This window comes from Nicotiana tomentosiformis, chromosome 7 (assembly GCF_000390325.3).
Source record: "Nicotiana tomentosiformis chromosome 7, ASM39032v3, whole genome shotgun sequence".
Classification (NCBI taxonomy): domain Eukaryota; kingdom Viridiplantae; phylum Streptophyta; class Magnoliopsida; order Solanales; family Solanaceae; genus Nicotiana; species Nicotiana tomentosiformis.
The window spans coordinates 3,296,358-3,368,446 of record NC_090818.1 but is presented as its reverse complement, the minus strand read 5'-3'; the positions used below and the strand labels follow the sequence as shown (position 1 = coordinate 3,368,446).

Sequence of the window (72,089 nt, the reverse complement as noted above, 5' to 3'; positions counted from 1 at the left end):
GAACAAGTGAAACAGAGTATTTTGTTTAGGTACTGTCGGTGTTAAATGCAATATGGGAATTTTACCATTAACAAGCAACACGGCCGACTCTTTGCATGAAAACAGGGTATAACATAATATTTGGAGAAGTTCCCTTCTGGCCATGCCCTTGTTTATTGCCGTCAATTTCGTCTACTGTTTTTACCCCCTTTACTTCCACACATTCTGTCTGCTTTCTGTCCCTTTTGTATATAAATATTATCCCTTGTTTTTACACATTAATCTTATACAATTGGTTTGCTGTTGATGGAATAGAATTTAAGTTTTGTGTATTAATAATGTATATACTTTCCCACCACCACCACATTGAGAGCGTTTTACCACCGGCTTAGGATTTTCTGGAGCGACGGAGTCAGAATTTTCATTAAGGAGTGTTAAAATATATAAAAATAAATATACGAGAAAATTAAGGGGAGTCAACATATAATATGTATATGCATATAATATTTTTACCTGCCTAGACAATATATTTTTCCAACAAAGGGGTGTCATTTGACAACCCTTCCTATAAGGTGGCTCCGCCACTGACTCCAATACGAGTACCGGACACCGGATGAAAAATGAAAAGAAAACCCTAAGAAATAGACCTAGAACTTGTTAAAATTAATCAAATTATACTGACAGCGTAAAGTTTTTTATATTGTCCGTGCATATGAGTTAAAGTTAAATCAATTGATATATTCTACCTACCATGTATCATTAGCAAACACTTCAAACTATTCACTATATATGATGTGAAATTGTCACATATATATTTGATTAGTCGAGTTTTGAGCAAGGATGCAAGTTTAGGACGAGGGAAATGAAATTTGAGAGAACAGGGTGAGAAGGAAAAGCAACAAGTAGAGAAAAGATTTGAGTAAAAAATGCTTTTATCTCAAAATTTGGAAAGACAGAGTGGAGGAAGATTGATATAACCCCACCTTATAATGGTGCAATAAAAATTGGAGCCCCCTCCACCAGCTAACATAATAATGTTAATGTGCCCCCCTCCCTTCTCTTTCTTTTCCTTCCTTGGTGGATGACACGTCATTACTTTGCTTTTATTTCCCAGCTAAGAAAAGAGTTCTTATTTTATTGTTGAAGGGAGTCTTGACATAACCGGTAAATTATTGTGATATGACCAGAAGTTCACGGGTTCAAGTCATAAAAATAGTTTTTTGCAGAAATACAAGGTAAGATTGCGTACAATAGACCGAAAAAATGATACTATATAATCGCTCTCAAAATAATATATATATATATATATAACAATACTATATATATTAGGTATGTTATATACAAATTTTATATATATTTTCGGCTACGGAATATAAATAGTTTCTGGTGCGGGCTAAAAGTGAAAAAAGTTCCAATAGACACTTGTGATCCGGCCCTTCTCCGGATCCCGCGCGTAACGAGAACTTAATGCACTAGGCTAACCTTTTTTTTTTCTTCCTATTTTATTATTCCTTTTGTTAGCCCCATTGTTACTGTTAATAAAGGAGCTAAAATATTTAGTTAGGAGATTTAATTTATAAAAAGGTAAATCAAAGAAGAAGACAGGATTTTCAATATTTAATATATATACTAGTTTTAGTGTACGTGCGTTGCACGTGTGTATCGCATCAATAAATAAAAAAAATGTACAAGAAGAATAAAATGTGGTAACGTTAAGCGTTGTTGCATCAAAATACTTACAATATTTATTTAAACAATGCAATTGAATGTTATTACATACTTAATTGACATAGTAGATAAATTAAATATCTTCAAGATGATGTATTTATTTAATATTTATTAATATTTTGAATTATAGTAATTACATAGAAATCGTTAACAATTTTAGTCTAGGATTTCCTTATAATAACTGACATTATCCAAAGTAAATTATTATTGCATCGCAAATAAAAGTCTGAAAGCCGAATTCATGTCATATTATCATACTTTAGAATGTCAAAAGCAGTAAACAAAATAAGTTCACATGATATGACAAAACTCAACTCGAAGAATATAAATAGAGGCGTTCCTTTGAGATTGCCGCTATGGTTTTCTATTCTTTGTAAAACCCGCGAAAAATATAATGAACTGCTTACTAACAACTGAATAATCAAAAACACATTTGCTTAGCCTTTTCTTTTCTTTCTAAGAAGTTATAGAATTATTTTTTTTTAAAGAAAAAAAGAATTATAAATATTAATCATGAACGAAGCAACTTGCCAACCCTACATACTGTGTAATTTATATTTTATGAGTTAGAAAATTATATTATACACCCAAAATATCCAACTGAATGAAGAAGGAGAAAACTATCTCATTAAAGGTCAATACAAGTCTTTCAAGTTTTACTTATATTATAAAAAGAAGTTAGCGTGTAGTAATACCTGAGAAAGATGATCCATAATAAAATTTGAGAAACCATATTCTACAATTTCTTTTAGCCAAATTGTTGGTTCGTCTCTGCAATATTAGAGAAAAGATAGTGGAGGAAAATTAATCTTCTCTATTAGGGATCTACCACAACTAATATTATCCTTGGTAGTATATTAACTTTGTTTATATATACTTATATGTTAAGATTATTGTAAGTAGGAAGTTTAATAATCGATGGAAAATATTTTAAAGTTGCTTTTGACGATCAACTTCATTGATTGGCCTTATTCATTACGCATAAAGGTGTTTGTATATATCAATAAAGATGTACCAATAAAGATATATATATATATATATATATTAATAGTCTTCGAAGATTAAAACCAGAAAGCTCTAACCTTATTGTGCCTTCATCAGCACGAAGCAAAACAATATGTGGCATGAATCACTGTGTCATGAATCAACAAATCTATGAAAAAAATAAGAAAATAATTAGATCAATAAGCACATCAATCAACCATGTGCAACCTTAACCTACGTAAATTATCAAAGACTGTATAATTTAAAAAGAATAGAATTTGAAAACTATCGAGCATGGTCTTAAGGAGTTTTTTTTTTTTTTTTGTTTGTTTTTTTTCGCACATCGGTAAAATTCTTCTATGGACAGGTGCACTTTTATAACCCTAATAGGATTTTATTTTCCACCAAAACTCTATCTCTTACCAATAACAAATGAATATAAGGAAACAGTTAAATCAATTTCTGACTTTTCACGTTAGAAGTGTTATTTATTTATGACGCTAGCTTCACCATATATTAAATTGAATACTTAATAAAATTGCCAATAAAATTATAGGAATAGGAGTCGTGACGTGGATGAAAAGTAATTGAAAGCCTATTTCCCTTATTATGTTGTAGATTTAAATGATTGAAATTTTATATATGGAATGTCAAAGTGGCATGTTCATAACGGACTTCAGAATTCAAATAATATTAGTTTACGCAGATTTGTAATTTTTTTAAATTTCAAAGCTCTAATTATTAGGGTATTTTAGTTGATTTCAAATCCTAAATATTAGAAAAATAACTTAAATTACTATATTGTTTAATGTGGACTTATATTTTTAAAGGGTAAAAAAGGCTAACGACATTTCGCTAAGAGCTTTCGTGCTTTTAATATAGTAGAGATATAGATAGATACATATAATATATACATATAAATTTATTCGGTTCGGTTCGGTTCAGTACTTTTTGATATTATTTAAAAATAAAAAAAAATATTCTAATTATTCGGTATGATGTAGATTTATATCAAACCTATGATCTTATTAAAAAAAACCAGTAATCGGTTTGAAAGGTTCGTTTTAGAGAACCATTGAGTGGGTTGCTCTAGTGGTAAGCACCCTCCACTTCCAACTAAGAGGTTGTGAGTTCGAGTCACCCCAAGAGCAAGGTGGGGAGTTCTTGGAGGGAGGGAGCCGAGGGTCTATTGGAAACAACCTCTCTATCCCAAGGTAGGGGTAAGGTTTGCGTACACACTACTCTTCTCAGACCTCATTAGTGGGATTATACTGGGTTGTGGTTGTTGTTGTTGTTGTTTTAGAGAACCATTGACATCCTTGCGTAAAATCTAATGGGAACGTTTTGTTTATTTTTGGTAAAGACCAACTTGTGGTTTCTTACTTCTAAATAGTATTTTTGTTTTAGACAAAACAGGAAAAGAAAGAAAACACACGGCATTATTTTGTTTCCTTAGAACTTTGCGAAAATCTCTCTTCTCTTGGCCTTGAAATTTTAGAATCGTTTTAACGTTTCTTACTATCATATCCTTCTTTATAATAATAATAATAATCTTATTAATTTAAAGTCATATAGTTAGAAAGTAATTAATAAAAAATTAATTAATTTAATAGACCTAAATATTAGGAATAATAATATAGAAGGAATTATAGTTGTGTTACCTAATTCGAGCAAGGAAATTTTTCTATATAAGGTAATACAATTTAATTGATTTTAAAATCCTAAATATTATAATTTTTTACATAATTTAAATAGGAAAGATTTAATAAGTAGAATTTTAGTTAATTTACAATTCTAAAAATTAGGAAAAATAAATAAATGATAATTTTATCCTATATGAAATCTATTTTTCAAGGATAAAAAAAACGAACGACATTTCGCTAAAGGTCTTCGTACTTTTAATATAACTAGTCTCTATGTACGTGCGTTGCACGTATCTCGCTATATTGAAAATCAAAGTTTTATCTAACTCTAAACATTAGATATTTTTTCATGTTATTTCTCAAAATATATCATTTAACCGACGATTTGAGAAAGACATTGTCAATGTCAATCAAGTTACAATTTTAGAAATTAACAAAATATCACTGTACCCTTTTGATTGTCAAGTTATTCTTCCGTGACTTTTTGTTATTCCATAATGTAAGTTTGTAATTTGTATGTCGCGTAGTTAGTCATCTTTATTTTGTACATGTTTAGAGTGAATAAATATTTGAGTGTTAAGCTTAATCTAGAAAGGTTTTAGTTTTCGAAGTAAACCCGCAACTCTCTCTAGCTTATTCATAGTAGAGTTCAAATACTAACGGTGATTATAATTTTATCCTACATGAATAGTTAAATAATCCTAAAAATAATATAATTTACTAATTTGGCGCTTTATTCTTATATACATTCTTTTCCATCATTTTATTTTTCCCTTTGTCCTTAGAGTATGATTTCTTTATTTTCCCTCAACTTTGCGTACCAAATTTCTTAATACAACAATGTAAAACTTTTCCTACAAATTTCAGCTTCATCTAGAGGTTTAGTTGTCCACTATCGTCTAATCTTCTTAGAACGTATTGCACATCATATTCATATGGTTTATTTGTGAGAATTACATTAATGAAAATAAAATACCTCACATCCAAATCTAGATTATGGACATTTCTTATATCTTGTCTCAATATATGTCAATTAAACAATGTTTTAGAAAGATAATTCCAATTTACCCTTTCGAGTATCAAATTATTACTTTATGTAAAAAAAATAGTTTCATGATATTTTCGTTATCTTTCTTAAAGAAAAAAACGTATGTTCGTAAATCTTGTACATTACGCGTTGTGCGTTTCTGTTCTCTATTTGATGTAGTTATAAGAAAAAATAACTTAATGACCTGCATATAAAAATTTAATGAAATATGTGATATTTTAAATTATTAATTCTAGATCGGCTTAGTTATAACATACCGGAGGAGAATGATTCGCTGTCTTTTTTTATTTTTTGGTTATATGCTAATATTAGTTTATATGGAATAAATCAAAATCTCATATATTTACAAACAAAAACAAAAAAATCTAAATCTCATACAAACTGGAGAACGAAATATATGAACCATGCATATTGTTGACGAAAAAAAAAAAAGAGCTACTATCCTCTATCCAAGTATATGGCGGAGAGTAGCAGTCCATTAAGTCTGAATAGAATTGTACCCAATATCAACTTTGTAGGGATGGCGTATTTGTAGTTTAAATTGGAAAGGAATTCCATTCTTGGGTAATTTATAATTATATCCTTAAATTATATAAATATTTAAGGGTATAAAAATTAATCAATATTTCGGGAATAATTTAGTCGTTCAACATTTAGTATAAAATATTCGTACTTTTATAATAAATATAGATATAAATATAGGAATTTGAATGAACCCCTTGCATCCCCTAGTCCCGCCCCCTGATTACAACCAACTTCCAACTACATTAGGGGTGGATCCTATCATGGGTTCACGGATTTGACTAAATCCAATTTTACAACGTTAAACTTCATATATATGTATACGGGAATACTTATAAATAAAGTTAGATATATATTTTAGAATTCACTTTTTAAACCTAGAACTCAGAATAACTATATTTAAAATCCACCACTGAAGTTATCAAAGGTCTCTCGTTACTCATGATCAATTATTATCTATGAGGCCTATTTACATGTTAGATTATAACAGTAGTAAAGTGTATGGTTGGATGATTCCTTGTTGGTCAATCACACTTGTTTAGCTGTGGATAATGTAAGACGGAGAATATTCTGTGGTCCAAAGATCCAAAATGAAAGATAAAACACAGTTTTAGCAGTGAAAAATCCCAAGAATTATATGGGTGAGTGCAAAATATCACTATTAATTATAGTCTACCAATTTATTATTTATGGTAATTTTGCCATCTTATGTATCAACTTGTCTTCGTGTTAGGATGTCGAAAAATATGTACTTATTATTAATTATTACTATTAACCGATAACAGGTTGTATCATGTATTATCTTGAGTTTGATGTAAATATCATGTTGTATAGGGTAAAATATGTTCATATTAAATGATCATGTGAGAAAGCAACGCGTGGAGCCGGAGACAGAAGGCAGTCAGGACCGAAGGCAACAATCTCGTTTGTTATCAGAGAGAATGAAATTCATAAAGGCGAAATTAATGTCTGTCACCCGGTAGCATTCAATGAAGAATATTCTATAAAATTAAGTGCACGGTCCATTATAGAGAATATGGCATTCACTGTTTACCGTTACACATTCTTCAATGGCCCTCATAATTGTCATTTAAGATGGGCTTGATCCTAAGACCTTGTTTCTTATGTGCAACTATAAATAGTGAGCTCTAACATCATTGTAGAAAGAGAATTTTCGGACAAACATAAACTACACTCTGTTCAATGCTCAATAAACATTTTAAGTACTTGCTTATTTACATTGTTCTTACTGCCTCCGGGAGCTCTGTTCCCGAGCTCAAGATCTCTATTGTCTTATCTCGATTTTAACGCTAAGTCTTACATTTTTGTCTAATTCAGTTATCATTTTAGGATCAAGTCGATTCACTTGTCTATAAATCACGTATAAATTCAACTGCACTGTTTTACGGGTAAACACATGTGTCGATCAATTTGTACGTATGAGCAAACGTTAGTAGAGCTATATGAATTGGCTCGTGCTTATAAGTGGCAAGTAAAAAGGCAGTTTGGTATATAAGGTATTTCGTATTTACACAAGGTCTGAAAAAAAGAATGTGATGTAGATAGTGTACCCTAATTCAAATATTAGTGGTTGCTTTCACGGCTTAAACTCGTAACGTATAGGTCATATAGAGATAATTTTATCGTTGTTTATAATTTGCGAATGCTTGAGGTTGTCTACGAATAATTGAACATCCTCCGCATAATAAATTCAAGAAATTCCAAGACTGTCGAAATTTTAAGGTCGTTAATTGAAACGGGAATATTGAAAAAAAAATTAAGAACGGAATAATCTCATCACTATCATTTTAATTTTAATTAAAATATATATGGGCACTTCATTCGAAAAGATGCGCAAATGATTACATAATTTTGCTTTTCTTTTTCAAACGAGATTTCATATGGGGGGAGCATGTGCATACCTAACATGTAATCATTCAAATAGCATGTCAAAGTTCCCATTCTAATGTTTTATTAATCCACGAGATCACTGATCTCATTGTTCTTCTCATCAAGTAATTATTCTTACCCTTAATGACACAACGAATAACGACTCTAAGCAAAAGAAATTAAAAGTTAACTCATTCCACTAAATATCTTGCATTCATGCAAGGTCCGGGAAAGTCGTATTTCAAGGAGGTGTGATACATGCATTCTACCCTAATACAAGTATCAATGAGTGATTTTACGGCTCGAACCAGTGACCTATAAATAATACAGAGATAATTTTACCGTTACTTCAAGACTCCGAGTCCCTTTTTTGGTTCTTGTTTCTCAATGTATGAAAACAGTAAAATGGGATCATGGGAGACAACTCTAGGTTGAATTTATTGGGGACAAGATACGTGAAAAGGCAGTCTAAATGTTTTAATTGAAAGTGACATCAATTACAGGATTAAAAAGCAATCTTTTTTTAGTACATTTATTTCGTATATTCATAAGGATAGGTCTATTTAGATTTATAAAGTATCCAATCATTGTTCATCTTCTCTTAACATTCATCAAGTTCTATTTAATTTGTACGTAGTAAGTATATATTTACTTGCGGAAAAGTGTCATTGTCTCTAAAATGCATAATAATAAGAATAATTAAACTGATCATATATAGTTCGAAGAGAATGAGCCATCTTTTTCTCTTCTGCATGTTTGAAATGAAGTAAATATTCTGGTATATTTCAATGCCTTTAGCTTGTAAGGTGCTGAAAGCAACTTATTAATTTATTATAATTTATTGACTAACAACTATCAAGTACAAGCCATTGCCCAGGAAATTTTACGTACAAAAGCTGTCAATTATAAAATAACCCGATTTTATGTCATAGAAATTGTTAGGAGTTTTAGATTATAATTTATTCATCTTTTACTAATTAACTCACCTCTACGCTATGTGCATTAGCTCTCCCATCGTAGATGGTTCAGCCACGCCCTCCACGAACCGAACCGGATCGAAATGAATTTTGTTCTTTGTATTCAATAAGTATTGCATGATTAAATTATACTAAATTCGTCCATTATCTCGAACCCCTCATTGTATATATTGGAGTGCTGAAAAAATAACACACAAGTACACTACATATTTTTTTTCCAGCCAAACGAATTGAATCATGACATCCAGAGGAGGAACTACTTGCCTAAGATTTAGTCAAGTGAGTCTATCATAAATGTGAACCACAAGAACATATATACCCCTAAACTAACATTTTCCCTATGAAGAAACGTTACAGTTGTTGAGGTTTTGTTTTTAAGATGAAATATTCTTAAAATGAGGGTGAATGGGAAATGGAGGAAAAATAAAATTTTGAGTAAAATTTTAAGTTTTCCCTTCTTGACAATGAGACATTGTCCCATATTGGAAGAGGAAGATATTTTTGGTGGGTATATATATAATTGCTCTTCTTGTAGCTCTTAAAAAGTTAAGAAGAAAGCAAGCCTAGCGCCGTCGTCGTCGTCGCTCGCTCGGCTTCGGCTTCGGCTTCGGCTTCGGATTTGGTCAAATGATTGATTGATTAATTTTTTGGACTAAATTTATTTGTTAATAGTAAATATCTGCTATATATATGTGCAGCAGATGTTGAAGAAAGACACTCAACACACAACACACAATTCGCTCAACAAATTGGCTATACATTTGCACTCCTTCCTCTCAGCATTTCCATACGATTTTCTGAGTTTATACTCCTTCGTTCTGCATTGTTTTTAACTTCAAACAAAGCAACTGTAAGTGTGATTTGCTACCGAACTTTGTGTTCGCTGAAACACTGGGGTTTGAAGTACCGCTACACCAGTGTGTTATTCGTTCTATCCTGGGAGGAAATAATCCATTACCTTGGGTACTAGGAGGGGATTAAATTCCTTAAGGAAACACTGTGAATTCAGTGGGCTCGAATTATTTACTGTTTTATTACGTAAATTTATATTTTGCAGAATTAGAATTATTATTTACAAATACAGCTATATTGACGGGAAACAACAATCTTAAGGAATTTAATATTTATTTCTGTATTTGTAGTATTCTAATTATTCTGCAAACTAAAACCTTTGTGGTTTGTGTACTCCCGTTTTGGAGAGTTAAGCCTTCGTGGCATTTTGTTGGATATTAAAATCTACGTGATTTTTACTCCAGTTTGAAAACGTGTATTAAACGTTTGTTTGTGTCATTCTTTTACTAAAAAAAAATGATAACTGAAAGCGAAAACCAAGCTGTTCCGATGGTAACTGCCCACGCATCGATAAGCCGAACACCGGCGTTGGCACCGGCAGAAAAACCCAAAAAAAATTTCGGGATTGATTTCAAGCACTGGCAGCAGAAGATGTTCTTCTACTTAACTACGTTATGTCTACAGAAGTTCATCAAGGAAGATGTTCCTGATCTGCCAGATAAAACTCCAGATAATGAACGCTTTCTCGTGATTGAAGCGTGGAAGCATTCTGATTTTTTATGCAAGAATTATATTCTTAGCGGACTGGATGATAATCTGTATAATGTATACAGTAGCGTGGAAACGTCAAAAGAATTGTGGAATGCGCTTGAAAAGAAATATAAAACTGAAGATGACGGGATGAAGAAATTCGTTGCCGCAAAATTTTTGGACTACAAAATGGTAGATAGCAAATCTGTTATTACCCAAGTCCAGGAATTGCGAGTGATTATTCATGATCTACTTGCTGAAGGTCTTGTCATCAATGAAGCATTCCAAGTAGCAGCAATGATTGAGAAGTTGCCTCCATTGTGGAAGGACTTCAAAAATTATTTGAAACACAAACGAAAGAAAATGTCCCTTGAAGATCTCATTGTTCGGTTGAGAATCGAAGAGGACAATAAAGCTGCTGAAAGGAGAGGCCGTGGAAATTCAACAATAATGGGAGCAAATATTGTTGAAGCTAACAAAAAGAGGAAGAAGGCTTCTGGTCCGAAATACAACCCAAGCAAGAAGCGGTTCAGTGGAAACTGCTACAACTGTGGGAAAACTGGACACAAGTCTACGGAGTGTCGTGCTCCGAAGAAAGACAAGAAAAGAGGTCAAGCAAACATGATAGTAAACCATGATGATGTTGATAACTTGTGTGCCATACTTTCTGAATGTAACTTGGTGGGAAATCCTAAACTGTGGTGGTTTGATTCAGGAGCCACTCGCCATGTTTGTGCAGTTAGAGAGGCTTTTGCTACCTATGCTCTTGCTGAACCCGGAGAGACAGTTTATATGGGAAATGCTTCAACAGCAAAAGTTGAAGGATATGGAAAGATATTTCTGAAAATGACTTCTGGCAAGGTCATGACTTTGAACAATGTCCTTCATGTTCCCGAAATGAGAAAGAATTTAGTCTCTACTGGACTTCTTGTTAAGCACAGTTTTAAGTGCGTTTTTATGTCAAACAAGGTTGTAATTAGTAAGAATAAAATATTTGTAGGAAAAGGTTACCTCACCGAGGGCCTTTTCAACCTAAATATAATGGTTGTGGAAAATAATAATAATATTTCAGCTTCTTCTTACTTACTTGAGTCAAATGATTTATGGCATGTACGTTTGGGACATGTCAATTATAAAACCTTGCGAAAAATGATTAACTTGGAAGTACTGCCCAAGTTTGAATACGAAAAATCAAAATGTCAAACATGTGTGGAATCTAAGTATGTTAAACATCCTTATAAGTCAGTTGAAAGGAATTCAAATCCTTTAGACTTAATTCACACAGATATTTATGACATGAAGTCAATACCATCTCGCGGTGGAAAGAAGTATTTCATAACTTTTATTGACGATGGTACTCGATATTGCTATGTTTACTTACTGAATAGTAAAGATGAAGCAATAGACGCATTCAGGCAATACAAAAATGAAGTTGAAACGCAACTTAACAAGAAAGTAAAAATGATAAGAAGTGATAGGGGTGGTGAATATGAATCTCCTTTTGAAGAAATATGTTTAGAATATGGAATTATTCATCAAACAACAGCCCCTTACACGCCCTAATCTAATGGGATTGCGGAAAGAAAGAATCGCACATTAAAGGAGATGATGAATGCGTTGTTGATAAGTTCTGGTTTGCCACAGAACTTGTGGGGGGAAGCCATTCTTACGGCTAATCGAATATTAAATCGAGTGCCCCATAGCAAAACACAATCCATTCCATATGAAAAATGGAAAGGAAGGAAGCCCAACTTGAATTATTTTAAAGTGTGGGGGTGTTTGGCAAAAGTGCAAGTTCCTAAACCCAAAAGGGTAAAGATAGGACCGAAAACCGTTGATTGTGTTTTCATAGGATATGCGACAAATAGTAAAGCATATCGATTTCTGGTTCATAAATCAGAAAATCCCGACATTCATAATAATACAGTTATAGAATCAGATAATGCTGAGTTTTTTGAAAATATATATCCGTATAAAAAGGAATGTGAGTCGTTTGGTGAAGGATCTAAACGACCTCGGGAAGAAACAAAAGAAAGTACATGTAATCAGGAGAATCCAAGACGTAGTAAACGTCAAAGAACGTCTACTTCATTTGGACCAGATTTTGTGACTTTCTTATTGGAGAATGAGCCTCAAACATTTAAAGAAGCTATGACTTCTTCGGAATCATTGTTTTGGAAAGAGGCAGTCAATAGTGAAATAGAATCCATATTGAACAACCATACATGGGAATTGGTTGATCTTCCTCCTGGAAATAAACCTTTGGGTTCTAAATGGATTTTTAAGAGAAAAATCAAAGATGATGGCACTATTGATAAATTCAAGGCAAGGCTCGTAGTCAAAGGGTATAGACAACGAGAAGGTCTAGACTACTTTGATACATACTCTCCAGTTACAAGAATTACGTCCATACGAATGTTAGTAGCATTAGCTGCAGTGTATGGTCTTGAAATTCATCAAATGGATGTTAAGACTGCCTTCTTGAATGGAGAGTTGGAGGAAGAAATTTACATGGAACAACCTGAAGGGTTTGTGGTTCCAAGTAAAGAAAAGAAGGTATATAGACTTGTTAAGTCTCTTTACGGACTAAAACAAGCACCCAAACAATGGCATGCGAAATTTGACCAAACAATGTTGTCAAATGGTTTTAAGATAAATGAATGTGATAAATGTGTGTACATTAAAAATGTTTCAAATCACATAGTCATTGTTTGCCTATATGTGGATGATATGCTGATAATGAGTAATGACATTGCCAACATAAATGCTACTAAGCGTATGCTCAATAGCAAGTTTGATATGAAAGACTTGGGAGTTGCTGATTTAATTCTGGGAATTAAGATCCATAAGACTCCTCAAGGTCTGGCATTGTCACAATCTCATTATATTAAGACAGTACTTGAAAAATTCAAGCACTTGGGCTTTAAAGTTGCAAAGACTCCAATTGACGTGAATCTTGCATTAGCAAAGAACAAAGGCCAAAGCATATCACAATTGGATTATGCTCGTGTATTGGGATGCTTAATGTATATCATGAATTGTACACGACCAGATATAGCTTGTGCTATAAGTAAACTGAGTCGATATACGAGCAATCCAGGCCAATCTCATTGGATGGCAATGAAACGAGTTTTGGGATATTTAGAACATACCCAGAACTTTGAATTGCACTACAGTAATTTCCCTGCGGTGATTGAGGGATACTGTGATGCAAATTGGATCACCGGTTCAACTGATTCTAAGTCCACGAGTGGATATGTATTCACTATTGGTGGAGGAGCGGTATCTTGGAAGTCGTCCAAACAAACATGTATTGCCCGCTCTACAATGGAGGCTGAATTCATAGCCTTAGATAAAGCCGGTGAAGAAGCTGAATGGCTCCGGAATTTCTTGGAAGACATTCCATTTTGGCCCAAACCGTTGGCACCAATATGCATACATTGTGATAGTCAAGCGGCAATTGGAAGGGCTGGGAGCGTTATGTATAACGGTAAATCTCGTCATATACGACGAAGACATAAAACCGTTAGGCAATTACTCTCTAGAGGAATTATCACGATTGACTATGTAAAGTCAAGTGATAATGTGTCGGATCCACTTACAAAAGGCCTAACTAGAGAGGTAGTTGAGAAATCATCAAGGGGAATGGGGCTATGGCCGAGAACAAGTCATTGTGGCGGTAACTCTACCTAGAAGACTGGAGATCCCAAGATCTAGGTTCAAGGAGATCAAACAAAGTCATTAATGACGGTTCAACATTGTCAAATAAAATTTTAGTCCGTTCTCGTGATGAGACAATGTTCAGTACCAAGGATAAAGCATTAAGGCTTTTTAATGATTTCTAAATTTGATACGGGGTATATCAAATAGTGTATCTACAGGATGACACGTTTAGAAATCACCTATGTAAGTGTGAAGTGTTACCCGCTTCAAGGAGAACTTTGTAAGGCCAGTTCTCTACGCACTTATAAAACCAGGCGGTGTTCATGGCTGAAACGAACACAACAATGAGAACCAAAGACGGTTAAGGGTTGATTGTGTGACTTATGGTTGTCTAGGTATACACCAAAGATCGACGGCTCAAAGATATCAAATCTACCGATTGACCGAGTATATCCGACATAAGTTTATTACGGAAAGTTCAAAGGAAAACCTACTTATCCAGATGCGATTAATCCTTACTTGTAAATCACACAGTTTTTCCATGCATACTTCCGTGATATAGCCATTCCCCATTCATGTGGGGGATTGTTGAGGTTTTGTTTTTAAGATGAAATATTCTTAAAATGAAGGTGAATGAGAAATGGAGGAAAAATAAAATTTTGAGTAAAATTCTCCCTCTTGACAATGAGACATTGTCCCATATTGGAAGAGGAAGACATTTTTGGTGGGTATATATATAATTGCTCTTCTTGTAGCTCTTAAAGAGTTAAGAAGAAAGCAAGCCTCGCGCCGTCGTCGTCGTCGCTCGCTCGGCTCGGCTTCGGCTATGGCTACGGCTACGGCTACGGCTACGGCTACGGCTTCGGCTTCGGCTTCGGCTTCGGCTTCGGATTCGGATTCGGATTCGGATTCGGATTCGGATTCGGATTCGGATTTGGATTTGGATTTGGATTTGGATTTGGATTTGGTCAAATGATCGATTGATTGATTAATTTTTTGGACCAAATTTATTTGTTAATAGTAAATATTAGCGTAAGATTATCCGCATTTGTAACGGATATTTTTCAATCCGTGTATTGACCATTTGGCAGCCGCCTAATGTTCTTCCCACCATGAAGTGCTTGCTCCACAAACATGAAGTGCTTGCTCCACAAACATGTAATGCTTGCTCCACCATGGAGGGTGGACGTTTGGTCTTCTTCAACATTTTGCTGCTATATATATGTGCAGCAGATGTTGAAGAAAGACACTCAACACACAACACACAATTCGCTCAACAAATTGGCTATACATTTGCACTCCTTCCTCTCAGCATTTCCATACGATTTTCTGAGTTTATACTCCTTCGTTCTGCATTGTTTTTAACTTCAAACAAAGCAACTGTAAGTGTGATTTGCTACCGAACTTTGTGTTCGCTGAAACACTGGGGTTTGAAGTACCGCTACACCAGTGTGTTATTCGTTCTATCCTGGGAGGAAATAATCCATTACCTTGGGTACTAGGAGGGGATTAAATTCCTTAAGGAAACACTGTGAATTCAGTGGGCTCGAATTATTTACTGTTTTATTACGTAAATTTATATTTTGCAGAATTAGAATTATTATTTACAAATACAGCTATATTGACGGGAAACAACAATCTTAAGGAATTTAATATTTATTTCTGTATTTGTAGTATTCTAATTATTCTGCAAACTAAAACCTTTGTGGTTTGTGTACTCCCGTTTTGGAGAGTTAAGCCTTCGTGGCGTTTTGTTGGATATTAAAATCTACGTGATTTTTACTCCAGTTTGAAAACGTGTATTAAACGTTTGTTTGTGTCATTCTTTTACAGAAAAGATGATGACTGAAAACGAGAACCAAGCTGTTCCGATGGCAACTGCCAACGCAACGACAAGCCGAACACCGGCGTTGGCACCGGCAGAAAAACCCGGAAAATTTTCCGGGATTGATTTCAAGCGCTGGCAGCAGAAGATGTTCTTCTACTTGACTACGTTATGTCTACAGAAGTTCATCAAGGAAGATGTTCCTGATCTGCCGGATAAAACTCCAGATAATGAACGCTTTCTCGTGATTGAAGCGTGGAAGCATTCTGATTTTTTATGTAAGAATTATATTCTTAGCGGACTGGATGATAATCTGTATAATGTATACAGTAGCATGGAGACATCCAAAGAATTGTGGAATGCGCTTCAAGCAATATAGTTCATTGGAAACTATTTGATGGACATTTTTCTAGGAGCTTGTCGAACTATGCTACGAGATTATGGTGGCTCGATGCACGATTTCATATTCATGCAGGGTTCGATCAGGGAAGGGCCACACCCAAAAGGGTGTGATGTAGGCAGTCTATCATGATTTAAGAATCTGTGATTGATTTCACTACTCAAACCTGTAACCTATAAATCATGCGAAAATAATTTTACTGTTGCTCCAAGGCTTGTCTTCCATCGTTGTAAAGAAAACGTTTGATTATTTAATGTCTCATTTGCCTAATTAGTTTCGGTGAACAAAGTTACCTGATATTTGTATTAGTAAGTATCTCATTAATTAATCGAGATGCGTATAAACCGACGACAAATATCATTATTATAAAACGTAACATATTAAAATGAACTCTTTTAATTCTTTATTGTAATTGGCTGCAAATCAGAACTTGCTTAATCCTCGCATTTAATTTGAATGCCTACAATGGAAGATAAACGATTATATAAAAAATGATTCAACAACCTGTTGAACCAAGCATCAATACTTGCATTACATTAGACTGTCTACGTCACATTCTTTCGGTATGATTCTTTCCCGAACCTGTATGAATACATAATATTTTGTGTATCCGATTGCTTTTTTTTTTAACCCAAGAAAATAGCATTTATCGACTAGTGAAAAATCCAAGAATTACGCAAGGCATACATGGTCTGAGAGCTTTAGCACTAAAGAGGAATCTTATTACTTTCTGATCGAATTAAATTTCATTTGATTTGATCAGCCTCGAGTATTCCCCCCCAATGTTAAAAGCTGCTTCAGATGTATGTAAACTCCACTTTATACGTAAAGCAAGTTCTGTTCTCTTACATTAACAAAGTTAATATAGTACGTTACTTGTCCCATCACAAGTACTTCAAAAAAATGAAAAGAAATTACCCTCGTGGAATAGTGATTAAACAAAAGGTAAAAAGAACTATTAGTCCGTACTTGCAATGACTAATAACAATCATACTTCGAAATCTGAGAGATTTTTCATTTAAAATAGGCTGCTTTCTAGCTAGCTTTTACTGGTCTTCTTTTGCTCTCTTGTGGGGCCGTAGCCAACCAACATATCAATATAGAAAAAATACCATCAAATTAAAAACAAAATTGAAAAAGAGAAGTGACAGCCACACGATATGTGATATATATATATAGTGCAAGGCTCGTTTGGCACCAAGGATAAATGATAGAGTATTAATTAATTTCGAAATAATATTTGAGATGAATTTATCACATGTTTCTTTGGGATAAAATTATGGTATAATTAATTTTGAGATTAGTTATTCCGAAATTATAGTATTTTTTATTGGGATCTTTACACAAATAGTCGGCTATATTCTAGCCATATACATATATTATATATTGATTATACACATATAATACATAAATTATGCTTATATTATATATACCTCCACAGACTATTTTTAGTTTAAGTGATTGAGTGTGCTGTTATTTGGGTTAATTCTTCTTTTTTATTCTTGTGGAGGGTGGAATAACTAATCCAGAGATAATTAATTATGGGATAGCTTATTTCCAACCAAGCGACCCCTACATTTATAATTAGAGGTGGAATAAGAATTTAAAATTTATAGATTCGAGATTCTATTCTAGCCATTTGAGATATTTATTCTAAATTAATAGTTAGTACATATTGAATAAATTTTTTAAGGATAAATACATGGTTGTGTCAAGCGTAACCTAAATTCTAGCTTCTCCCCTATACATAATTAAATTAAAAAAGATCAATAAAAAATTGTTTTGTATATAGCGAGTATAATGAAAAACTTCCCCACAATCTGGTCGGAGTTAGGAAGTTGTTGAACGGACAAAAGCTGCAGTCTTTCACATGGGTTTTCCTCAAAGATACAAGAAGATGAAGTAAGCTGAACCAATCCTTAGCAGCTTTCAGATCTTTCAATATTCTTTATTGTCATTTCTTTTGAATTTATTCTCCTTATAAATTTGCATAAAAGAAGAAGAATGAGAAGAATATTCATCGACAGAGGTCTCGAGTTCGAGTTTTGGGTGTGAAAAAAATTCTTGATAGGGAGCGCTTCCTCCCGAATGAGGTCCTACGCGGTGTGAATCCAGATATAGTCGGGCTACAATATGAGTACCTGACAACGAGTGGGAAACCAAATAAAAAAAGAATATTCATTGTCTTGTGAATATATATATATATATATATATATATATATATCACTTTTCAATAAATTTTCCTTTGAAATGCATGAATATATCCCCGTAAAACTAGAAAAAGCCATCCACATTTTAAGGGTTTTTTGGTAGTGGGGTGATCTGTCCTCATAATTTAATTATAAGTAGTTCAAAAGTTGTTCCAGGTATCTAGCATTAGAATGTGACTTTCATATTATCAACCTAAGTTATTCCACTCTCCACTAGAGGCTGACACCGAGGATTTGAAAGTGGTAAAAGTACCAATATTAAATAAAAATTTAAGCAAATATTGGAGTGGAATCGAATCCAGACAATGTTGGTATTATTCCTCTTCAGGCGTTAGTCTAATTTGACAATGCAAAGAACAATTCTAATCTACAATTAATCAGTTGTTAATTGTCATACCTCTCCGCCATTAATTTGTTGTAACATATCTAGATTTTATGTATATGCAGAGTGGGAGAATAAAGTTACTAATTCATAAATGGTTCACATTCATTCATACGAGAGTTTCTTAATTTTTGTGACTTCGTTTGTGAAAAAATACAACTTTTCACAAGGTTTGAAGTTACTGTCTTTATGACAATTTAATGCAAAGAACAAAGAACACTTCTAATCTATAATTAATCAATGATTAATTGTTATATCTCTCCACCATTAATTTGTTGTAACATTTCTAGATTTTATGTATATGCAAAATGGGAGAATGAAGTTACTACTTCATAAATGGTTCACATTCATTCATATGACAGTTTCTTAACTTTTGTGACTTCGTTTGTGAAAAAATACAACTTTTCAGAAGGTTTGAAGTTACTGTCTTTATGACAATTTTGTCATTAAACCAAAATAAATATTACATAATATTAACTCACATTTGGCCTCTTACGATTTTCTGATGGAAGAAAACGTAAATGATTTGCCTATATAAATATCATCATTTGTGAGCTAAAACACCAACCAAAAATATTATTCTCTCATCCTCTTAAAAGACTATTCTTCTTTCTATTTTTCCTGGGCAATTCTTTTTTACAAACTCCAAACTTCCAGCCACGAGTGCACGTGTTTGGAAATACTGTGGAATCTTGGGGAGCGACCGGTCTTAACGATTTGCACTCAGTCGGACTGAAATCGCTTTCAAGACAGTGGCTTGCCACAACACAGTATTTGTTCGATAAGTTATTTCTATTCTTGGTCAATATTATCTACTATTTTTCTTATAATTTAAAAGCGATTTCGGTATATAATATTGACTAATGGCTACCACTTTGAACAAAACACTTCCTGATCTGTTAAAGCTTGAGCTTTTAGATTGCAACAATTATAAGTGTTGGTCCCAGAAACTTCTAATTTTCTTTGAACAATTAGAAGTGGATTACGTTTTGTTTAATGAACCTCCTGCTGATGTTGTTTCCAATACTACTAATGTTGCTGATAGTTCTAATATAACTGCTACTATTGTTGCTGATGATGTTGCTAAAAAGAAATTTGAAAGGGATAATAAAATTGTTCGAGGGTATCTGCTTAACCATATGACTAATACTCTCTTTGATTTGTTTATAAATTATAAATCTGCTAAAGTCATATGGGACAGTTTGGAGAAAAAATATGGTGCGGATGATGCATGAAAAAAGAAGTATGTGGTTGGAAAGTGGATCAAATTTTAGATGGTTGATGATAAGCCAATCATGGAGCAGGTTCACGAGTATGAGAATTTGACTGCTGATGTTCTGAACGAAGGCATGTAGATGTGTGAGATTCTTCAAGCTAATGTTCTACTTGAAATATTTCCACCTTCCTGGAGTAATTACATGAATCAACTGAAACACAAGAAGAAAAACTCAACTCTTCAAGAATTGATTAGTCACATGAGGACTGAGGAAGCAAACCGTCTCAAAGATGAGGAGGCAGAACGACTTAAGGATAAGATGAAATTTCTCTCTCTTAATTCTTCTAAAGCTAACATTGTGGAGTCTGCTAGTACTTTTGTGAGAGACAGGTTTAAAGGTAAACAGAAAAAAGGCCAAAAGAAAGGATATGTAAAGAAGCAAAATTACTTCAATAAACCGGAGGGCCAAATTCAAAAGTCGAAAGGACCTTACTATGTCTGTGAAAAAATTGGTCACAAGGCTTTCCAGTGCAACCAAAGACAAGGACAAAGCTCGAAGCAGGGAAGGAAAACTTCACCCCAAGCTAACCTTACTGAAAGTAGTGATGTAATTGTTGTTGTGGTCGTTGAGGCAAATATGGTGGCTAACAAAACTGATTGGATACTGGACACAGGCGCTTCAAGACACCTCTGCGCCAACAAAGAATTGTTCTATGTCTTTGAGGAGTCTACTGATGGCGAGTGTGTTTACATGGGTAACTCCACTACCGCATGAGTTAGGTAAAGAAAAAGTTCTTCTTAAGTTAACTTCTGGAAAAACTTTAGCCTTGAACAATGTTCTGTACGTTCCCTCCATTCGTAGAAACTTAGTTTTTAGTGCACTTCTCAACAAAGCACACCTTAAACTTATTTTTGAATCTAATAAAATTGTTATTTCTCATGGAGGAGACTTTGTTGGGAAGGGTTACCTCAATAGAGGTTTATTTGTACTGAACATTGTTCAAGAGATTACTCGTAATGCAAGTACTTCTAATTCTGCTTATATTGATGAGTCTATTGATTTGTGGCATGGTAGGCTAGGTCATATTTATATTGCTTCTATAAAAAGACTTAGAAAAATGGAATTAATTTCTGCGATTAATGTTGATAATTTTTCTAAGTGTCCTATTTGTATAGAAGAAAAATATACCAAAAACCCTTTTCAAAATGTAACTAGTAAAACGACAGAATTGGTTGAACTAGTACATTGAGACTTAGCTGATTTTAAGAACACTGTTAGTGAGGGTGGGAAGAAATACTACATCACTTTTGTAGATGACTTTTCGAGATACACTAAGGTATATCTTCTTAAGTCTAAGTATGAGGCTGAAAGCATATTTTTAAAATACAAAGCAGAAGTAGAAAATCAATTAGACAGGAAAATCAAGAGACTTAGGTCTGATAGGGGTAGTGAATATAGTACTAATACTCTAGAAGATTTTTGTAAGAAAAATGGTATTATACATGAGGTTAGTGCTCCCTATACTCCCCAACAAAATGGTATAGCTGAACGAAAAAATCGAACCCTTAAATAAATGATGAATTCTATGCTTTTGAGTTCAGGTTTATCTGATAAGATGTGGGGGAAGTTGTCTTATGGAAGCTGTCTTATATGCATGTTATGTTCTTAATAGAGTTCCTCATAAGAAGTTAGATAAAACTCCTTATGAGTTATGGAAAGGATTTGCCCCTAACTTGAAATTTCTAAAAGTGTGGGGATGTTTGGCTAAAGTTGGTCTACATGAATTTAAACAAGTAATTGTTGGACCTAAGACTTTTGATGCCGCTTTTATTGGTTATGCTTAAAACAGTGCTGCATATAGATTTCTATCTTTGAATGATCATTCTATTTGCGAATCTAGGGATGCGGAATTTTTTTATCATGTTTTTCCATTGAAATATAACGTTCCCACTAATGTGCCTAATAATACTTCTGCATCTATATCTGTTAATTCTTATATTGTGCCTTCTTCTAGTATTACTGCTAATGATCATGAAAATGAACTTAGAAGGAGTAAGAGCCATAGAATTGAAGCTAGCTTTGGTCCTGACTTTATCACTACTTTCTTGACTGAAAATATTGAGCTTGATCTTTTGAATTATGAATTAGTGTCTACCTATTTAATAGAAGAAGACCCTAAGACTTATGATGAAGCAACGAGGTCAATAGATGCTAATTTTTGGAAAGAGGCCATTAAAAGTGAATTAGACTCTATAGTTTCTAATCACACTTGGGACTTATTTGATTTGCTTAAAGGTTGTAAACATATAAGTAGCAAGTGGATATTTAAGAAGAAATTGAGACCCGATGGTACAATTGAGAAATATAAGGCTAGACTTGTTATTAGGGTTTTTAACCAAAAGAAAGGCGTTGACTACTTTGATACCTATTCTTCCGTAATTAAAATAGCAAATATTAGAACTATTATTGCCTTAGCCTCTATTCATAATTTAGTGATACATCAAATGGATGTTAAAACGATTTTTCTAAATGGTGATTTAGAGGAAGAGATCTATATGACTCAACCTGAGAGTTTTGTGATCCAAGGACGGGAGAATAAAATATGCAAATTGAGAAAGTATCTATATGGTCTTAAATAGGCACCTAAGCAATGATATGAAAAGTTTAATAGCACACTAGTAGATAATGAGTTTGTTGTTAATGCATCCGATACTTGTGTTTATTCCAAGATGGTAGGATCAGATTGTGTGATTATATGTCTGTATGTGGATGACATGTTAATCTTTGGTCCTAATGTGGATATTGTAAATGAGACTAAGAATTTGTTGTCTTCTAAATTTGAAATGAAAGATCTTGGAGAAGAAGATGTAATTTTAGGGATCAAAATCAAAAGAGCTGCTAATGGTTTTTCATTGTCTCAGTCATATTATATTGAGAAAATATTGAAAAGGTTTGATTGTTTTTAGGTAGCTCCTGTGAGAACTCCTTATGATCCTAGCATACACTTGAGAAATAATAAAGAATTTAGTGTTTCTCAAACTAAATATGCTAAGATAATTGGTAGTGCAATATTTCTCATGAATTATACATGACCCGATATTGCTTATGTTGTTAGTAGATTAAGTAGATATACTCATAACCCCAGTAGTGAACACTGGAATGCTCTTCATCGCTTGCTAAGATATTTGAGAGATACTATGGATTGATATTTGTATTTTAATAATTTTCCTGCTGTTTTAGAAGGATTTTGTGATGCAAATTGGGTTACTGACAATGATGAAGTTAGCTCCACTAGTGGCTATGTGTTTACTTTAGGTGCATGTGCTATTTCATGAAAGTCTTCAAAACAAACTTGTATAGCACGTTCGACCATAGAATGTGAATTTATTGCTCTTGAGTTAGCAAGGCAAGAAGCTGAATGGTTGAGAAACTTATTGGCAGACGTGCCTTTGTGGGGAATACAAACTTCACTAGTATCTTTACATTGTGACTCACAAGCGACAATTGGAATTGCCAAGAATAGTGTGTACAATGGGAAAAGAAGACATATTCGCATTAGACATGGTACGGTGAAATAATTATTAAAACATAGTGTTATTTCCTTGGAATATATAAGGTTCGAAAGAAATTTGGCGGATCCTTTAACCAAGGGTTTGGCAAGGAGAGTTATCCTTGAAACGTCGAGGGAGATGGGGCTAAAGCCCATGGATGGATTGAGGAAGTATGGTGGATACCCGTTCGTGGTCAAACGAAGGCATATGAGACTTCAATATGCACTATATTTCCTATCCCTATGATGTGTAGTAGTGCTTTATAAGATTGAGCCTATTTTACTCTTAATGATTCCATTCTTAAGGTGGTCTATATGTTGATAGACTTGATGGAATCACCTAAGTGAGTGTAAAGGTGCGGTCGCCTTTTATGAAATACTTGGGATGTCTTTCTAGAGCACTCATGAGACCCAAGGTGTGTGCATGACCATAAAAGCACTTTATTAGTATCGCGGAGTTTGCATAAAATTAAGGATATAGCATGTGTATTGAGGGTCTCAACTCATGTCCATTCAGTTCAAGAGTACTTCACTTTGTGGATATTAGTCGTTGCCTCATTTCACTACGTGTCAATTCAAATCAAAAGATACTGACACTTAACTACATGTTCCTTCCTTTTGCCCAGGAATTATTCTTATTCTTTATCTTTGCATTAGTGGGGGATTGTTGGTATTATTCCTCTTTAGGCGTTACTCTAATTTGATAATGCAAAGAATAAAGAACACTTTTAATCTACAATTAATCATTGGTTAATTGTCATACCTCTTCACCATTAATTTTATTGTAATATTTCTAGATTTTATGTATATGCAAAGTGGGAGAATGAAGTTAATACTTCATAAATGGTTCACATTCATTCATATGACAGTTTCTTAACTTTTGTGACTTCGTTTGTGAAAAAATACAACTTTTCAGAAGGTTTGAAGTTACTGTCTTTATGACAATTTTGTCATTAAACCAAAATAAATGTTACATAACATTAACTCACATTTGGCCTCTTATGATTTTCTGATGGAAGAAAACGTAAATGATTTGCCTATATAAACATCATCATTTGTGAGCTAAAATACCAACCAAATATATTATTCTCTCATCCTCTCAAACGACTATTCTTCTTCCTATTTTTCCTCGACAATTCTTTTTTGCAAACTCCAAACTTCCAGCCACGAGTGCACGTGTTTGGAAGTATTGTGGAATCTTGGGGAGCGACCGGTCTTAACGATTTGCACTCAGTCAGACCGAAATCGCTTTCAAGGCACTGCCTTGCCACGACACAATATTTATTCGATAAGTTATTTCTATTATTGGTCAATATTATCTACTATTTTTCTTACAGACAATACATTAAAAGTCAAGTTGTGCCCCCTAAATCGACCAAATATAAAGCCTAAGCTTTATATATTTATTATTTATTATTTTTATATATATATACACACACACACACACACACACATATATATATATATATATATATATATATATATATATATATATATATATATTTTCTGAAATTACCGAGGGTCGACCCTCCTATCCTAAGAATAGGTCCGCCTATGCTCTCCACCTTCCCCTCAAGACAACCCGCATTTAAAAAACAAGACAAATATATCCATAAGGAAAATGGATTGTTGGATTAAGCACCTCGACGCTTGGGATTGGACATTTTGAGCGGCTTAATTACTCAATATATAAAAATTAGATCATAAGGTGAAAATTGTAGCATATAAGTAGACGACAACCAATTCTCTTGACGTATTGAGACACTACCAAATAGCCCTTGGTCGGCAAGCAGGGATGGACACGGTCTCCTAGTTGCTTTAGGGCTCTTCTATATAGTAAAATAAAAACTTAACTACACAGAATAAGGACAACTTACTTGAGGACCGTACAATTTGGATATACAAATATATATTCGAGCGTGATCTCACGAGTGCGGTCTGGGAATGATGAGATGTACGTGATCTTGCCCCTATCTTATGTGATAGAGAAACTGTTTCAAATAGACCATTGGCTATAAGATATATAGTGATAAAGAAATGTTTATATTACATTTTGTCGAAGAATAAAGATTAAGTGTCTAAAACCTTAAGTTTTCTTCAAACGCTAAAAGAAAGTTACGTTTTCTTCAGTTTTAAAATACAAGTTGGTGACCTAATATGGTATTCCGTAAGTATGATTATAAAGTCTCTTAATTTTATATAGTTATTGTCATGTGAAAAAAATTAAATTCCGGTTTTTGCGGCTTAGTAGATTAACTTAAGCTAATCTGCCTGATTTCTTTCTCTTACCAATTTCAGAAGGAGATCGACATCAAATTCATTGTATTTGACCTAATTAAAAATTTGCTTCGGACATACAATAAGAATCTTTTGTTCTTTCTTATCACAATATTGACAAAAAGTTGCTCATTTTTTTCAAAAAATTGTCCAAAATTTCATTTTCGGTCAATTGTTATTTTATTTTGAGATTGAATAAAGGAGATAAATAAGAAGATCATTTTCTTATAAAGGAAATATACGTCGAGAGAGAAGTGATCATAAGTTACATTACTGTACTAATATGATATTAATGAGAAAAGAGGCCACATAAGAGAGAGAACAGCAACATATCCGGTATAATCAGTGGCGTACGCAGGATTTTTTGTAAGGGGTGACACTATTTGAATAAGTGAACATAAATAAATCAGTATAACGACAAACTGTGTCATTTTTTATATTTATACATAATATTTTTATTTATTTTTATTATTTATACATATATATTTACGAAAAAATTTGAGGAAGCTTTGTCACGTGACACTGCTTGAGATAAGGCTTCTAATCCCAAAAATAGAGTCCGAAAAAAATATAATGTACGTAAATCTTACCCCAATCTTGTGCAAATTGAGAGATTTTTCGATAGACTTTCGGTTAAAAAAAAGCAAAACGAAGTTCAAAGACAAGAGAGAACATAGAAAAGAAAAACTTGTGACGAGGAGCATCATTGCTAGAGAACATCGACCTAAAATGCACATGATTACTCAAAATTCTCTTGGAAGTAGGACCAAATTATTAGTACATCACGAATACCAGATCCAAAACTATCGTTATAAGTGTATTAAATATTAAAAAGCAACATTTACCCGAATACTTTTGAAATAATATTCTGCAAACATTAGGAAATTGCACCACATTGTTTAGGTATTACTTACAATATTAATTAGTTTGGCATAGCCATTGGGGTTTATCCAAGAAAATAGTAAGTAAAAAAGCGTCATTGTCATTTTATGTATTGATAATAGGAAATAAAACTTGATTTTCGAAAACTTAGAGATAAAAATTCGCCATTTCTGTAATACAGAAATAAATCTATCCATTTTCATCGTCTTAAGGAGTAAAAACATATAATATATTTTGATATATTTATTTCTGTTTGGACGTTACTAATTATGCCTTTTAATTACTAACCCTTCTATTGAGAGTTATACATTTATTTTTCAATTAGAAATATTACTAATTTACATTTTAGGAACATGAGATTAGTTTGAAGCAAAGTCAAATAATTACAGAATAACATTTATCGAGTTTTAGTCCAATAATTACAAAGGGAAAATTATTTCAACAGTTTAACATTTCTAATGATCATTAAATGGCACAATAGTTTTCTTAGACAAATATCATCACATAGTAAAATGGACGACATTGCACCAATTGATTCCTATTCACATGAATCAATGAATCCAAGGCGATCATCACAACCAAATAAAGTAACTAATGACCAATAATTACTCATATAATCCAAGAAAAAGCTTTGTATATACCAAAAATATTTACCTAATTTTTTATCCATTGTTAACCTTTGATTAGGGAAAGTAAAGCTTTTATTGTCTTGGTATATTGAAGAAAAGAACAAACACCAATAATTGAGTTTTGAGATTATGATAGTTGGATTTAAGTTAAATTTTACACTGGTCACAAATAGGAATGAACTTCAATAGTACTAATATATATCAATCCACGAAAATTAGGTACTAAATATTTTCACACTCTAGAAAAACTTGACGTCTTCAAAGATCATCTATTAATTCTACATTCATATTCATATAGGATACTTGCATTAGGATAGACTATATACTTCACACCCCCTTGAGATGCAGTCTTTCTCCTGATCCTGTATGAACGCGGGATACTTCATGCACAGAGCTGCCATTTTTTCCTCATCGAATCAAAAAGAAATTCTACATTTGATATAGGACCCGTTTGTCCATAAAATATTTCCTTTTTTTCGATTTTTTTTAAAAATGTGTTTGTCCATGAAATTTTGCAAGTTTTTGAAAAAATTTCAAAAATAAGTTTTTCAAAATTTCAAAAAGAAAAAAAACTTTTTTCTCCACTCACAAAACTGCAATATTTTTTCAGGGGAAATGTATGTCCAAATATAATTTCAAATTTCAAATACAAATTTTCAACTTAACTCAAAATATTACTTTTTTTTCAAAAATTATAATTTTTATGCACAAACACATACGTAAACATTACAAAAAGATGAGCCAATTTTTTTTAGAAAAAATAAGAAATGCAAAAGTGTGGTCTAACGATTAAGGAAGCGAATAAAAATTATGAAAAATCAACGCAGACCAAAAACATTTTTAGTACACTCAACATGTCCAAATGATTTTTATTTATTTTACAAGAAAAGAGAGATTATATAGGAATCTAAGGGGGTGTACTGTAGTAATTCAGAATAATGAAAATAATGTCATGTAAGAGCAAAACATGGCTTATAATTCCACTCATTATTTAACCTTTGTCCAGTTCATCTCTGTCGGCTTTTTCTCTACTCCTGCTCTCAACGCAAACTCTATTTTTGACACTAACATACGTATCATATAACAGACGCATTACACTATAAATTTATTTGCCTTTATTTCATTAACAATACTTAATTATATTATAATCTTGCATATAGAATAGTATAAAAATGTTATTGTAGTGCATATACAGTAGGAAATATAAAGCAGCTCCGTTGTTATTGGCGTCTGATTTTCCGGCGAGTTCTCTGATTCTTGGGGTAGCGTGTAACTTATTGACCAAACCTGTTGTCTCTACTTTATTCTCTCTTCCTTTCCATTTTTGGATATATATTTTTTGCATTCTTGATTTTCCGGCGAGTCTTTGCTTGGTGGTTTTAGTTTCAGTCACTTCCTCTACCGGCTGAAGTGGTAATCAGTAATCACTGAATTCAGAGATAAAATTATCTTTTTTGGGTACAGTGTAAGTTGAAAAGAGGCAGTTTTTTTGTGGGGTGTAGTTTGATTCCGGCAACCGGTAAATGCTGATGTATTCATGACAATGGAAAAGGAAGAATATTTGCATTTTAGGAAATTCTGCTGGTTTTGGATATTATAAAATATTCTGTTGCAATTATGGAGCTAGCATAATCGTGGAATTATAAGCTCTTTGCAGCTGGAAGTTTGTGTTAGAGGAATTTTTTTTTTTTGAGAAGTGGGAAAGATAAATAAATTGTGAAGAAATTCAAGTGGAAATTTTTGGTGAAATGAAGGCACCATCAAACGGATATATTGCAAATTCAGGAGAAGGTGTTTACTATAGCTTAATTGATTCTTTTGCATTTCTATCTTCTGCCTTGTTATTTATTTTATTCAATCTGTGTCTTAATAAGTGAAATATTCTGTCATAGTTGAGTTTTGATTTGAAGGGGAGTCTTGGAGCAACGGTAAAGTTGTCTCCATGTGAAGGTCACGGGGTTCGAGCCGTGGAAGCAGCCACTAATGCTTGCATTATGGTAGACTGTCTACCTCAAACACCCCTTGGGTGCGGCTCTTCCCGGACCTTGCGTGAACGCGGGATGCCTTGTATACCGGGCTGCCCTTTAGTTGAGTTTTGATTTGTTAGTTTGATAAGTCCTAACATGGGCATTCACATGAACTAGGTAATTGGTTCTAGTTCAATTTAGAAATGCCTAAACTACTCCTGGAATCTTTGTGTTTACTCCATTTTGGAGGAGAAAGAATACATTTTGATTTTTGTGCACCATTCTCTGTCAATTAAGATTTGAGTAGGTTCTGCTTTGCTTACAAGCCAGTACAAGGAAGGGAAAGAACAGAGTAGAAAACATGGTTATCACTGAGAATAGGAACGAAATTAATACTGCAGAGTTTGTTTGACATTCTGTGTTCATGAATGCTTTAATAGGATCCACTTGCCATAAGTTCATATTGTCACATGGTTTTCTTTGATAAAGGAAACTGAAAAAGTTGTTCTATTCATGGATTATCAGATCAAGAAACTATAGCTTCTTTATAATCATCGATCCTTGCGTGTCATTTAGGGTCACACAATGTTGGTTAGTTTATAATCATCGATCCTTAACTCACCAGTGTTGGTTAGATTTTTATTGCCATTTGGTATACAACCGTTAGAGGGTCACACAATGTTCACTTAGTTTCCTGGTATTGCTGAATCTTTATAAATATTTGGCTTGCGGAACTCCTAATCGTCATAATTATTTCACTATAATAATCCTTCAGTTTGGGGTAACAGAAGGAGAAACAGAAGAACATTTCCTCTTTTTGGTTGCATGAATGATAGCATAATTTCATGCACAAAGGAGCCTAGTTTCTAGCACATCGAAGCTTCATATGTATGTTTGTCTAAAGTTTAACTTTAATTTAGTAAATATGCATCCCTGAATTTTTTTATCATACTGCAACAGGAGATAGAAAGGTCATGAATTCAGAGTTATGGCACGCTTGTGCTGGCCCTTTGGTTTCTTTGCCTCCTATTGGAAGCCTTGTGGTATATTTTCCTCAAGGTCACAGTGAGCAAGTGTGTTTCTTTTGAAGTTGAATCGGAGTATTATTTCCCTAGATATTGTCCGATGATGAAAGCTTACTCGATATTAACACCATGCAGGTGGCGGCATCAATGCAAAAGGAGACAGATGGAATACCAAGTTATCCTAATCTTCCTTCCAAGTTGATCTGCATGTTACACAATGTCACTTTACATGTACGGCATCTTCCTCAATCCACACATTGGCTAGGAATCCACAATTTCATGAATTGTTTTTCCATTTTCCACATATTTTGCTTACAATTAATGATTCGATATGGGGGTCTTCCCGTACCTTCATTGTATTCCTTGTATTTAAAAAGAAGTAAATGGAAACTCAGGATCACTATACTTTTGTAAGTTTTGTCAGTGTTTGTTTGAATCCACAATCTCAAATTGATGTTGCATGTGAATTAAGTAGAAAAATATAGTTCTATTAAGGCTAATCAAAGAGTGGTGGAATTTTCCTTATCCTAACGTGGTATACTTGTGATGTTATTGTTAGGCTGACCCTGAAACTGATGAGGTTTATGCTCAGATGACACTTCAACCTGTAAACAAAGTAAGTCCTTTATGCTGTTTGCAATTTCAGCTGTCTGTCTTTCTGGGGAAAGTACTTTTTACCTCCTCTTTAAGAAGTTGAACGAAACGTAATTTTGCTGCTTCTTTTTTTTTTCCTGCAGTATGACCAGGAGGCTTTACTTTTATCGGATATGGGCCTTAAGCAGAACAGGCAGCCTGCCGAGTTCTTCTGTAAAACTCTCACAGCTAGTGATACTAGTACCCATGGTGGATTTTCTGTTCCTCGTCGAGCAGCCGAGAAGATATTTCCTCCCCTGGTTTGTTTATCTTCACAAAGTGTCTTCAAGAAAAAGAGATCCGCTTTTATGCATCTGACAGACAGCTTCTTTATAGGATTTTTCAATGCAACCTCCTGCTCAGGAACTAATGGCTAGAGATTTGCATGACCAAGCTTGGACATTTAGGCATATCTATCGAGGTACTTTTTAAGATCTTTTACTTTCTTATGTTGGAAGCTTAATTTTAATAATTCTATGTAGAACTACTAATGAGGTATTACACTTTTGAATTGCTAAACTAGTAGTATTTAAGGTTTTTCTTCAAAGGATACAGTTCCGTTTTGGAGTGCTTGATTAAGTGATTCGAATGATTATCCTGATAATATCTACATTAGCGATGTTTGTCTTTAAATCCAACTCAACTTAAGAAAAAAGTGAATCCAATAAGTGCTCGTTGACATTAATTTGCATGATTTCAGGTCAACCAAAAAGACACCTTTTGACTACTGGTTGGAGTGTCTTTATCTCCTCTAAAAGGCTATGTGCAGGCGATTCTGTCCTTTTCATAAGGTAACAGTGAAAATTAGTATAGTACTTTTTATATCTGATAGTCATCTTGTTTCTAAACTGAGAAAATTTGATGTAGAGATGAAAAGTCACAGCTTCTCTTGGGTATAAAACGAGCAAATAGACAGCAGCCCGCCCTCTCCTCATCTGTTATATCTAGTGACAGCATGCACATTGGGATCCTTGCTGCTGCAGCTCATGCTGCTGCAAACAACAGCCCATTTACTATCTTTTACAATCCGAGGTACTATATCAACGCTTTTGAGATAAAAAATATTACGTGTTTGGATTAAAATGTTGAATTATACACAAATTGTTTATCTTGCTCCTTTTGTTACCTGACAGGGCTAGTCCTTCTGAATTTGTAATTCCTCTGGCCAAGTATAATAAAGCTATGTATGCACAAGTTTCACTAGGCATGCGATTTCGGATGATGTTTGAAACAGAGGAGTCTGGAGTCCGTAGGTACATGGGTACAGTAACTGCTGTTAGTGATCTGGACCCCATACGATGGAAGAACTCTCAGTGGCGTAATCTTCAGGTACTCAGTCATCTACGCTTTGACCCCAAGCATCTGCTTAGAATTTTGTTATTTATAACTTAGTGGTCATAGTAGAGCCCGCCCCGCTTCTTGAAAATATATTTCGTAGTCATACCAAATACAACTACATATACTAGGCAATGTCACTCATTATCAGTTGCTCTTCCTGATTAGGAGTACTTACTTGCACTTTGGTTCATGACTTCATAACGGTAATGACATTTTCTAGAAGCAATGTGTTTCCCTTATCCTTGTGTGAGTGTGTGTGTTTTCCTTTTCTAAAAAACCATTTTAACCATTTACAGGTGTTTTCTGGTCACTAGTATCCTGATGCCGTCTTTATTGAACTTTAATTGTGGTTCCAAAGGATTTCTTGATGTTATGCAATAAACTGCATTTGGATTTATCCAGTCCTAAATTATTTCCTTATTTAATTTGTTAGGTGGGATGGGATGAATCAACTGCCGGGGAACGTCCAAGCAGAGTTTCAATTTGGGATATTGAGCCTGTTGTGACTCCTTTTTATATCTGTCCACCTCCATTTTTCAGGCCCAAGTTCCCTAAACAGCCAAGTTTTCCTGGTAAGCTACTTGACATTTAGCTCTCTTGTAATGTTTCAAAGGTTTAAGAAAAAAACTTGAACAAAGAGCCTATTTGAAGGTTCACTGTAGTTAAAACTTGACTTTGACTTGCAGGAAATATTGCAGTTTCCATTCAGTAATATTTCTGATTAAATATGGCTGGAAATAGGTCTAACTATTAGTACATAAAGTATCGAGGATGTTTATCAACTTAATCTCCCTCATCTCGACTTCCACAAGAAGGAAATTAGTCTACTGTAACTTCCTCGATATAATCCTCAAAGGGGTAGTGCTTTTGCAGGTGATGAATCTGATATTGAAAATGCATTAAAGAGGGGGATGCCTTGGATCAGCGATGAGTTCGGTCTAAAAGATGCTCCAAGTTCAATATTCCCTGGACTAAGCTTGGTACAATGGATGAGTATGCAACAGAACAATCATAATCCTGTTGCCCAATCCGGACTTCCCAATGTCTTACACAGTAATATTGGCACGGATGACCATTCTAAGTTGTTGAGCTTTCAGTCACCTACACCAGGTCTCCAGTTCAACAAACCAAACCAACTTAATCAGCAATTAGGTCAAATCCAGCAGCCACCATTAGCATGGCCCCAACAACAGCAGCAATCATTACAGTCTCCCGCGAGTGCACAGCAGCACACGCTGCACCAGCAGCAACAGCAACACTCGCTGCAGCAGCAGCCACAACCACAACCACAACCACAGCTTCTCCAGCAAGCACAGCAGCAACTGCATCAACAACAACGTGGACCCCAGCAGCAACAGTTAACCGTGAATTCGCCACCAGTAAATCATTGTGTATCCCCTAACCAGCTACCAAACCAAAGTTTTCCACAAGCTTCGATATATGCTCAGCTTCAGCAGCAACAGTTACTATCAGTCAGTAACCAATCACAGCTAAATGTTCCAAACAATAGAAATCCATTTCCTTCAACATCCTTGGCACAAGACTTTCCCTTTCAGCAACAAGCGACCCAGCAGTCTAACCTCTTGCAAAAATCCCAGCAGCAGCAGCAGACAATACTGCAGCAAGCTCCACTACAATTGTTGCAACAGAGTTTGATGCAGAGGCCACAAGTACAGACATCGTCACAGCAGAGCCTTACGGAGCAGCAGCTTCAACTACAGCTTCTTAATAAACTGCAGCAGCAACAACAGCAACAGCAGCAACAAGCACAGCAATTATCTCATGTAAATTCTACTCTAGAGCCACGTATGCCCCAGCAACAACAGAACCGGCAACCACAAGATCTCCAGTTTGGTCATCAGCAATTGAGTTCCAACATCATGACCACAGCCACACATCTACAGTCACCTCAACATGCTTTCAACCAACTCCAAGGCCAGAACAAATCCCCTATAACAATCAAAGCCTTTTCTGGTGCTACAGATGGAGATGCTCCTTCATGTTCAACCTCTCCTTCTACAAATAATTTTCAAGTTTCACCACCAAACTTCTTGACCAGGAACCAAGGGCAAGCCATACTGGTGGATGAGTCGGTAGTTGATCCTTCACAAGAGCAAAACAAATCCGAATTTCGAATGAAACACGAGTTACCCTTCTCAAAAAGTTCGGAGCAGTCTAAAAACAAAGGTAATGGTACTGAGAACTTAGAGGCAGCCTCATCGACAACATCATACGGGTTGGATTCTAGTGGCTTCAACTTTTCATTGCCTGCATTATGTGCTGAAGGTGATGTTCAATCACATTCTAGGAACAGTCTTCCTTCTGCAGCAAATATAGATGGATTGACCCCGGATGCTTTGCTGTCAAGGGATTATGATTCCCGAAAGGATATGCAAAACCTGTTCTCTGCTTTTGGAAATACCCCTAGGGACATAGAAACTGAATTGTCTGCTGCCGGGATCAGTTCTCAACAATTTGGTGTGCCAAACATGTCATACAAGCCAAGATGTTCCAATGATCTCGCTGTTAATGACAATGGTGTTCTGAATAATAATTCATGGACGAATCAGACTCAGCGCATGAGAACATATACTAAGGTCTGCTGCAGGCATGCTTCACTCTCTTTTTACCACTGTTTACGCGTTCTCTTTTTTCAAGTTTCATATGATGGTGTAGTAGTGTTATGTCTCATTCCTGTCATGTATGTTTTTAATATTGTTTTGCGATCATGAAGGTTCAAAAACGAGGCTCTGTGGGAAGAACAATAGATGTCACTCGTTACAAAGGCTATGAGGAACTAAGGCATGATCTAGCACGTATGTTCGGAATTGAGGGACAGCTTGAAGATCCTCAAAGAACTGAATGGAAGCTTGTGTATGTAGACAATGAGAATGATATACTGCTTGTTGGTGACGATCCTTGGGAGTAAGTGTTGACTTCTAGAAAGTTGTATTATGATTCTTGAAGTATTACTTTTCCAAGATATTCATGTTTTGCTCATTTTTCTCAGGGAATTCGTGAGCTGTGTTCAGAGCGTCAAAATCTTGTCTTCTGCTGAAGTGCAGCAAATGAGTTTGGATGGGGATTTAGGTAATGTGCCAGTACCAAACCAAGCTAGCAGTGGCACTGACAGTGGTAATGCATGGAGGGGACACTACGATGACAACTCTGCTGCATCATTTAATCGATGAAGGCGTTCCCATTTCATGAACCAACTTTGCAATACATTTTCAACACGATTCCCTTGAAGCTGCTAGCAATTCAGATCACCAGAATGCAGCAACTCCTGTCATGTTTTTTATTCGTGACGTGAATACACATACCCTTCCGAGATCTGGCAGTCCGTGCATGTCTTCGTGGCACAGTTGATGTTGGATTAGTACCTTTACTACTTTGTGGAGTGTTTTAATCAGATTTACTGAGATCAGGATCTGTATCTTTATTCTTATTCGAAGGTCCAAAAATCTGTTAGTGAGTTTAGGAGAGCAGGTTTCCAATGTTGAATTATTTTTTTCTAGATCAGGTTGATGTAAATTAGCCTAGTAATTTAGGCTTGGAAAAACTACAGGAAGAAAGATTCCTGTTGTACCAAATTTAACAGAAAGTGTATAGCTTTGACGGATGTGGAAAACAGTATCTAAATGATATTAGAGCACTTCGAGTTTTTATGCTCTCCTGAAATATCTAGTAGGTCAATTATAATTTTATACAGGGATTAGTCCAAATCTGTTAAAAGTTTGTTTAAAACATGACATTGTTGTTATTAAACATACAACAACAATAAGCCCAGTAATCCATCAGAAAAAATTCAGTTCCAATTCATAATCTGCAGCTTTCAATCACTTTTAACATACAAACATACCCATAAGGGTAAAAATTCCTCAAATCAAAAAAGGTAATGCGTTCAGAAAATTGATTCTACACTTGACATTAATCATTAATTTGCAGTGTTTGCCGAAATGTGAATGCAGCTTTCTCTTCCTAACCTTAAAATTTTTGGCACAGAATAATTAACTCGATATCCAACTAAGATAGCACAGCCATTACATCAGACGCTCTGAGTGTAATGTAGTCGGAACCATCAGCGCCTTTGAATTCACTACCCGCGTATTTGGAGTAGAGAACTGTATTACCAGGGGATACTGATAGTGGTTTCCTGTTTCCTTCCTCATCAAGAGGACCAGGCCCAACAGCTATAACCTGTAATTTCAAACATAGAATAAGGTTTAGAACATCTCACAACCAATATAGGGAGCATAGATTAGGGATGCAGATCAGAGGCAATATTGATTATTGACTGCCAGTCAATCTTCTATCTCTTACCGCGCCAATTGAAGGCTTTTCCTTAGCTGCCTCAGTCAACAGTAAGCCTCCTGCGGTTTTTTCTTCAGCCTCGGCAACCTGACAGCAAATGCAACCACCAAGTAACGCTCCTTCAGTCAATTAAAGTCGGGTAAACCAAAGGAAAATTAAAGCAGAAACAGATAACCAGCTGACTATGAAACATCAGATATCTTGCATACAAGGAAGGAATGAATGATAAGATTGACAAACCTTGATTAGGACTCTATCATTTAAAGGCTGCAAATCCTTGATATCATCTGTCTCAAGAACACCAACAATATCATCCTCTTTCAGAATGAGGTGCTTTGATCCATCGAACTCCACCTCTGTTCCAGCATACTTTGAGTAGACAACTTGGGCACCCGTCTATACACGATAGATCTTTTCAGTCAACTAGATTTCCATGGATTTATCCGAGCTTGATTATTATTATCTGAATATAATATTACCTTCACGCTAATGTCCACTTTAGTCTTGCTAGCTGAACGACCCTCCCCAACAGCAACCACCTCACCTCCTTGAGGTTTTGACTGGGCTGCTACTGGAAGTAGGATACCACCTACAGTCTTCTCCTCTGCGGTCTTAATCTTTACCAATACTCTATCGCCCAATGGCTTAAGCGTAGTGTACTGCAACAACAACAAGAAGAAAATAAATATTTAGAGCATGCATGAAATTTTCCTGCTAGAATTGGAATAATTTTATTGCATGACCAGTTAGTAGAGACAAATCACCATATTTACAAACCAAACATCAGAACTCAACAAATAGTTCTAACTAAGAAAACAAGTAATTATCCTTTTTCTCGGGAGGGATGTCTCTTTAACATGTATAAAAGCAAAATATGATAGTGTAAGGTTACCCACAAGGGAAGGGGAGTCGCAATGATAAAGTTGGCTCCGTATGACCTATAGGTGACGGGTTCGAGCCGTGGAATCAGCCACTCATGCATAGGCTGCCTACATCACACCCCTTGGGGTGCAGCCTAGACCCTGCATGAACGCGGATGCTTCATGCACCGAGTTGCCCCTTTAAGGTTACCCACAGGCTAGCCTCATTAGGCCTCAAAATCTATGGCTAGAATCAGCATGGACATAAAAATATATGAAGCCAGGATGTACCAGCTGATAAAACTTAATGCTCGGTGAAGTCATATTTGGATTCCAAAAACACACTTGACTGAAGTCTTAACAGTTATAAATCAAGAAACATCAGAACCAGAACTAGCAACTATAACACTATTGTTTCCTCAAATGTGCCAAGGAAACCATATTTTCTCAGCAAGCCCAAGTCACAAACTTACAACACAATTGAAGCCACAAAACAGAATGAAAAGGTCAATTACCCAATCCAACAAAAAGACAATACTTATCCGATCCATAACCATTTCTAGTTGAAGTTATTTGCTTCAGCTAACTCTTGCAAAATACTGAACCAAGACCTGATCTTTCTTTTAAAGAAACAAAAATTAGCTAACCAACCCCTGATAATTGCACTGAATTAATCATGAACAAGAAAACCAATGTTCATATTGCACGCGACAACGTTCACTAACACAATACGGGAAGCAGCGTAAATACCAAAGAAACCAAATCTCACTTATCCGATCCATTTCTAGTTGAAGTAATTTGTTTCAGCTAACTCTTGCAAAATACTGAACCAAGACTTGATCTTTCTTTTAAAGAAACAAAAATTAGCTAACCAACACCTGATAATCGCACTAAATTAATCATGAACAAGAAAACCAATGTTCATATTGCACGCGACAACGTTCATTAACACAATACGGGAAGCAGCGTAAATACCAAAGAAACCAAATCTCCCTAGTCATTCAACTACCCCAGTTAAAACAAAATGATAGAACTGAAACAAATAAAAGAAAAAGAAATAATGCACCTTAGGAGCTACAGTGGTGGCAGCCTTAACAACAAGACTACGAAAAGACCTGCTATTCTGCTTCAATGGGGCAAAAGATGCAACCTTTACACTACCAGTTGACCTAAGCCCTTCAAAGGATACAAAACCCTTTGCACAAATGGATGATGCTGTTAGCTGAGTAGTCGCCATTTGTTCCTACACTCAATCAGATTAAACCCCAAAAAGATTAAAATGGTTATTATCCTCAAAACTCAAAATTAAAAGAGGAAAATTAACGTTAAAAATAATATATTTTGAGCAATGATAATAAAAACAGTACCTGAATTAGAAGTCAAAAAGAAGGTTTTTTTTTCTTCTCAACTGAGGGTAGTGAGAGTGTGTGGTTAGGTTGTTGAAAAAATATAGAGTAGTTTGGTAAGAAGAGGATAACAAAACCCTAGAAGGTTCAAGAGAAAGACTTTGGCAGGGGGTTTTTCTGCAAAAGATAAGATGTTTCTAGAATTTTTCTTTCTTTTGTTTGTTTGTTTGTTCGTTGGAACACATTACGCTCTTCGATTGGGCTCGGGTTAGACCCTTCGATATGGACCAGTCTGACAATTTTTTCAACCTCTCAAGTATGGATGAAGCCCAATTAGTTCTTCGGGCCCGAACCAAGGATTTATCGGAAACATCTCCTCTCTATATATATCTCGGATAGGGATAAAATTTGTGTACACGCTATCCTCTCAAAACGTTACTTGTGAAATTCTACTGGATGTTTTTGTTGTTATTGTTATTGTCGATCAAGGTTCCACTACTATAAATAATGTTGGATAGACCTTTTCAAAACCATTTTTAATATTTTGATCCTATTAAAAAAATTGAGAAAATAGCTTCGCATTACAATTTTAAAGCGCGCTCGCCCAAAGTTTTGAACCTCGCCAAAATTTTAAAGTATTACAAATTCTGATGATCACCAACATTTAAAGCGCTAGAATTTTGAAGCACCAGAAAATTTGTTCGTCCTATTTTCAGTCATAATTTTAAAAATTTCTGGTGATCCGTCAGAGTTTGTAGCAAAATCCTTAAGATCAGCATAATTGTCGAATTTTTTTGCTTAACGTGCTTTAGAATTCCCGTGATCACGACGTATTTTAAAAAATTAGAAAAAAATAATATGGCTTTGATCTAGTGGTGAGAGCGCAACGCATTATGTGTGGGTTAGACACATGTCATGGTATCGAACTCTCCCATATTCAAATATATGGGTATTAAGTGGAAGGATAGAGGGGCAAGCCCATTATTTATCGAGTTTTGAACTTTGTGATACTTGCTTCGGAGATTTCTTAGTTAAGAAAGACGAGACACAAAAAAAAAAAAACTTACTTTCTGGTGTATAGATCAATCACATGTGACAAAAAAAAACTAATTTAGAGAATATGAGTTGAAAGTAGAAAGTAAAATCGTGAGAAAATAAAAAACGATTATACATAAAGAGAGAAAAATAAAATTGATGAGAAAGTAAATAAATTTGTTTAATTTAATAAGAGGAAAAATATATCATATTAACTCACTCAATTCTAACTTTACCAAATTTAAAAGAATTTTAAAAAATTATTTTTTTATTAATAATTATATAAATATAGATTATACAATAATGTATTAATAGCCTTAAATATTTGGGGTTTAAGGCCCTTACCCTAGAGCCGCCCTTGTTCATTAAGTTATGTTCTGCAGTTGAGTTATAAAGGGCAATCGCACTCATCGTCATAAATTAGGGTTACGAGTGAGAAAAGATGCAGCATGATGAGGTCATATGGCAAGTTATCAGACACAAGCATTGCAGTTTCATGGCGAAGTCAGATTTTTGTTCTTAATTTGATTCTCACTTCATATACTATTTGTTTGACATATGGTCTTTATTTGATTTATTTTTTCTTCTTTTTTGCAATATTGACAGAATTGAGACAGGGATATTTTGCCGAAATCCATATAATGTAACTGGGATTTGCAACCGGAGCTCATGTCCTCTGGCTAATAGTCGGTACGCCACCATTCGGGATCATGATGGTATTTATGCACAGCTTATTTCTTGTCATTTTTGAAATGATATAAAAGAGGCTATTGTTTTTTTTTTTTTTTGCTTCATTTTAAAAAAAATAAGGAAATGGTTGTAATTTCGCTTTGGTTTTCTTAATATCTTGTTATTGTTACTACTTGTTGCCAATGCTTCTTTTCATCTACTCTCGGAAGCAGCCTCTTTGCCCTCCCAGGACAAGGTCTGCGATCCCAGGTTTGTTGTTGTAAGGAAATGGTTGTAATCGCGATCCCAGGGCATACAAGATGTATGAATTAATGGTTTGGCTGGCTGCTATTGGAAAATTGTTCTATTTATGATCATTAATGAATAACTTGGCTGTAATGGAAAAAGGGAATTTTACCTATTGGTTTGTGTTACTTTTACCCTTCCATTCCTAGAGTATTATATATTAGTATTATATGTTAGGTTCGAGTCGAAGATGTTTCTTTAGTTGTGAAGTGCCTGTCTTGTTTACCCCTTTTTGTCTGGCTAAGCGACTTGGGGGAGATACCCTATACTTGGGTTATATTAATTTATCATTTTTGTCTGGGTTTTGAGCTATGAATCACGAGGGTAATTTTATTTTTTTCTTGATGGGATAAGCTAATATGGTCATCCTAAATGTTCTAATATTCATAGTAAGCTGTCTAAAGAATCTACAGTCTGGTTTCATCGGAGTGTTTTCGAGAACTGCTTGTTTCTGATTCTGTGGTTTTTATTAATTACTGAAATTTTTTGTAGGAGGAATTAGAATTTTCTTTTGGATCCTCTGATTTGTTTTTGTGCTATGCAGGAGTGTTCTATTTGTACATGAAAACAATAGAAAGGGCTCACATGCCAAACAAACTTTGGGAAAGAGTTAAATTGCCAAGAAATTACGAGCAGGCTCTTGAAATCATTGATAAACATTTGGTAATGCAATTAACTTTTTTTTTTCACTCACCGTTGTATGCTTGTTGTTCTTCAAAGCAATAACTTTCCTCCCCCTCCCTCCCCTCTCTCTTAACTACCACAGATGTACTGGCCAAAGTTTCTTGTGCACAAGGCAAAACAAAGATTAACAAAAATGACTCAGATGCGAATAAGAATGAGGAAGCTTGCTTTGAAAACAAGGTTCGGACCTCCTTTCTCAGAAATTTGGTTTAGAGTTAAATTCTCCCCTAAACACTTAAATGTATATATGCTTGGTGATTTGTTGTCTCAAGTTTACTTTTAACCTTACTCTTTTACTGTCTTGAGCATTATTTTAGAGGAAGTTTAAGATGCATGCTTGAAAGTTATAGATTCTTGTTTGTTTTATCAATCTGGCTCTTCATCCCGTTTCACCTTCTCTCACCCTGGCTTCCATAAGAACGTATACAAACAAGTAATCTCTTGGCTTGTTAGATGCCGTCCAAGTAGACTTGTAGGTAGATGAACATTTAGGTGTGGTAAGTTCAAATTTTAATATTTGTTCATTCAGGAGAGGAAGGGTGTGTGCTGTTCCATAAGAGCCTATGTTTATCACATCTTCAATAGCTATACCAATGGACCGCGATATTGGATAACATACACCCAATGTATGCTGAATCATAATTGTCCCGTCTTATCCAGTTAGAATAGTTTAGCTGCAGCTTTTATCCACGATGAATGTACTAGGCTTTAATTTAGTCTCTGGCATATGCAGCTAATCGCATCCTCTGTGTAAACCCCTCACTTTTTCGAGAAGGGACTTGTTTACTTCCATATTTTGGTACCTCCTCTCGAGGAAATAAATCTTTGCTTATGGATGTTTGACTGAAAGCATTTTCCTGCACTCGTTATATGCTTTAATTTGTTTTGTCTCCAGGGAGAAGATAATGACCACACCAAGGAAAGAAACGAAAAGAGAATCTCGCCGACAGGAAAAGGCTGAAAAAGCAGCTCTTCTCGATAAAGTGAGTTTAAGCTTGTAATTCCTTCTTTTGTTCGAGGTAGCATTTTTTCCCTTGATTTGGTAGGTCATCTGGCTATTTCCTTTACAAGTCATGCCATTTTCTGCTCTGCAGAGCATTGAGAAGGAACTGCTGGAACGCCTGTCTAAAGGAGTGTATGGTGATATATACAATTATCCTGAGCGGAAGTATCTAGAGATTCTTGGTAGGGAAGCAATGCAGGTGGCTAGCGAAGAAGAAGATGAGGAGGTCTTGATCAAAACCCCTGTTATGTTTTCTCTTAAATACTCTTGTTTTCCTAGTTTCCCTTTCTTCTCTTGGTTGCTACCTCCCCCCCCCCCTTTGGGGTTTGGGGGGTTGTGTCAGCTTGGAGTCTGGGACTACCCTTCTCTGGCAAAGCCTTTCTTAGTAAATTGGTTAACTTTGGCTGATACATTTAGATGAGTTGTTTGTTTATTCTTCTGTTAATGATTGAAATAAGCAGGAACATGAAGTGGAATATGTTGAAGGCTATGATGATCTTGAAGAGGAAGATGATATGGAAGATTTTGATGGTCTTGGAATTAGAGACAGTGGCTTGGATGATGATGCTGGTAAAGTTCTTAATGGATGTGCTCTCCTTTGCTCATCCTATTCCCCCCTTCCCAGTGTTCCATTAGTGTAATAAATTAATAGCCACATCATCTTTTGAGTGAGGACGCAATGCACATATTTAACTCAGAATTAACAGTCCCCATGGGTTTACCTAAACACCAGGAATAAACGAGTTTGCATTTGTACTGAAGTTGAAAAAAGAGAGCAGTTTAAGTTGAAAAGAGTACTATTTGGAACTAATTGAAGTAGAAGTTGCAAATTTATACCAGTCACATCCTTTTGGTGTATTGGTGCTGATACATTCATTTTATCTCTGGCTGAAGCATTTATTCATGTCCATTGTTGCGAGGAAGTGTCTTTCAAAGCCATGATTGTGAACTAATTTTAAATCCGTGTGACCATGTGGCAGTTGGAATGGACGACGAGGATGATGATGATGATGAAGATGAAGAGGCTGTTGCAGTTCATCAGAAGAGGGGTAGAAAAGATTCTGTTTTAGCTAGAAGAAGAGCAGAGAAAGACGAGCCAAGTGCAAATTCAAAGAAAAAGGCGAAAGTTCTTGTGGAGGTAAAAAAATTATATGCATAATTAGTTTCCTCTAATGCGTTCTGCTTTTACACACTTCAATCTTTGTTATAACCCACCTCTTGACTATATCTCCTATAGGTTGAACATGAAGGTACGGGTGAAAGACGGACAACAGTACAATGAGAGATTGTATGTATTCCGTAATTTTACAATTATCAAAATGCTTGCTTAAGTGCTGCGAAATTCTCAAAATATGCGCGAGACTCCGCTAGCTAGAATGAAATGGACATGTAAGCAAAAGGATCTTACTAATTTTGATCTTGTAATAGCAAATTTTGTAGTCATTGTTAGTGTTCGAGTGGAATTGTGTACTAAGAGTAGCGTTATTGACCTTGAAGTTGTATTTCTTCTCTGTGGTACTCATATTATAACGTTTGTCACAACATATCCAGTATAATCTCACAAGTAGGGTCTGGAGAAGTTAGTGTGTACACATACCTTACCCCTACCTTCACGGGGTAGAGAGTCTGTTTCCAAAGACCCTTGTAAGATCTATTTGTATATGCCACAGGTGTTTATTTTACTACACTGTAGGCAAGCAATACAACAACAACCCAATATAATCTCACTAGTGCGGTCTGGGAAGGATAGTGTGTATGTAGACCTTATCCCTACCATAAGGTAGAGAGGTTGTTTCCAATAGACTCTCGGCATTCTTCCCTTCAAAAACTCCCTACCTTGCTCTTGGGGTGACTCGAACTCACAACCTCTTGGTTGGAAGTGGAGGAATTAGATTGTAGGCAAGCAATCTAATTCCTTAATGTTGAAATGATACTTTCTAAAGTTTATTAATTTTTAAATATTTAGTTTCATTATAATTTCGCACTATTGTTTTATATGCATTTGACAAATATATATTACACTAGGGCCTATTTCTGATGATAGTACAAAAGCCCAAACAGATAATTTGAATCCTATAGCGTAAAAACAGAAATAATTACAAATGAAACCATACTATATTTGTAAATATTTTTAACTCATCTGTAGGATCTTGAAAACCTCAAACTGTGTAGCAAGGTAATAAAATACCCTTAGTTTCAAATTTTCAATATGATCTAACAAGTGAATTTACAAGACATTACATGTAATTTATCTAATCACACATGAGCTTATAAGTCTTTAGGATGCTTTTCGTCAAATATTTAACAAATAAAATGAGTAGTCCAACACGAGAATTTTTGTGCTCGCCCCATTAATAGCGGGCTTGAAATTTCATTTTACTAAACTAAGGTAATGACAGGTGTGAGGTGAAAAGAAGTCCACCTCAATTGCAAGAAAAAAAGCTTGCAGTAGAAATCAGAGCATTGCGCTTAACACCTAACAACTTATTTGGATGGTTATTATGTATTGTCTCATATCGTATAATATTTTATTTTATCGTATTGTTTGTTATTATTTTATAATATTATGCATTAATAATATGAAGAATAAATTTGTAATATTATTAAAAAAAATAGTATCGTATAATATTTTATTGTATCGTATTGTTTGTCATCGTTATATGATGTCATACACTAATAATATAAAAACTAAACTTGTAATATTATAAAGAAAAAGTAAGGTACGAGGTAGAATTATTATATAAAAAGGTAGGGATTGATAAAATAAAATTATTTAATAATAAAGGCAAAATGAGAAAAAAAAAATAAGGTAACAAAGAATCGACCGTTCTATAAAATGGGACCTTTTGTTGTTACATAATGCCGAATTCAACTATACGTTAGAATAAAATAGAAATAACAATCAACATATTATTTAAAGTAACAATACGATACAATACAATAAGTAAAGTAACAATACGATACAATATAATAAGTAACAACCATCCAAATAAACTGTAACGAGAGACATTCGCTGAGAGAGCAGTCCATCAAATTCTCAGAGTCATGGATGAAGGCTAATTGATAGAGCTTTAGATGATAACTAGATTAATGAAAATATGGTATATTGTTATAAAATAAAAACTGTAAAGTAAAGACAAGTATAGAGAGAAACTGATATATTATTCAAACTTCAAACTTATGTACATAATGAACTGAAAACTCCTCTATTTATAGAAGAAAGGAAGTATCTGCAAGGCTTTTCTTTAGTTGCTTGTAAGCTGTCTGCATAAGCTGCTTGCAACCTGCCTGCATCAGCTGCTTGTAGATAAACTTCAACAGAGTATTAAATGGATAATCTTCTTCAGGAAGATTATCTATAGCAGAGTAATAAATGAACATCCACAATATAATTATTTTCATAGCACTCCCCCTTGGATGTTCATTAAAAGGTATTGTGCCTCGTTAAAACCTTACTAGGAAAAACCCAGTAGAAAAAATCCTAGTGAAGGAAAAAAAATACACATATTTAGTAATACGCATTTCTAGCTACCTCATTAAAAACCTTATAAGGAAAACCCTGTGGGAAAAAATCTTAGTAAGAAAAAGAGAGTACATAGCGTATTTTACTCCCCCTGATAAAAACCTTGTTTCAAATATTTGAGTCTCCGAATTCCAATCTTGTATACCATCTTCTCAAAAGTTGAAGTTGGCAAAGATTTAGTGAGTAAATCTGCCGGATTGTCACTTGAACGGATTTACTGCATATCAATATCACCATTTTTCTGAAGATCGTGTGTGTAGAATAATTTTGGTGAAATGTGCTTCGTTCTATCTCCTTTTATAAATCCTCCCTTCAATTGAGATATGCATGCAACATTATCTTCGTATAAAATTGTGGATCTTTTATCACACTCCAAACCATATTTTTCTTGAATAAAATAAATCACTGATCTCAACCATACGCATTCCCTACTTGCTTCATGAATAGCTATTATCTCAGCATGATTTGAAGAAGTAGCAATAATTGACTACTTTGTGGAGCGCCATGATATGACAGTACCTCCACATATAAACACGTACCCGGTTTGAGATCGAGCTTTATGGGAATCAGATAAATAACCTGCATCTGCATAACCAACAAGATTTGCACTACCTTTGTTAGCATAAAATAAACCCATATCAAGAGTTCCCTTTAAATATCGCAAAATATGCTTAATCCCATTCCAATGTCTCCGAGTAGGAGAAGAGCTATATCTTGCTAGTAAATTAACAGAAAATGATATGTCAGGCCTTGTAGCATTAGCAAGATACATAAGTGCACCAATTGCACTGAGATAGGGTGTTTCAGGACTAAGGAGTTCCTCATCCTCTTCTGGAGGTCGGAACGGGTCCTTATTCACTTCAAGTGATCGAACAACCATTAGTGTACTCAATGGGTGCGCTTTGTCCATGTAAAAGCGTTTTAAGACCCTTTCTTTATAGGCAGATTGATGCATAAAGATCCCGTTTGCTAAATGTTCAATTTGCAATCCAAGACAAAGTTTTGTTTTTCCAAGATCTTTCATCTCAAATTCTTTCTTAAGATATTCAATTGCCTTTTGGAGCTCTTCTGGAGTTCCAACAAGATTTATGTCATCAACATAAACAGCAAGTATAACAAATTCTGATGTCATTTTCTTTATAAAAACTCATGGACAAATAACATCATTTATGTAACCCTCTTTCAGTAAATATTCACTAACGCGATTATACCACATGCGCCCAGATTGCTTTAAACTGTATAAAGATCTTTGTAATCTTATTGAATACGTTTCTCGAGATTTCGAATATGCTTCAGGCATTTTAAATCCTTTAGGGATTTTCATGTAAATCTCATTATCAAGTGACCCGTACAGATAAACTGTAACCACCTCCATCATATGTATTTCAAGTCTTTCACGTAAGGCTAAACTGATGAGATATCGAAATGTTATGGCATCCACAACTGGTGAATATGTTTCTTCATAATCGACTCCAGGTCGTTGTGAGAATCCTTGTGCGACAAAGCGAGCCTTGTATCTTTCAACTTCATTTTGGTCATTCCTTTTTCGCACAAAAACCCATTTATGACCAACTGGTTTTATACCAGCAGGTGTTTGGACTACTGGTCCAAAGACCTTTCTTTTAGCAAGTGCGTTAATTCTGATTGAATTGCCCCTTGCCATATTGGCCAATCAGATCTTTGTTGACATTCTTCCACAGATCGGGGTTCACAATCCTCAATATCTTGCATAATGTTAAGTGCAACATTATATGCAAAAATATTATCCACCACTATTTTAGATCGATTTAAATTAATCCCATCACCAGTAGAACTTATTAAAAGTTCCTCACTCACTTGAATCTCGGGTTCATTGATTTCTTCAGGAATCTCAGAACTAATTAGATCTTGGGTCTCTTCAGGAGATCCCTTCATAATATCATTTTGATCATTTGTCGATTTTCTTTTTCTAGGATTTTGATCCTTAGAACCCAAAGGCCTACCACGCTTCAGGCGTGCTTTAGGTTCACTAGTTCTTATGCTAGTAGATGGTCCTGCCGGGACATCAATTCGTATAAGCACATTCTCTACAGGGATATGTGACTTAGTTATCCTTTCAAATCAGTAAATGCGTCTGGCATTTAATTTGCTATATTTTATAAATGGATGATCATCTGGACCTCCTGATTACATATATGGGTACGTGGATCAAAATGAGATAATGATGAAATTTTTCACACAATTTCTCTTTTGATTTCCTTTTTCTTTCCCCCTAATTGTGGAAAATTTATTTCATCAAATCAACAATCTGCAAATCGAGTAGTAAATAAATCTCCCGTCAATGGTTCAAGATAGCGAATAATAGAGGGTGATTCAAATCCAATATATATTCCTAACCTTCTTTGGGGGCCCATCTTACTGCGTTGTGGTGGTGCTAATGGCACATATACAGCACATCCAAAAATTCGTAGATGGGCAATATTTGGTTCATGACCAAAAACTAATTGTGACGGAGAATATTTATTATAATGTGTTGGTCTGAGACCGATAAGTGATGTTGCGTGCAAGATAGCATGGCCCAAACAGTAGTGGACAATTTTATTTTCATAAGTAGTGGCCTTGTTATCAATTGCAGCCGTTTAATAAATGACTCTGCAAGGCCATTTTGAGTATGAACATAAACTACAGGATGTTCAACTTTTATTCCAACTGATAGACAGTAATTATCAAAAGCTTGAGATCAGAATTCTCCAGCATTATCAAGGCGAATAGCCTTTATAGGATAATCTGGGAATTGTGCCCTTAATCGAATTATTTGGGCTAATAACTTTGCAAACGCCAGGTTGCGAGATGATAGTAGGCAAACATGAGACCATATTGTAGATGCATCTATTAGAACCATAAAATATCTAAACAGTCTACTTGATGGGTGAATAGGTCCACATATATCCCCATGTATACGTTCTAAAAAGGTAGGGGACTCAATGCCAACCTTCATTGGTGATGGTCTAGTGATCATCTTGCCTTGATATCAAGCATCACAAGAAAATTCATCATTTGTAAGAATCTTCAGGTTCTTTAATGGATGCCCACTCGAATTTTGAGTAATTCGTCTCATCATTATTGATCCAAGATGGCCCAAACGGTTATGCCAAAGCACAAAAGTATTTGAATCAGTAAACTTTTGGTTTACGATAGAGTGTGCTTCAACTGTACTAATCTTTGAATAATATAAGCCAGAAGATAAAGTTGGTAACTTTTCTACAATGCATTTATGGCCAGAAATATTTTTTGTAATACAAAGATATTCCACGTTCATTTCACCTATTGTCTCAACATGATACCCATTTCGGGGGATATCTATAAAACTCAACAAGTTTCTTCGGGACTTGGAGGAGAATAATGCATTGTCTATAATAAGTTATGTTCCCTCAGACAGAAATACAATAACTCTTACGGAGCCTTCAATCAAACTTATATTACCAGAAATTGTAGAAACATTTTCTTTTTCCTTATACAAATAAGAAAAGTATTTCTGATCTTTGAATATGGCATGAGTTGTTCCACTATCAATTACACAAATATCTTCATGATTGGTCTTTGATCCAAACATAATTTGAGGATTATCCATATTCTTCAAAATGACATAAATAAAATAAATATAATAGTAAACATTATTATCAAAGCATAACTTTTATTTATGTACAACAATTATATAACCATACTATCTACTACAAACAACAAAAATTAAAATATTTACATTTCTACATATTCACTACCGATCGCATGACTTGTTTCTCCTTCTGGGAGTGCAAAATAATCAGCTACATCCAAATGCATGAAGTCTAAATTATCTTCAGAAATAAAATTTGCTTCAATATTTTTCTCTGTCTTCTTCAGGGAGGCTTGATACAGCTCAACCAGGTGCTTTGGCGTACGACATGTACGTGACCAGTGCCCTTTTCCTCCACATCTATAGCATGCATTTTCTAGCTTTGTTGCTTGTACCGTTTCATGATTTTGTTCCTTCCTTTTCCATTGCTGGTGGTGAGGAGGGTTCTTTGGTGCATTGTTATTATCACGATTAGAGCTTTCTCCCCGACCACGGCCATGACCACGACTAGGGCCACGACCTCTTCCACGCTTAGCTTGGTGGAAGTTCGTCTCATTCACTTCGGGGAATGGACAAGAACCAGTAGGTCGGCTTTCGTGATTTTTCATTAATAGCCCATTATGTTGCTCGACTACAAGAAGATGTGAAATAAGTTCAGAATACTTTTTAAATCCCATCTCTCAATATTGTTGTTGCAGGAGCATATTCGAGGCATGAAAAATGGTGAAAGTTTCTCCAACATATCATGATCAGTAATATTATCACCACATAGTTTCAATTGGGAAATAATTCTGAACATAGCATAATTATACTCACTGATAGATTTAAAATCTTGTAGCCTTAGATGAGTCCAATCATAACGTGCCTGTGGAAGAACGACCATCTTAAAGTGGTCATATCTATCTTTCAAATTATTCCAAAGTATGACTGGATCTTTAACGGTAAGATATCCCATTTTTAGGCCTTCATCAAGGTGATGGCGTAGGAATATCATTGCTTTGGCACGGTCTTAGTTTGATGCCTGATTTTTATCTTTGATGGTGTCTGCCAAACCCATCGCATCAAGATGAATTTTGGCATCAAGCACCCAAGACATGTAGCTTTTGCCTGATATATCCAGGGCTACAAACTCAAGTTTAGAAAGATTTGACATTATTTAGAAAAAGAAAGTTCGTACCTCTATTACTTTCAAAGTATTTTCTCGAGATGGCAGAGTCTCGTGCTGATAACGTGTTATATAATAAAAACTGTAAAGTAAAGACAAGTATAGAGAGAAACTCATATATTATTCAAACTTCAAACTTATGTACATAATGAACTGAAAACTCCTCTATTTATAGAAGAAAGGAAGCAGCTGTAAGGCTTTTCTTTAGCTGTTTGTAAGTTGTCTGCATGAGCTGCTTGCAACCTGCTTGTTTAATAAGAAGCTGCTGCAAATCATTTCATTAAGCTGCTTGCAACCTGCCTGCATGAGCTGCTTGTAGATAAACTTCAACAGAGTACTAAATGAATAATCTTCTTCAGGAAGATTATTTATAGCGAAGTAATAAATGAACATCCACAATATAATTATTTTCATAACATATATCTTATATTTGCAAATCGAATAGATTAATCGTAAAAAATCTAGGTTGTATGCTCATAAATGAAGTTTACATATTAATAGCATATTTGCCCAAACTTCTAAAATCAGCTTATTTTGAGAAATATTTTTCTCAAAAGTACTTTTCAAAAAAGTGCTTTTGGTGAGAATCAGTTTGTGTTTGGATACTTAATTTAAAAAACACTTTTGAGCAGTAATTAGTGTTTGGTCAAGCTTTTGAAAGCTGCTTCGAAGTATATTTTTCTCAAAAGTGTTTCTCAGAAAAGTATTTTTTGAGAGAAACTACTTTTTCTGCTTTTAAAAATTGTTTCTGCTTCTCCTCAAAAGTATTTTTTTCCATATAAAAGCTTGGTCAAACACCTAAATTTTTATCAAAAATACTTTTAACCAAAAAATTACTTTTGGCCCAAAAAAAAAGTTTGACCAAACAAGCTATGAGTGTATTTTCTCAAAAATATTTATCAAAAAAGTACTTTTTTCAATCTAAAAGCTTAGCCAAACACCTCAATTTTTGGCCAAAAATTCTTTCATTAATATTGTGAAAGTAGAGCACTTGTTTCCAGAAAATTCTAACACAGAGTATAATTAAAAATCGGTGGTTTCCAACGCAAGTAGTAAACAAATTTTGCATTATGCATATCGCCGAAATTTTATAGCTCGTCTCCACGTGTCAATCATTCTCTTAAAACCAAGCGCCACGATCGGTACACATGTTTCCGTCCAAGAAACATTACTCAAAATAGTCAAAATTTCATAACCTTACGTGTCCTTCATTTTTTGAACCCACGTTTGCCCTCTCCAAAATATAAAAGAATCAACATGTATCAACGCGGAGAATAGAATCAATTCTCTTTTTTCCAAAAACAAAATTCACAATTTTGCTAAAATGGTGAAACCTAAAGGAAATAAAGAGAAAAAAGATAACGGGGAGCGTTACAAAGGTGTAAGGATGAGGAAATGGGGAAAGTGGGTAGCAGAAGTACGGCAACCAAAGAGCCGTGAGAGAATATGGTTAGGATCATACGATACGGCGGAGGAAGCGGCGAGAGCTTACGATGCGGCGGTGGTTTGCTTACGTGGACCGTCGGCGACGATTAATTTTCCAAATAACCCTCCACTCATTCCGTCGTCAGCGGCTAATTGTGATCAGCAGTTGTCGCCGTCGCAAATTCAAGTGGCGGCGTCGAGACATGCGCGTAGAGTAGTTTGTGAATCAGCTGTTGTGGATTCTAGATTACCAGCTGTGGAAACTGTGTTTTTTAGAGATAATAATTCAGAGTTTGGTTGTTCTTCTTATAATGTCGATTGCTATAATTTGGCTACGACGGATAAAACAAGTAGTGGAGATGGTGAAGTTTTGCATGATGATTTATTTGATAGTGCTAGAATGTGGACTTTCTGATAAATAAATAAAAAAAAGCATTCGTGCACATGGCATTCTCACGTTATCTCCGGCAAAAGATTAATTGGTCGTATAATTGTATTTTTCCGGAACGGTTTGAAGCGTTAGAAACTAAACTCAAAGATCTTTCATTTGATAGGTAATACACCATAGATCACGTCCCCCTCTAATTAAGGCTTCTCGTATGTGCTTTTACTATTTTATTACTTGTGGAGATTGTTGGTTTCGGTTTGGAAAGGTTCGGGTTAAAATCGAAACACTTAGTTCGTTGGAATAGGTCTGTTGTGTCATATATGACTTATGTGCTAAATTTGGGGTCAATCATAGTTGGTTTGATAGATTTCGGCATCGATTGTAATAGTTGGAAATTTGTTAGTTTCAATAGGCTTTCACCCGGAAGAGTTTGGTTGCTTTCACAATTCGATTCGAATCGGTGATTTATATGTCACTATTAGTGGACTTTTTTATTAGTAGTAAGATTAATTAAGCACCTTCTCATCAACTTTTATTTTCAACTTTTGCTAAATTGTTGCTTATTAGGTTTATGGTTACTCTGGTATGTACTGGACTAGATATATTCATTTTAACTTGCAAGATCCAGTAAAATATTTTGCAACGTCTTGGCTAGCTAGCTACTACTTTGTAGTCACTTGCAACTGTCTTCTTTTTTCTCTACCTTTAAATTCCTTTTAATTTTCCGATGTGTCATCTCATTTTTTTTATATTATAGTATCGTTTGTTCGGGACATTTTTCCGGTAAAATTTAGGCGTTACAACGGATGGAATATTATAGTCATATTGCATGCTCTAGACGGATTGAAATATACGGTCAGACATCTATAACATCATCCATATATATTCTATATAACAACACTTCGTTATAGCATTCAAAAATATTCGGAACAAACAAGATTGTTATAGAGATATCTTTAATTTTAAAGAGAAACCTCCTTTGAAACGCCATAAAAGTAATTAAATACTCAATCTCTATTATATGATATTTATAGATTTAAACTTAATAGTTTTGATCATATAGTTGAATTAAATTTTTCAAATAAAATTAATATATTTCAAAATTTCATAAGTATAAAATTACAATAATTAATACTATAAAATATTTTAAAAGTGTGTGAAAAAATTACGGTCAAAGCATAAATTTGAACATGTTTACATAAATATCTTCACATTATAAATTGAGATGAAGGGACGGAGAGCATATGAAAAAATTACAGAGGGGGTAGTTAATCGTTCTAGAGTTGATTTTGTATAGGAATAAAATTTGAAACTGAAAGTCCAAACAAAAAGCTTAGGGGCAAATTGTGAAAATAGAAGTCTAAACCAAGTTTTCACAACGATTAATGCTACTTGTCCCCAAGGAAACAAAGCATGAACACCTTGCCAAATAAACTAAAACGTAAAAAGAAAAACGTGAAGGACAAAATTGAAACTAAACTTTATTGTACACATAAAAAAGAGTTAATTACGACAAAGAATACAATAAATGAAACTAAAACGAACTATGTAACAGAAAACTCAAACTAATCTACTTGCTAGAAAACTATAATGTAGCAACATTATCAACAATTACAATAATTGTTTAAAACTAAGTCTAGCACACAGCCTCAACAATAAGTCTCTTGGCATTATTTCCACAATTTGTCGAACCAAACACACTTTCAGATGCTGGCACTGAACATTTCTCTTTTCCAACACAAGCTTTTTCAATAATAGAAACAACATCATTCTCACTTGAACAGCTACCTTTGTCAAAAGATCCACAAATTCCTTCTGTTTCACCAAAATTAGCAAAACGAATTGCAGTAATAGGACGACCATTACATGACAATTCCATAGTTTTATTCTCATATGCACTTCCACAAGCTGTTCCAACTTGAACTGTTTGGAAATTTACAAGTGATGGATTTCCACCAAATTCTTCAAACAAAACCAATGTATTTTCGTCGCTTTTCAAGAACGAACGAGGAACATGGTACCTATAATAAATGGTAAGTAACGTATTATTATAGTGCACAGAACTTAATTTCTGATATAATTATTTATGATGAAAAGGTAAGTAAAGAAATTACCATCTTTGAGTAGGTTCACCACAACCAGAAGCACATTTATCAGGACCATATTTACCACGATAATCACACAAATCAGTAGAGCAACCTTCCTCTTCTGCCAAATAACTTGGCCAATAACGACCTATACTTTCACCATTAATCCATGCATGTCCCTTGCCCAAACCTTGCAAGTCTACAACAACTGGATCATTCCCTAGTGGAGCTTTGAATGTTGTCTAATCCCAAAAAAAAAAATTAAAAAAAATTATGTCAACAAAATTAAATATACAAGAACCGTCAAACCTCTCTATAAAGGTATCATTTATTTTTCAATTTTAGAAGAATTAACCCAAATAGCCGCCCATCCAACCGATTAAACTAAAAAAAGTCAGTGGAGGTATAATATATCATAACTTATGTATTATATGTGTTTAATTGTGTATAATCAATGTATAATCTATGTATATGGCTAGAAAAAGTAAATAATGAATATAGATAGTTATTTGTGTAAAGACCCCTTTGGCTTGGCTGATATAGCAAAATGTTGTTATAGAAATTATATAATATAACATAACATGAATATCAGTTCCAATATTTTACCATCATAATGAAATGTTATTATTTAGGGTGATTGTTATAGAGAGGTTTGACTGTACATATTAAAAAAAATAAATGAGGAAGAGGTAAAGATAAGATTTTGCAATGTTACCTTGTACCAAGTCATCATTCTATTGATTGGAACATCTTGAGAGAACCATTGTCCATTCTCAAACTTAGGGTTTCCAGAAAACAACTTATTGTTAATACCATTCAAATCTACCTTATAAGACCATTTGTGAGAAGACAAGTCCTTAATCACACTCTCATCTCCATTCTTTCCAATTATTTCAACTGGACCAGGAATTCCACTTTGAACTGTATCAAAGTGAGCTCCATAATTCTGTTAATTTACCACAAAAAAATATTGTGAACATTAAAAACATTCATTTTTGTTAAGAATATTATACAAAAATAAATATATATACCTGTAATCCAATAGTAGCACTAAGCAATGATATATGATTCCTGCCAGGATTCAATTTAACCTGCTTCTCAAAAACATAGTTGAATATTCCATATGTTGCCCATTGAGAACCTACATAATATTTTTCATAAAAATCAATAGTAAGACTTACCAAAGACCAAAAAAAAAAACAGACACAATTCTTAATTTCTTACCAAGATATTGGCCATTGACATAAGCATGAAGAATGTGGCCACTGCCATTAACTCGAAGGGTCATATTATCACTCCAGATTGGATCATTCTTGCCAATATAGACACTATTTCATATTTTCAGTATAGCATGTTAGTTTGGCCATGTAGATAATATCATATAAATTGAGACAGAGCGAGTAGCTAATATATATATATATATATATAATTAAAGTGTCCAAATATAGAAACTTACTTAGTCATGTACCACATGTAATCACTAACATCATTAGCAACTTTTTGATCAACCAATTCATGAGCAGAAGATTGTCCTCTTCCAAGAACCACAGCTTCATCTACCTTCTCAGGCCTCCATGACCATTGGAGAGAAGCTGGTTCATTTTCAGCATCATTTGATTTCTTCACCATAACTGAAGTTTGAGTATTGACCTATACCCAAAATAAATTAAGTTAATGATAAAAAATCAAAATAATTTAATTAGCAAGATGGAGTATTGACCTATACCCAAAATAAATTAAGTTAATGATAATCAAAGTTTTTTTTTTGGTATTCTTTACCAAAATAGCCGGTCAAAATTTACTGTTTACTTTTGTAACCAGTATACAGTCAAACCTCTCTATAACATCCTCATTTGTTCCAAATTTTTTTGGTTGTTATAGCGAAGTGTTGTTATAGAAAATATATATTATAACATAGCATAAACATTTGTTCCATTTAAACTCGGCTTTTATAGTGAATGACTATTATATAGCGTTGTTGTTATAGAGAGGTCTGACTGTACATAGCTAATAAACTGATTATATTACCTTGGCTGTGTTGTAAACTTCAGTCTTGCAATCTGGAAGAATACTAACAGACCAAGCTGGCACATTGTATTGAACACCTTGATAAGTAATGGTTGCATCTGTCGTCTCATTAGCGTTGCTAAAGAAGCAACTTGATTGTCCATCCAAAGCATAAATAGTGACCTATAATTGCATTTAAAAAATTTTATAAAAAAAAATATAAATTTTTTTTAATCTAGAAATAGGAAATATTGATAACATGATTTATTAATATACCGCAACAGAATTTCCAAGATCAGAGTTGGTAATATTGCCACTGGTAAGAGTTTTCTCCATTGAATGTAACACATCATGAAGTTCCTTTAAATGACCATATTTTGGCTGTGCCAAATTTCCTTCAAAATATAAACACAATGCAATTAATTTAACAACACATTAATATTTAAAAAAATAATAAAAAAATAAAAAAAGAACAGACCGGTGTACAAACAATGTTGTATCGGAGAAATTAAACAACTTACCAAATTCATCAAGTGGTGCATTGTAATCGTATGTTGTTGTAATATATGGACCACCAGATGTTCTACCAAAATTTGTCCCACCATGGTACTGAAATATTAGTTTTAAAACAAATTAACTATTGCTATTGTAACAAATCGAATTAATGCAAAATATAAAAGAACCAATATATAATGAAAAGTAAAATAACTAAGAAAATATTAAGAAGAAGACTAACCATATAATAGTTTTGGAATGTGCCACCTGTTTGGAAAAATCGTGCAACAGAAAAAGCAACATCCTCAGCTGTTCTTAAAGGATCTTTGCCACCCCAATTCTTGAACCTTTAAAAACATAGTCAATTGTGAATATTAGTACTTTATTAAATAGCATGCTGATTGAACTATTTACAAAAATAATCAAATCTACGAAATAAAAAAAAAACATACCATCCAGTCCAATTTTCAGTCCACATCTTTGGGGTATTCGGATTGCTTGGTGTAAAATCATCGCAGTACCAACCATTGCATGTGTTTATCTAGAAACAAACATTATTTTATTACATCAAAACATTAAAAGAAAGCAAGAAAATAGTTGTCAGGTGCATGAAGTATATCGCATTCACGCACAGAGTCCAAGAAAGAGCCGAACCCTAATGGAATTAGACACAGATAACCAATCGTGATGCAAGCATCCATGGCTAATTTCACAATATGACCCCGTGAAGTATAGAGAAAAAAGCATCTCGTTTCACACAGATCTAGGGGAGGGCCAAACCCCAATGGGGTTTGACACAGAAAATCAACTGTGATGCAAGCACCAATGGCTAATTCCACAATATGAACCCGTGAAGTATAGAGAAAAGCATCTCGCTTCACACGGATCTAGGGGAGGGCCGAAGCCCAATGGGGTTTGACACAGACACTCAACCATGATGCAAGCACCAATGGCTAATTCCACAATATAACCCGTGAAGTATAGAGAGAAAAGTATCTCGCTTCACACATATTTAGAGGAGGGCCGAACACCAATGGGATTTGACACAGACAACCTACCCTGATCAAAGCACCAATGGGTGATTCTACAATCTGAACCCATAAACTATAGAGAGAAAAATATATCGCATTCACGCAAAGTTAATGGAAAGGTCAAACTCCAATGGAATTTGATGTATTGATTCCACAATTCAAACTCGTGAAGTATAGAGAGAAAATTACCATGGATTGGGGAGCATCAGGTTGTTGGCACATGATCCAAGGAACTCCAATATCAAGTGATCGAGCAAAATTAGCACACCAATCAACATAAGCTTTTCCAGCATCTCCATAAGATGTTTGTACGTTTCCATATTCATTCTCAATTTGTGCTAGAATTATTGGACCTCCTTGAGATGCAAATAGCTTCTCTTGTTTCACCATATCAACTATTAACTGAGTAAAATTTTGCATCTCGTTCTGTAATAACACCATAACATTTATTTTATGTTAGATATATATCCAGGCTACAACCAAAATTTACACGGAGTAATTTAATTTAATAATACTTTACCATATAAACTTGGTTGGCTGTTCGGAGCTCAATTCCAGGCATATTGTGTAACCATACTGGAAATCCTCTGAATAAATATTTACAATTTTGTTATAAGTCAATTAAAAAGAATAGTAGATTAAAAAGAAATTACGTACTATATTATATTGAGAGGAATTTATTACCCATAATTCCATTCAGCACAAACATAAGGTCCAATACGAAGAACAGCATAAAGTCCTTCATCTTGAATTGTTTTCAAAAATCTTGTGAGATCTAAATTCCCAGAAAAATCATATTGGCGACGAAGTGGCTCGTGTGCATTCCAAAATACATATGTTTCAATTGCATCCAATCCACCTTCTTTTGCTTTCTTTATCAAATCAGGCCACATCTACCAAAACCAAACAACATAACATTAAGTTTAAACAACAATAACCACCACCACCACAACAACAACAACGACAAAATCAGTGAAATCCCACAAGTGAGATCTAGGGAGGGCAGTATGTACGTAAACCTTACCCCTAGCCTAGGCAGAGGCTGATATAGAGTTGTAACACCGGGTTCAACTGAACCCAGTACTTCCGGCGCGAAGCAGAAATTTATGTATAAAAATTCACTAAAATTGTAACAAATAGTAGGTTTGAACCCATAATTTTAAACATACAATGGGTTCATGGCAAAAACTCTTCAGAATTGAACCTATAGAACTTAAATCATGTATCTGTATATCTGACCCTAGGAAGGTAAAGAGATTGTTTCCATAGACTCTCGGCTAAAGAAAAGATGTAACCAAGTTTAAACAAACTTCATAAATAAATAAAAAGTTATAAAGCAAAAACAAACATGCAATTATATATAATAGCAAAAACATATTAGAAAAAGCTAACGTAATGTAACAGTAAGAAGTTGAAGTTTTACTTGAGCAGTGCTCCTAGGGTAATGAATAGAGCCAGATAAAAGAACTCTTCTTTCACCATTAATGGTGATAGCTCGTCCGTCGTGAGAAACTTGATAAGAACGAATACAGCTAATAATTAAAAACAAAAAGAGGAAGAAAAAACAACTCTTGAATGAAGCCATAGCGGCAAGAGAAGTGATTTTGAGAAGAAAAACTAAACACTGATTTATGTGTTTTTAGACAGGTATATATAAGAGGTTAAGAAGTTAGAATCTCAGTTGAACTCAAATATCATTGAAAAACAATGTATATTAGAAAAGATTGGATTTTAAGAATCTCTTTTTATCCTTATCCTAGGTAAAAAAGATATTGCTACGTAGTCTAGATAAACGTAGAAAAACTTTGGTAGGTTTTTTCAAAATATTAAGCCAAATCGATTTTGGATAAGACAATTAAAGGAAATAAATATTACCAAACCTCTAAGTTAATTACCATGTATTCTTTATTACGTTCAAACGAGCAACTTTTAGGACTAATATGCAAATAATATTGTAACTGTATTCAGTGAATCCCTTTCACCTTCGACCCTTCACCTATTAGGACTCTAATTGCTCATTTTTGCAATATTATCTACTTTCTTGTACTTATCGCAAGTACTTTATACATAGAGAGAAATTAGGATTAACCTTATTTATAACTGTTAATTAAAAATTAGCTATAATTTCAAAATCAGTTGAAATTTAATCACATTTCATGCGAAAATAAAATTTAGACAAAAAACCTTAGTTAAAATTCAAAAAAAATTCAGCATAATATGCTGGAATTAGATTATTTTTTTTTTACATATGAAATTTCAGAATAATGTGATGGGATTCATAATGTGCTGGAATTACAATGTAATATGCTAAAATTTTATACACATGAACATCATAATCAAGCATATTATGTTGGATTATTTTCGTGTTTTAGCTAGATATTTTTGTCCAGATTTTATCTAAATAGTAGCTATTTTTAAATTACTTTATAAATATTGATTATTTTTCAATTACCAATCCAAAAACTGATCAACTCACACTATTTTGACGGTGAAATTATACGATTCAAAATTGCGAACTCTGGGCTTAAGACGTTGAATGTGGTCATTGGGCTATTAGATCCAGTTCATTATCAGCCCATTACTACACTGTTGAACCCATGAAACTACATCCGGTGCCCATTTTGACAACTAATAGCCCATTAAGCTTTAAGTTTTTTTTATTTCCCCAAAAAAATAGAAACATATATACTTTTTAATTGTGCCGATAAAATATTTTTTGTATAAATGTATGTATTATATACATATAATATTTGCTTAATTTTTTGGCTAGCGAATGCAATTAGTTTTGACTGACCGGCTAAATTTATATTTTGCCCACAAAATTAAGTATTGTTTTACGCAAATAGCCTGCAGGATTCACTGCTTACTTTTCTTAATCAGTATTAATAGATTATATAATGATTAGATATACTTACACATATAATATATAAATTATTATTGTTAGTTTAAGTAATTGGGCTATTATTTAGATTAATTCTTCAAAAAGATCAATAGGAACTTCTTAATTGTCCCTGATGAATAAATTGAAACCAAATGGCCCCTTTTAGAGATAAGAATAAAAAAAAAGGTTATGTCATCAATTACCTTCTTTATAAGTGGAACCAGACTCTTTTTTTCTTTTACGAAGACCCACACTCTATTCGACAATGAAATGTCGAAATGACAAATATTATTTTTTTAAATTTTCTTAATAGAAACTCATTAAGATGGTTTTCACCCAACTAAAATGATGTTTATTAAATTGAATTGAAAATATGGCCAATATGATCGGGACATCAAAATATTTTCAATGGTGAAATCTTAGAAGAGATGACACCTATCTTTGGTATCAAAAACTCAAGTTGCTAATTTATATTATAAAACTTATGTATAGTAATTGAAAAAAATTCTTAAAATAATTGTTAGGAGATATTAAAATCTGGTCAATAAAGACTGTGAACTGAGAGTATATATTTTTAAAATGGCACATCTCTTTCGTAATTGAAGAAATTGTTGTGTGTCAACATCATTCCATCTTGACCTTTTAATTTCTTAACCAATTTATTTTTCTTTAAGAGGAGATTTAGAGCAATAGTAAATTTATCTTTGTGTGACTTATATGTCACGAGTTCGAGCCATCGAAACAGTCGCTAATACTAGCATTAGTGTAGACAGTCTACATCACACTCCGTGGGATGCGGCTCTTTCCTGGACCCTGCATGAATACGTGATACTTTATTCACTTAGCTGCCTTTTTTTAATTAAAATTCTTTTTTCTTTTCCTGTCCTGTTTCTTGGAAATTCAGGCGATATTATAATTGATACTCCCTTTGTATAACCAACTTATCAGTGAGTACCTAATAAAGTGAATTCTATTTCCATTATCCTTTTCTCCCTTTTGCTTCCCTTATCTCTTTTTTTAAAAAAATTAAATACTATGTCTCCTTCAAAAGAAATATAGGGTTTTGAAGTACAACATATATATTGAATGTATCAACATATTTTAAAAATGGACCAAACTTAAAATAAAAAATAGTGAAAATTTATAAAACAAAAACACCATTCCTATCTTGTTGGTTGCATTAGTGTTGGTTGCATTAGGGTAGAATGTCTACATCACACCCCTTGGAGTGTGATTATTCCCCGGACCCTGCATAAATTCGAGATGCTTTGTGTCCTGACCTGTCATTTTTTTATTAAATTAATTTTTCTTTTCCGATCTTGTTTCTTGGATAATCAGGTGATATTATAATTGGTACTCCTTTTTTATAACCAACTTATTAGTGAGAACCTGACAAGAGTGGGTTGCTCTAGTGGTGAGCACTCTCCACTTCCAACCAAGAGGTTGTGAGTTCGAGTCACCCCAAGAGCAAGGTGGGGAGTCCCTTGAAGGGAGGGAGCCGAGCATCTATCGGAAACAGCCTCTCTATCCCAGGGTAGAGGTAAGGTCTGCCTTCTGCGTACACACTACTCTCTTAAAATTCATTTTTCTTTTCCGATCTCGTTTCTTGGATAATCAGGTGATATTATAATTGGTACTCCCTTTTTATAACCAACTTATCAGTGAGAACCTCTCAATAAATGAATTCTATTTCCATTATCCTTTTCTCCTTTTCGCTTCCCTTATCTCCTTTTTAATAGATTTTTTAAAATTAAATACTCTTTCTGTTTCAAAAGAATTACAAATATATATTGAATGTATCAACATGTTATAGAAAAATGAACCAAAATTAAAAATACAAAAATAGTGAAGTTTTATAAAACAAAAATTTGTCAACAGCTAAACTCTCTTTCAATTTTATAAAGCGAATGTCGCAATCCATAGAGTAAGTTCACGTGGTTCTACGAAACCTCCCAAAAAATAGTATAAACACGTACGCAACGAACGAATGGCTCCAACTTGGGTACCGGGTGTCCTACGCAGCTGCTGTTTGAAGTAAATCAACGGCAGCTCTCTTTTCTTTCTTAGCTGGACATATTGCCCTTTTAAAACCAAATAATGATTTTTATTTTATTTTTTTATAATTGTGGTGTCTTGCTCATACCTAGACTAATTGCACAAAATACGTGGCACCTCCTACTAAAAACATATACCAGATAACCGTATTCATCAAAGCTTTGACAAATTAAAAAGAATTTTCCTAATATTTTTACCTCCGTTGGAATTTGAACTTGTGACCTTATGGCCACTGAGCCACACCATTCCGTGCACCAAATTATGATATCCTGGTAAGCTCCATATAAAAGACAAGTGGAATAGATAAAGATAATAATATGTATGAAAATGAAAAAATTCAGTTTTATTACGTAGAACGTACTTCTTGCATTTCAATTTAGATGATAATCTTTTTGCTTAGAGGGCTCATTCGAAAATGTAGAGAAAGTAACTCTTCTTCATTCGTTCATTAATAGTAGCATATTACATTTTTATATGCAAAATTGTTTTCTTCATTAATTTTCTTTTTTTTCTTCCTGTTCTCTTAACAATTTTACCTCCTCTTTATCGCATTAGCATAGTCAAACTAATTTATAAATTTTGCAATGTAATATGGTATTTTCCGGCCCTAAGATGCATTTCTCGTCTTGCCTTTTATTAACTCACTCTAAGCCTTAAGTTAATACACTTTGAGGTCGTTTAGTAGGGTGTATAAAAATTGTACTGAATATGGTATATTAGTAATGCTAAAATTAGTTATGATGACATTATTTCTTATCGACTGTTGGTTTGATATATTATGATTTGGAAAAGGTTTTGAATGGGTAGTTCTGTCTTTATACATACTTTTCTATGTATTAAAAATTATGGTATTACTAATGACATGATTTGCTACGTATAAGAATAAAACTGAATATGGTGTATAATTAGTACAAGTATTAGTTATACATATATTGAAAAACACTATCAAACAAGGAGATAATAATACCAAAGCTAATACATATATTATTTTTTCTAATAAATCCTACCAAACGACCCTTTTATATGCTACATTAGCACATAAGGGGCTATAATTTCACTTTAAACTAGCTTAGAGGAGTCATATGTCTCCCGTAAAGTTTAAATGTACATAGCTGGACTAAGAGCCCGCTTGGATTGTCTTATTTTAAGTGTTTTTAGGCTAAAATAGTTTTTAAGTCATTTTATAGTGTTTAGATAATGTAAAAAAGTGCTTTTAAGCACTTGTTTTTAAGCTAAAATGATCCAAAAAATATTAAAATCCAAAAGCTAGAATTCATAACTTATGGTTTATGCTTAAAAGTCACTTAAAATAAGCCAATCCAAATGGACACTAAAGTCGTTTTGATAACTTGATTCATTTTTCGTTTTCATTGATTACCGTGAATTTTATTATTAAATCAAATATCTTTACTAGTAATTCATATTTTCTCTCTCACAATTAATTCAGTAATATGAATGAACTTCTTCAAAATTTCTTCCTCTCAAAAATCATTGAAATTTAACTTTTTGGATATGAATCTAGAATCGATTCCTACAGTTTATGTTAGTTATAAACATATCACTTATCTTATGTGATAAGCCTAGCAAGACACAACATATCGTAGTATCCTTCTTTCTTGTTTGTGAAGCCCTAATTAGACGTGTTTTAAACAATGCAATTGCTTGATATCTTCTTCTTGATTATGAAGTTTTTTTTCTGTAATCACATTAGTATAATTTGGATTGACTATATAAATTTTCACTTTTATCATTTAAACTAGATTTACGTTATCATCATACCACTAGTTGATACCATTTATACATAGTTATTTTTCTTTTATTACGCTCAACTCGTATTTGAATTAATCTTAATGATAATTTTTTCAAAAGAGAAAGGTTGATATTTTGGAAAAAATAGTCATTCAAATTGTTTATTTCTTCTTGGTATTTACTTTTTAATTCATAATGGAGAATCCTTCAGTTTAAAAGGTCTTTAACACTTTAAAAATTCGATTTCTTCCTTTTCCAAAAAGAATAAAATCTTTTAAAGAGTTTTTTGTTTGGAAAAATGAAGTACATTGTGGGGTTTAAAAGGGTATTTCTGTAATTTCAACATGTACAACCACCCTGTGAACAGAGAAGAATTCAGCTAACACCATAAATCGCTTTCCATTACAAAAGCAATTGGCCCCACATATTCCAATAGGCATAGGCTAGGGTCCCACCACACTAAAACCAAAAAACACAAAAATAAATCAATGGGCTCCAAACCCCATTTAGTGGGTCCCACCAATAATTACAATCTTGAAACTTTCCTCTCATCCCTTGACACGTACACAAATCGCCGGCGATCAAACTCGCCGGAATCTTTTGATCGGCAATATGGGACCCACTTAGGGATTGGGTCCCAATCATTGGACATAGACGTTTCTTGAAAAATTGGTCATTGACAAGTGACATTTTAGAAAATTGCTTTGGAATCCAATTTAATAATCGTACTATATGAAAAATTAAATAGAATAAAGTGACTCAATTATTTCACTTGATTTTTTCATTTTTTTTATTATGTCAAATCATCTCTCTATAATACTCCAAACTAAACCATGGGCTATATCTAACAACTCCATCATATTGCAAAACTAAACCATTTGTATAAAGAGCCATTCTATAAATAGCTTTGCAAAGACTCAAGCCTTAGGCCTTAGGCAAAAACAGCTTCATTTCTTACAAATACAACTTAGAAAAACTTTTGAACTATAAATCATGATAGGAAAAAGATCAACGCCAGTGATCGGAAAACTCACCGGAGTAGCGTTTTCCGGTAGCCGGACAGGGACAATGGATGGTGCCATTAGCCCAAGAAGCCCACTAGATTTCAAAATTCAATCACCAAGAGGCTTAAAAAGCTTTGATTTTGGTGGTGTTGGATTGGCTATTGTAGCTGCACTAGAAAAATCCGGTGGTAAATACGGCGAAACTCCGGCGAATAAAGCTGTTGTTTACAACCGGAATTCAAATAAGTCTCTTCCAATTCCAGTTAATTCAACCAAAAATTCAGCTTTATATAAAGCAGAATTTGAGGAAACGGAAATGGATAGTTTCGAAGAATATACAATTGTTACTTGTCGTGCACCAGGTAACAAATCTTACACTAAGGTATACGGCGGTGGAACGGCGGTTCAGGCCAGAAAATGTAATCGTCCGAGCGTTTTTGACATATCTCCGGCGAGATTGGGGGATTTCCCGGCGTGTCCAGATTCATATTTTCTCAGTTCATGTCATTTGTGTCAAAAAAAGCTACACGGCAAAGACATATACATGTATAGGTACGTCCACAAGTTTCAATTTTTATTTTTTTCTTTAATTTTCCGAATATTTACACTATTAGCATAATTACACACGTGCTAATAGTAGAGGTCGATCCACAGTTATAGTATCGAGTTCATCTTACCCAATACAAATTTGTATTTTATAGTAGAATGGATCCTTAGTTATAGTATCAAGTTCATCTGAACTCAGTATAAATTTATGTGTAAAATTTCACTGAAATTGCAATAAATAGTTAATATAAAATCTTAATTTTAAAAATACAATGAGTTCTTAAAACGTTAGAGATACCTAAATCCTCGATTTTTTTAAGTTACCTAATTTTTCTAATCATATACAATTACCTATAATTAACTTACTGGTTAGTGCATGAAAGTTAAACTCCTTAGCGCAAATGTACTAATGTTTTTTTGTTAATAATTTTTCAGGGGAGAGAAAGCATTTTGTAGCACAGAGTGTCGGTACAGACAAATAGCAATTGATGAACACAAAGAGAAGTGTAGTTCAGAAATTGCAAGATCTGTTGATGTTGCGAGCTCGTCTTATGGAAATGGCCAAATCTTTGCAACTGGAATTCTGGCCATTTAGATTTAATAAATTAAAAATTAATGGAGTAGCTATTAATTAGTATATATAGAACATAAGTACATACAATCTATATATATACGGGAATAGTTTTATACATATGAGAAACAACTCTACTTGAGGAGTGTTTTTTTTTTTTTTGATTTGGATGTAGAAGAGAAAAGCTTAAATGCAGCAATGAAAAGTTTTGAACTATACCCCTTTTATGTTTCTTATACAACAATAACGTATCAGTATAATTCCATAAACAAGGTCTTAAAAGAATAATATATATACAAATTTTATCCCTAGAAAGGATATTTCTCATAAACCCTCAAAAATCAAATTGTTTCAGAAATAATTTGATGTAAAACGTATGACCGAAAACCCCTATTGTGTTCTCCCTATATTTCTATGTCTACAAGTTTGATGTAAAGCGTATAAAGAAACAGAAGAATTTCCTTTGTGGGGAGCCGTGAGTGTATGGGACAAATTCAAAATGATTCTCCACTAAAGAAAAAAGGTGAAAAGTTAGTTTGATTGAAATTAGCTTTATGGGACAGTATTCATTACTTAAGACTTTAAACAAATGAACTGACTCCAATGAACTCGACAAGATAGATGGTGATCAAACAAAAAGGAGTAGCTCCATAAGATAAATTGATATAATAAGTGGGCGTGGACATAAGAATTGTAAAATTTCAAAAAGAATAAAAAAAATAAAATAAAAATAATATTTAAAAATTAGAGTTTGTTTGGACATAAATATAATTTTGGATTGTTTTTGAAGTTTTGTGAGTGATCTGACGGTAAAATTTTAAAAAATAATTTTTTTGAGTTTTTTAAATTTTCGAAAAATTTTAAAATTAAAACTAAAATTTTTATAGCCAAGCACTAATTTCTAAAAAAAAAAAAAGTGAAAAAATTTTCGAAAAAAAATTGAAAAAATTCTCTTGTCCAAACGGGCTTTGAGTGGAGAGCTGAAAATTCCTTTGGTAATTTGTTGTAAATTCCACAAAAATAAACCATCTATACTGAGTTCATGCGCATTTATACTATAGGTTCGGACTATTATGTAAAAAAGTTGTGAGAGCAATGGTAGACAAATAGTTTTAAAAAATTCTCACCTTTTAACTTAAAATAATTAGAGGAGATATTTCTTGAAGGCTGGATATTCAAAATGAACAGTGTTTAATTCATTAATCGTATAGTCCACTTAGAAGGGAAATTAATATTGTCATGTTGATATCAACGGTTGGAATTAATCCCAGTTTTTTCTTTTTCTATTGCTAAGAAAAAACAATTAAAAAGATAAATTTTTTTCATTAAGAGTTTTAACTTCTCTACACAAATAATAAAGAAATATCTTACATTACCAGGTCATTCAAAAGGTAATTACATGTAAGTATGATAATAAGGAAAATTAGTAGTCAGAAAGGTAAGACAAATGCCTTTCTACATCAGGGTTAAACTGCACTAATGAGGTAAATCTTTCATCCACTATAAGTGGATATAGCTGTTCATCTTGAAGAATTAACGTACCTGAATATCTATCTAACCGCTTAAATTAAAATTAATCGTTGTAAAGACTAAGAAAAGTAAATAATGAATCTGAATATTTATTTGTATAAAATATAAATAAAGATCCCGTTATCCTTGAGATGGAAGCACAGTTAGACAGAAGGGCCGTTGGACCCAAAATTTATTATTGAGCTGGGGTTTCCTACATGTCCCCAATCTCACTTGTAATGGGCTCTTATCTTTTTATTTGAGCAAGATAGCAATGATCCATTAGTCTAGCCCTTGTTGGATCATCGGAAATGCACGGTTAGCCACTAATTATAATTGTATTTACTCTTAAGTCATTATTTAAAATATATTTTCTCTTTAGCCAGTGCTTTAATAAACTTTTTCCAGCTCGAACGAAAATACCTTTGTGCTAGACATGGTGTCTTTAACTTCATGAGTGTTGTGTAAATATTAAGGACAAAGTGTCCTGAATTAGCAGCTTCTGTGTTTAAATTTTAGGACATCATGTCCTTAACTTCATATGTGCAGTGTAAATGTTAAGGATACGGTGTCATTAACTTCATGTGTGTTGTCTAAATATTAAGGACATGGTGTCCTTAACTTCATGAGTGTTGTGTAAATGTTAAGGATAGCGTGTCATGTATTTTCACCTTCTGTTGTTAAACTTTAGGATGTCATGTCCTTAACTTCATATGTGCAGTATAAATATTAAGGATATGGTGTCATTAATTGCATGTGTGCAGTGTAAATGTTAAGGACATAATGTCCTTAATTTCATGAGTGTTATGTAAATATTAAGGACATGATGTCCTTAACTTCATGAGTGTTGTGTAAATATTAAGGATAAAGTATCTTGTATTTACACCTTTTGTTGTTAAACTTTAGGATATCATGTCCTTAACTTCATGAGTGTTGTGTAAATATTAAGGACATGGTGTCCTTAATATTTACACAGCACTCGCGAAGAAAGGATAAAAAGTCTTTTCGTATTAATTTTAATAGAGTTGTGGCTATTTTTGTTCAGCATTAAAAATGCTAGATAAAAATTAAATACAACATTAAAAAGTGTCTACCCCATGCCATTTTCACGTTGGATCACATCACAATCATGAAGGGGTTATCTTAAATTCTTGAAAAATTTTCCACCCTACTGTAACGACCTGACCAATCATTTAAAGTATTTCAGCCATGTTCCCCTATTTACTGCTCAATTTGTGCTTTATAGTTATTGTGTGAGTTGCCGGGGTAATTGGTTCTGGTCCGATGAGGTTTTGGAATGAATTGGAACACTTAGTTTCAAGGTTTAAAGTTTAAGTTAAAATAGTTACCGGATATCGACTTATGTATAAGGAGCCCGAAATAGAATTTTGATGATTCCAACAGTTCCGTATGGTGATTTTGGACTTAGGAGCGTGTCCGAAAAATTATTTAGAAGTTTGTAGTTGAATTTAGCTTGAAATAGCTAAAATAGAAAGTTAAGTTTGGAAGTTTGACCGGGGAGTTGACTTTTTGATATCAGGATCAGAATCTGATTCTAGAAATTTGAATAGTTTCGTTATGTAATTTATGACTTGTGTGCAAAATTTGAGGTCAATCGGACTTGGTTTGATAGATTTCGGCATCGATCGTAAAGTTGGAATTTCCTTAGTTTTAATAGGCTTGAATTGGAGTGCGATTTGTGTTTTTGATGTTGTTTGATGTGATTCAAGAGCTCGACTAAGTTCGTATCATGTTATAGGACTTGTTGGTACATTCAGACGGGGGTCCAGAGTGGCTCGGGTGTGTTTCGGTGTGAGTTTTAAGTGAGTTCGGGTATTTCGGCACTCTCACGATGTTATGGGGACAGTTAAAGTGCGGAGGGAACATTTTTGAGTGCAGAAGTGCGGCCGCAAACTTTCAAAGTGATGTAGCAGTCGGAGTTGTGCGGACAGCAGTCGAAATTATGCGGTCCGCAGAATTCTTCTTGCGGCCACAGAAAAGTGATTTCGCAGATTCGATGGTCCGATTTCGGAAGCTTATATCTTTTAATCTACAAGGAATTTGGAGATGATTCAAAAACGAAAGTTGTAGCTCTTTGAATCTAGTTTCCAGAAAGGTAACGAGTCATCATTTGGACATTTGTAGAGAAATTTATGGTCAATTTACTAAACTCTGGCAGTACAGAGGTTGCTGAAGTACGGTCGAACAATTTGGAGTGCGACCGCAGAACCTGGAATGTGTGGACCGCACAAAAATTATGCGGTCAGCACAATGAGGGATCAGATTTTTGTACTTTATAAATAAGGGTTAGAGTATTATTTCATATTTGAACTTTGGGAGCTCGGTTTGGGGCGATTTTTAAAAGGGATTTTCAAGAAATTCATCGGGGTAAGTGATTCTAACTCGGATTTGGTTAACATACATGAATATATCATTGTTTTCATCATTTAATCAGTATTTTTGAGATGAAAATTTGGGGAAAATTATAGAAATTTCATAAAATAATTTTTTGGGATTTGAATACCGATTCAGAGTCGGATTTGACTGAAATTAGCATGGTTGAACTTGTAATTAGATGGGTTGTTGGATTTTATGAGTTTCGTCGGATTCCGAGATGTGGTCCCTACAGGCGATTTTTAATGTAATTTAGGATTTTGTGAGAAAACATTAGTATTTTGATATGGAATTAATTCCTATAATTTGTGTGGACTGAATCAAATTAATTGTGACTAGATTCAAGGCATTCAGAAGTTGGTACGCATATAATAGAATTTCTGGAGGATTGTTTAGCTTGCTCGACATTGAATTGGTCTTGTTCGAGGTAAGTAACTCTTCTAATCTTGGAGCTGAGGGTATGAACCCTGAATATACGTACTATGTGAATTGTTTGGAGGTGGCGCACATGCTAGGTGACAGCGTGTGGGCGTGTACTATAGAAATTGTGACGTAATTGATTTCGTAAAAATTTGTAGTCAAATAATCTTGTCATCTTCTATGTAGTTTTATGTGTTAAAGAAATTAAGGTGAGAATCATATTAAAAATCATGCTAAGACTATGTGCCTGTATTATTGAGACCCACATATGTCATATTGTTATTGAATTATTTGTTTAAATGAAAATTTCATACTCAGTCATGTTCATTAATTTCATGTCATCTCTCATTCCCTGTTGCTATTTATTGATTCATCATATCATCATTTTGGGTTAGTTTCATGACATTGTGAGCCCGAGAGACTGGAGAGATTGATGACTGAGTGAGGCTGAGGGGCTGATTGTGAGGATAATTATGGGATCGTGTTGCACGCCGCAGCATACCATATTGGCTTTATATACTTTATTATTATGGGATCAGGTTGCACGTTGCAGTAGGCTAGATTGGTTTATTATAGCACATGACTTGTCTTTGCGGATTCAGATATTGATATTATAGCGCGTGAGTTGTCCGTGCAGCACGTGAGTTATCCGTGCGGATCCCGATATTTATACTATATCACGTGAGTTGTCTGTGCAGCACGTTAGTTGACCGTGCGAT

At 34.1% G+C, this 72,089-nt stretch overlaps 6 protein-coding genes across 6 annotated transcripts; 4 read left to right on the top strand and 2 right to left on the bottom strand.

The window, feature by feature from the left end:
• Positions 1-28,546: 28,546 nt before the first annotated feature.
• On the top strand, positions 28,547-35,977 carry LOC104112679 (auxin response factor 19-like). Its single transcript, XM_009622668.4, has 13 exons — positions 28,547-29,139; positions 30,276-30,388; positions 30,476-30,571; positions 30,900-30,956; positions 31,078-31,233; positions 31,310-31,394; positions 31,674-31,764; positions 31,841-32,005; positions 32,107-32,302; positions 32,745-32,883; positions 33,185-34,908; positions 35,046-35,236; positions 35,322-35,977. The coding sequence occupies exons 1-13, from the start codon at positions 29,097-29,099 to the stop codon at positions 35,500-35,502; spliced, it is 3,237 nt and encodes a 1,078-aa protein (XP_009620963.1). The 5' UTR covers positions 28,547-29,096; the 3' UTR covers positions 35,503-35,977.
• A 127-nt stretch (positions 35,978-36,104) lies between these two features.
• LOC104112678 (20 kDa chaperonin, chloroplastic-like) lies at positions 36,105-39,030 on the bottom strand. Its single transcript, XM_009622667.4, has 6 exons — positions 38,853-39,030; positions 38,552-38,728; positions 37,105-37,284; positions 36,866-37,021; positions 36,635-36,712; positions 36,105-36,511 (listed from the first exon to the last, which is right to left on the bottom strand). The coding sequence occupies exons 2-6, from the start codon at positions 38,720-38,722 to the stop codon at positions 36,338-36,340; spliced, it is 759 nt and encodes a 252-aa protein (XP_009620962.1). The 5' UTR covers positions 38,723-38,728; positions 38,853-39,030; the 3' UTR covers positions 36,105-36,337.
• A 1,168-nt stretch (positions 39,031-40,198) lies between these two features.
• On the top strand, positions 40,199-44,072 carry LOC104112676 (uncharacterized). Its single transcript, XM_009622666.4, has 9 exons — positions 40,199-40,370; positions 40,473-40,582; positions 41,386-41,504; positions 41,608-41,705; positions 42,421-42,508; positions 42,620-42,754; positions 42,990-43,098; positions 43,509-43,666; positions 43,766-44,072. The coding sequence occupies exons 1-9, from the start codon at positions 40,309-40,311 to the stop codon at positions 43,808-43,810; spliced, it is 924 nt and encodes a 307-aa protein (XP_009620961.1). The 5' UTR covers positions 40,199-40,308; the 3' UTR covers positions 43,811-44,072.
• Positions 44,073-52,132: 8,060 nt separating this feature from the next.
• Positions 52,133-52,648, top strand: LOC104112675 (ethylene-responsive transcription factor RAP2-9-like). Its single transcript, XM_009622665.4, has one exon. The coding sequence runs from the start codon at positions 52,133-52,135 to the stop codon at positions 52,646-52,648; it is 516 nt and encodes a 171-aa protein (XP_009620960.1).
• Positions 52,649-54,082: 1,434 nt separating this feature from the next.
• LOC104112674 (beta-galactosidase 15-like) lies at positions 54,083-59,844 on the bottom strand. Its single transcript, XM_009622664.4, has 15 exons — positions 59,665-59,844; positions 58,926-59,134; positions 58,762-58,828; positions 58,431-58,667; positions 57,663-57,751; positions 57,452-57,557; positions 57,237-57,324; positions 56,992-57,110; positions 56,737-56,898; positions 56,165-56,358; positions 55,933-56,036; positions 55,740-55,849; positions 55,424-55,654; positions 54,736-54,950; positions 54,083-54,642 (listed from the first exon to the last, which is right to left on the bottom strand). Exons 1-15 carry the CDS (start codon positions 59,824-59,826, stop codon positions 54,258-54,260), a joined length of 2,478 nt encoding a protein of 825 aa, XP_009620959.1. The 5' UTR covers positions 59,827-59,844; the 3' UTR covers positions 54,083-54,257.
• Positions 59,845-65,711: 5,867 nt separating this feature from the next.
• Positions 65,712-67,263, top strand: LOC104112673 (FCS-Like Zinc finger 13-like). Its single transcript, XM_009622663.4, has 2 exons — positions 65,712-66,482; positions 66,912-67,263. Exons 1-2 carry the CDS (start codon positions 65,920-65,922, stop codon positions 67,069-67,071), a joined length of 723 nt encoding a protein of 240 aa, XP_009620958.1. The 5' UTR covers positions 65,712-65,919; the 3' UTR covers positions 67,072-67,263.
• The last annotated feature ends 4,826 nt before the right edge of the window (positions 67,264-72,089 follow it).

Coding starts and splice junctions, on each gene's coding strand:
- LOC104112679 (XM_009622668.4), top strand. CDS start 29,097: ATGAAGGCACCATCAAACGGATATATTGCAAATTCAGGAGAAG. Junction 32,006..32,106: donor ACTATCTTTTACAATCCGAG/GTACTATATCAA, acceptor GTTACCTGACAG/GGCTAGTCCTTCTGAATTTG. Junction 35,237..35,321: donor GTTGGTGACGATCCTTGGGA/GTAAGTGTTGAC, acceptor CATTTTTCTCAG/GGAATTCGTGAGCTGTGTTC.
- LOC104112678 (XM_009622667.4), bottom strand. CDS start 38,722: ATGGCGACTACTCAGCTAACAGCATCATCCATTTGTGCAAAGGGTTTT. Junction 37,022..37,104: donor AAGTGGACATTAGCGTGAAG/GTAATATTATAT, acceptor TATCGTGTATAG/ACGGGTGCCCAAGTTGTCTA. Junction 36,713..36,865: donor ATGATAGAGTCCTAATCAAG/GTTTGTCAATCT, acceptor ATTTGCTGTCAG/GTTGCCGAGGCTGAAGAAAA.
- LOC104112676 (XM_009622666.4), top strand. CDS start 40,309: ATGCAGCATGATGAGGTCATATGGCAAGTTATCAGACACAAGCATTGC. Junction 43,099..43,508: donor TGGCTTGGATGATGATGCTG/GTAAAGTTCTTA, acceptor ACCATGTGGCAG/TTGGAATGGACGACGAGGAT. Junction 43,667..43,765: donor AGGCGAAAGTTCTTGTGGAG/GTAAAAAAATTA, acceptor TATCTCCTATAG/GTTGAACATGAAGGTACGGG.
- LOC104112675 (XM_009622665.4), top strand. CDS start 52,133: ATGGTGAAACCTAAAGGAAATAAAGAGAAAAAAGATAACGGGGAGCGT.
- LOC104112674 (XM_009622664.4), bottom strand. CDS start 59,826: ATGGCTTCATTCAAGAGTTGTTTTTTCTTCCTCTTTTTGTTTTTAATT. Junction 55,655..55,739: donor GTGCTACTATTGGATTACAG/GTATATATATTT, acceptor GTAAATTAACAG/AATTATGGAGCTCACTTTGA. Junction 54,643..54,735: donor GGTGAACCTACTCAAAGATG/GTAATTTCTTTA, acceptor CATTTATTATAG/GTACCATGTTCCTCGTTCGT.
- LOC104112673 (XM_009622663.4), top strand. CDS start 65,920: ATGATAGGAAAAAGATCAACGCCAGTGATCGGAAAACTCACCGGAGTA. Junction 66,483..66,911: donor AAAGACATATACATGTATAG/GTACGTCCACAA, acceptor ATAATTTTTCAG/GGGAGAGAAAGCATTTTGTA.